Source organism: Emydura macquarii, unplaced genomic scaffold (genome assembly GCF_026122565.2).
Source record: "Emydura macquarii macquarii isolate MOO-44397 ecotype Brisbane River unplaced genomic scaffold, CSIRO-AGI_Emac_v2 contig_1230, whole genome shotgun sequence".
Classification (NCBI taxonomy): Eukaryota; Metazoa; Chordata; order Testudines; family Chelidae; genus Emydura; species Emydura macquarii.
The window spans coordinates 21,712,676-21,783,702 of NW_027131367.1; the positions used below are offsets into that span (position 1 = coordinate 21,712,676).

Consider the following 71,027-nt stretch of genomic DNA (forward strand, 5'->3'; position numbering starts at 1 on the left):
TTGAGGACTGCTCCAGAACTTGATGTGGTAGATCCAGCATACAAAAAAAGTACTAATTTTCTTATTTCATTTTATTCATTTACTCAACATTATTGAATTCTGAATTTGATTGTGATGTTTATTCTATCATAACTTCCTGTCTTATGCACCACAATTGCTGCTCTGGTGTCATCCTCACACACTGAAAGAGCAAATGCTATTTAAAAACCTTGGCAAAAATTATCCAGTTTGCTGTGATGAGGTGCACATCACAACTCTGAGAGGAGATGAAGATATCATACACTTCAAGGACTTAGATCTCACTCTGAACCGTTCATCAGCAATTTCATCAGCCGCCATAAGTTTACTGCAAGGCAAGATCCAAAATTCAAGGATGCTCTGAAAGCCATTCTGAAAAACGCAAAATACACATCTGCTGAAATTCAGAATGAAATCATTGACATTATGAAGATGGTTTTGAAAAATGTTGTTGAAGAGACTCAGAAAAGTGGTGATGTAATGTCAAGTTCTTCTGCCTCAAATGTGTCAAGGGATGTGGGTGTGAGAAGAACTCAGCAGTGGCAGATAGGTTCTCAAGTTGTAAGTCTACACACATTTTTTCACAGGCAAAAAGTTAGTGTGTTGTACAAAGGCTGGCACATGCAAAGACTCAGGATGATTTCCAAGATTTTCAAGTGGCTAGTCAAACTTGTTTCTGTCATTTGGAAGAGATTCAGTCAGATACTGTGTGTCCGGATATGGCGACGTGTCCATTGAAGCAAGAGGACTGCTGGAAGTTACAGAATCATCCAAATGCTTGGTCTTTGAAAGATTTTGCTCCAGTGAACATTTACCTTCAAAAAAACCTAAAGCACCTGCTAAAGGAGTGAATTGGTTTCTGTTGCCTGTGAAGAACTTCAGCAAAAGAAAGAGACATTTGAAGACTCTTTTTTCCTCAGAGATTTCATCCAAGCACCCAGTTCTGAAAACTGCACATGATGAAGCATCAGCATTAAGCTATGCCACCAAAGGAACCAAGGTATTTCCCCCAAAATGTGAAGGTTCCATAGTCACTGAACACTTACAAGGATTCCAAAGTGTAAATGAGCATCCGTGGTCCCAGATTGATCATGAATTGCTTGATGAGGCCAGTGATGAATTGCAAAGGAGATTTTCTGGGAAGAGCTCCATGATACAAAAGCTTGTCACCTATACCACCAGCTCTCCAGACTTCTTGACATTGGAACCACTATGTGCTTTGATTAGCTATTGAGGAGATGCAAATTCAAATGCCTGTATTTAAACTATTGACAGATAAGAGAAATTGCAAAGAATGTGAAGACGGTCTAGGTGCTTCTAAGCAATTAAAGGGGCTTTCCCACGTTTTTTGAAATAGCTATAGTGCTCTTCTTGTTTGGAGCATTAGCTGCAGCTTGTGGAAATTCCTTTTCTTGTTTGAAAAGAATGTCATCACACCAAAGGATGAGCGTGACCCATGGAAGAAAGAGAAACATGATTCTCCTGTCATATGAAAATGATTTGACTCCAAAACTGAACCTGGTTGTCCTTGTGGAGGAATTCAGATGCCATTATCCAAGAGGACTTTAATTTTATGTTACACAGCACTTTCATGTTCATGTTATACTTTTATATTCCTGAATCTTGGAATTTTTTGAATGCTTGAAAATTTGTTATACTGAGTGACCACATAAATATTTTTTCTTATTTCATGTTAAAAAAAGGCATCTGACTGAGACTGCATTTGTCACTAAGTACATGAATTTCTGAAAGCGAGCTCAACTGCCGCTCTTGTCATGCACTCTGCTCTTCCCCCCCACCCATGTCAGTATCCTAGCTACCGGGCTGGACACACAAACCCCCATAGAGTTTTGGGAAAAAATCCAGAATTAATCATGAAAATTTACAAAAAAAGGAAAGATAAAAAAAAGGCGGCAGCAGTTTAAATATCACTGGAGAGCTAAAGTGTGTGTGTGCGTGTATCGCTTTGTGTGCGTGTCTCTGGGTGCATGACTGTGTGTGTGATTCGCTCTGGTGAATCGTTCACGCATCCGTTAAGGCTGATGATTTTTACAGCTGCGATGTTAGGACACCAATATGGATCCCAAAGCTGAGGCTGTGCGGTGTGAATCCTGACTGCTCCCGCCAGCCCTCTGTGATGAGCCGCCCCCTACCTCCTGTTTTCCTTCTGTTTATTTTCCTGTTGGTGAAATTACGAGAATCCTTGGAAATGAACATCATGATTCTGGGCCCAAAATGCACAAACACCCAGCTGCGTCCCAGACAGGCTTGGCGTTGGGTACGGCCTGAGATATCTCGCCGCTAGGTGGCAGCAGGAGCCAGGAGAGGAAGATGAGGGGGTGCGGCTGCAGGGAGCTCTCCCTGGCCATTCTCAGCCCAGCCACAAACAGCTGGCTCTGACCGGGCCCTGCCAGAGGCTGGTGCAAAGAGCTCAGGCCGGGCCATCCAGGCTGTGTGAGCCCAGGGAGGTGCTGGAGGAACCAGCAGCTCCTTGGGGGGTGTCGCTGCTCCCCACTGTAAGGCCTGTATACGTATCAAATAACCAACCAAGACGGCGTGGAGCCAGTCCCCTGGGCTAGCTACAGCAGCCTTGTCTGCAGTGGGGGAGAACGGGCACCCGGGCTGAGCTGAATGCACCGCCACTGGAGCCGGCACCGCTCGGGCAATGCCCAGGCTGCTCCTCGCCACAGAAACGTCCATTCGCAATTTTACCCTGAGCATTACGAAGAAGCAAACAGCAACCGGGGGACTGGAGACTCGGAGTCTGAGCTGTTAAGCCCAGCGGCGACCTTTTGTCACCCCGAGATCCCTGAATGCAGCCCAGCCCGCGTGTCTTTCAGAGATGCCCAGTGTCGGAGAGTCCAGCCGGCCTAGGGGACGAGGCCAGGATCCCCTCTCAAGCCGACCGGTCTCTCCTGGAGGGGTGGAGTTAACGTGACCTTCGGGAGAAGGGAATCAGGGCCCGTGTTCGTGGAGTCGATGCCTGGATCTGAGCAAGGCAGGGCCCTTCTCCCTGCCTTAGCCAGGGGCAACTGAGCAGGGAGCTGCCCCATTTCTCAGCACTAGGAGAAGCAGCTCAGAAGGGCTTTGTGTGGCTGGGGCAGAGCGGGGCAGGCCTGGGGGCCTCGGGAGAGCACAGCCAAGCTGGGCACACAATGATGCTGGGACGGGGTCCGACAGGAACGGACGGGGCTCTGGAACCACTCGGGGTGAAGCCAGACAAGACGCTAGTGGACAGGGTCTCCCCTCAGGGCTCCCCCGCCTCACACCCATGCAGCCGCCTCCTGAATCTGGCCTCAGAGCGTTCAGCCCCCCTGCTCCTCGCAATGAGTCCCCCTGGAAGGGACGCCTGGGGAGCCCGACACACCTCCAAAGGGGCTGTGCACCCAGCCTGCAGTCAGAAGGGTTTATTTGTTCTCAGGATCACAGTGCAGAACAAACTTTATTAGATGAATCAGAAAGTTACAGCCACAACCATCTGGGGAAGTCCCGGAGCCCCATTTTTGGGCTGTGCTCCCGAGGACCCGTCACCGGGGACTAGCCCTGCCTGCCGGCAGCCTCAGACACACACCCCTTGCCCCTCCACAGGCTTTTGTCTCTTTCCTAGGCAAGGTGGTCACCTCACCTTGTTTCTGCCTGCTGCAATCTGTCGCAGCCGGTTGGCCTAAGGGAAGAAGGGTCCTGGCCATTGTCTGTGTACATGTAGCTAGAAGAAGGTCCACCTGCCCTCTAGTGGCCTCTGCAATGATCACACACCCGGGTCCCACTACCGAAATACGTGAGTGACACATAGGGGAAACTGAGGCACACGGCCAGTATGCCGAGAAAACATTAAGAATATCCCCACTGCATCACAGACGCCCTCTGGGGAGCAAAGCAACCTGCTACTGTGGGGAAAGCCCAAGAGGCATCCCAGGAAGAGCAGCACGAAGGGCAGCTCCGGCATGCGGCTAGCTCAGCGCTGTGGGGGTAGCATTGCCTGGTGGGGAGCGAGGTAACACTTTGCCCCTGGGCGGGGGATTGAACCTGTGATCTCTGCACCTACACACGACCCTCTGCTGCCTGAGCTGGAAGGCCCAGCTCTGTCAGACTCGTTTGCGTCTCCGGTGGCCACAGCCCCCCTGTGGGGACAGAGTGCGACCCGGCGCCAGGCGGGTTACGCTGATAACCACAGTCGCCCCCTCCACTGTCCAGCACTGACGACCTCTGCCCGGCGTCACCGGTTACTCACCGAGCCAGTCAGGCCCTGAGCTGGAGCCAGGGCCCGGGGCAGGTCAGCAAACCTGGGCTGGGGTTCAGGAGCGTGATGAGCCCAGGCCAGGCTCAGGTTTGGTGGGGCCATCGTGACGCCCAGGTGCCAGAGAGGCTGGGAGAGCTCCAGGGTCATGTTCTGCGTTTGCTTGGTTCTAGCATCTGCTGAGCGACTCCCCATCGGAGCCCATGGAGACCCGCATGTCAGCCAGGCCCTAGGCAGTATTCTTCAGCCTGTGTTGCTTGTCAGCGGCTCACGGTGGTTATTGCTCCTCAGACTGGGAGCGCCTTGGGGCACGGACTGTCTCTAATTGGGGTATGTGCAGTGCCGGGCATGATGGGACCCTGAGCGTGGTCAGGGCCTTTGGACGCTACCATAACACTAGTGATCGTAAATCCTCTTCCTCAGAATGGAGCCGGTATTCACAGCTCCCAGCTGAACCTGTGTCACAAGGGCGGTTTCTGGTCCCTGACTGGATGGGAGTAACCCTAGGGGTCAGGTCTTTGTGTGAACAGCTGCCACAGTCACTAGAAATCCAGGGTGTCTGTGAGTGATCCTGAAGGAAACTGGTGCCAGGACCTTTGTGGAGAGCGGAAACCAGTGGGGCAGACAGCTGGGTTAAACACTGAGAGGCACGTTCCTTGGTGAAGATGAAATCCTGGCCCGCTTAATCCATGGGAGTTTGGTCATCACCATCAGTGAGGCCAGGATTCATCCTCCATGTGTACAGCCTGGGCCAACTCTGACCCATGAGATTTAGCCTCCCTTTAGCATAAGCACCCCACAGATCCACTCCTGGGAGATGGGCTGGGTAGTAATGGGGCCGTCTTTGATTATAGGTTACATAATGACACGGAACAGTCCATGAAAGGTGGCAAGTTCAGCACTGATCAAAGGAAATGCTTTCTTGCTCATTGTGTCATTAGGCGGTGGAACTCACTGCCACAGGATGTCACTGAGGCCAAGAATTTAGCAAGATTCAGTTAGCGATTGGACATTTAGCTGGATAAGCAGAATAGTCATATAGTGCTGGAAAGGAGACAAACCCTCTGCACACAGCATCTCGGTGCTGTGCTTTTCCTGGGCAGACATTGCTGACTGTGCCATCCGACAGCCATCCACTGAGGCCTGAGCTGGACAAGCAGAGCCAGGATTCAGGACCCAGAGGGTGGATTCTGATCACACTGACTAAAATGCGACTCTGGATTTAGCCCACTGAAATGAGTGAAGTCACTCTGGATTCACACTGGGATAACTGGTATCAGAATCTGGCCCTGGGTTCACAGAGGAGAAAGGCAGAATCTGAGCCACCCCTGCGGCAGTGCAGGAGTGCAGAACGAATTACTGATCATTCATATCTTGCTCATGCCTGCCGGTCACAGATCTCCAGTCCCCTTTCAGCTGTCAATTACAGCTCACTGTGCTGGTCGGGGTGGGGCAGGGCGGAGAGAACACTGTCCCCATTCTACAGCTGGGAAGCTGAGGCTCAGAAAGGTTTCAGTGACTTGCTGAAGGCCTCAGACACTAAATCAGCAGCTGAACCCAGGAGTTCTGCTGCCCTGTTCCCTTCTCTAGCCACTGACCACAGTTCCTCCCCTGCAGTACAGTAAAACTCACTGCCAGGGCTTCATTTGTGCCAGGGCTGAGTCGCAGCACCGCTGGGCCTGGCAGTTCGAAGCCCCGATACCCCTGGGCTGGGCAGTTCAGAGCCCCGAATACCCCTAGGCCTGGCAGTTCAGAGCCCCGAATACCCCTGGACTTGCTGCATCAGTTATGAAAGTAAAAAGTTGCTTGAGCACCAGCACCTCATTGTTTAAGCCCTGGCCCCTCTTTCATTACAAACTCACCCCTACTCACTGCTGAGGTTGGGGTTATATTAAACCATCAGAAGCCGCACTGGAGCCAGGCCCGTGCTCTCAAGGACTGGAGGCAGGGCACGAAGAGTTAAACCATTCACTGATAGCTGGTGAGCTCATCGGAGCTGGAGTATGCTCTGTTGTTTATTAGCCACTCAGACAATCTCAAGGGTGGGGGACGTTAGCTGGAGCTCGGCAGGAGGCTAATCGTGACACCCACTTACTGCAAATTCCATCCATGTGTGGAGCAGGGGAGCGCGCCTGACCTGCTAACCATGTAAGTAGGAATCTTTTACCACTGGGATTTAGGAGCACCAGGAATACGAGGCGTTGGGGGTTGGGATTGAGGGGCAGTGTGAATAAGAAAGGGTTGGGATTACCGTGCACAGGACAGGCGGGCTGAGCAGGTTCTTGTCTCCGGAGAGGGGGAACGTGTGTTTTGCAAAGTAAGCACCAAAAAGTGACGTTCAAATGGTCCCAAATCTGATGCTTAATGAGCACGTGATGCTGGGCGAGTTTAGGGTGACCAGATGGCAAGTGTGAAAAACTGGGACGGGATGGGGGGTAATAGCCGCCTATATAAGAAAAAGCCCCAAATATCAGGACTGTCCCTATAAAATCAGGACATCTGGTCATTCTAGGCAAGTTGCTGGGACCCTCTAAACTTTCTCTGACTGTACAGGAGGCTAAAAACCTGCTATCACAGGATCTAGTCCACAGGGCCAGACCCAGCTGTCAGTTACACCAGCAGAGTAATGCTGCATGGATCTAAACAGAGTGACTTGAATTTACATCAGTGTAATGCTGAGACCGGAATCTGGCCCCCCGTCTTCCATTGAACCTATAGTACAGCTCCCGGGGAGCTTAAAACCGTAGGTTTCATGCCATAAGTTTCCCCTATTTCTGCATCTGTAGCCAGTCTTGGAGTCTAAATAGCCTGTGTCTGGGGACATCTTCCCAAGCACACAGCAGCACACCAGAGACCTCATCATGCATGGGGAGCAGCAGCGGGGCTGAGTGGTTGGTTTAATGTGCTGAACGGCTTTTGAAAGGCTCCACCATGCATGCCTGGCACAGGCAAAGCTCTCCCCAAAATCAACCAGATCTTTGCCTGCAGCTGGACTCCGTGTGTGGTCACCTCATGGATGTATCTGCTGATGGGGAGGAATGAAGGTGGGACACCCAGCACCTTGTCTGTACATTTCATTTTGCCCGGCTCAGGATCATGTCACCACCGGCACAGAGAGAAGAGGAACTAGTTTCTGTGCCTTTCACTAGCGCTTAGGTTCCGTGGGGAGGAGGATATAGAAAACCCAAAGACAGATGGACAGAGTCACCATGAAAGGGGCTCTAAACTCCTAAAACGGGGGGAGGCATTAATTATGGTAAATTCCTTGACGTCGCCAACACCTCCAAGAAATTCATAGATTCCAAGGCCAGACGGGATCATTGTGATCATTTAATCTCACCTGCTGTGTAGCACAAGCCAGAGAACTTCCTCAAAAAAATTCCTAGAGCAGATCTTTTAGAAAAACACCCAGTCCTGACTTGATGGAGAGTCCACCGTGACCCTTGGTAAATTGTTCCGATGGTTAATTACTCTCACTGTTAAAAGTGTGCTCTTTATTTCCAGTCTGAATTTATCTAGCTTCAACTTCCAGCCATTGGATCATGTTAGACCTTTCTCCAGACGGAATAGCCCATTTCTAAATATTTGTAAATATTTGATCCCTTAATCTTCTCTTTGTTATGCTAAATAGATTGAGCTCCTCAAGTCTATCACTGTAAGGCAGATTTTCTAATCCTTTAATTATTCTCATGGCTCTTTTCTGAACCCTCTCCAATTTATCAACAATCTTCTTGAATTGCGGGCACCAGAACCAGACACAGGATTCCAGCAACATTCGCACCAGTGCCAAAAACAGAGGCAAAATGACCTCTCTGTTTATGCATCCCAGGATCTCATTAGCCATTTTGGCCACAGCATCACACGGGGATCTCATGTTCAACGGATTATCCACCATGACCCTGACATTTTTTTCAGAGTCACTGCTTCCCAGGATAGAGTCCCCCAGTCCGTAAGTATGGCCTTTCTTTGTTCCTCAATGGATACTTTTACATTTAGCTGTATTGAAATGCATACTGTCTGCTTGCACCCCGTCTACCAAGTGATCCAGATAGCTCTGCATCAGTGACCTGTTCCCTTCACTATTTAGCACTCACCCAATTTTTGTGTCACCTGCAAACTGTATCAGTGATGATTTTGTGTTTTCTTCCAGGTCACTGGTAAAAATGTTAAACAGCATAGGGCTAAAAACTGACCCCTGTGGGGCCCCACTGGAAACACACCCACTCAGTGAGGTTTGCCCCTTTACAGTTACATTTTGAGACCTATCAGTTAGCCATCTTTTAATCCATTTAATGTATACCATGGCAATGTCTACTAGTTTCTGGACCAAAATGTCATGCAGTGCCAAGTCTAACACCTCACAGAAGCCTATCACGTCAACACTATTATCTTTATCAACCAACTTTGTAATCGCATCAAAAATAGATAGCAAGTTAGTTTGACGGAATATATTTTTCATAAACCGACCTTGATTTGCATTAATTAACTTAACCTTCTTTAATTCTTTATTTATCAAGTCCCATATCAGCCTCTCTATTATCTTGCCCAGGGTCGACGTCAGGCTGAGAAGTCAATAATTACAGGGGTCACCCCGTTTACTCTTTTTAAATATTGACACATTCGATTTCTTCCAGTCTTCTGGAGTTTCCCCGTGGTTCCAAGATTTATTGAAAACTAACGTTAAGGAACAATAGGAATCATTTCCCAGATGCAATGAAGGGCATTTTTTGTTAACTGCCACCGTAACTTCTTAAAAACTTTTACACACATGAAAAGGCCAACGAATCCAGGGGACACAATGAGGTGTGTCTCCGTAGTTTGGAGAGCTGCCATTCCAAAGTAGTTTGAGATCCACGCAACTTCTCTTTATGATCACATGCATGTCCCCCGTGTAAATTCCTCCTTTCCAACCACTGCAAAGAAGTCTGTAAATCCAGATCGCACAGAGTTTTGTAGATTCACAGATTAGATCATCTAATCTGACCTCCCGCGTAACACAGACCATAGAATTTCATCTTGTTACTTCTGTACTGAGTTTAATAACTTGTGATCACTCTCATGTAGACTTGAAATTAAGACTGGAGTGAAATAGGTATTGTTGAAAAGGATATTCCCAGATCTCTGTTTGTTTACTGACTTAGTCAATTTCGGTTTTGTTTATTACTGAGAATCTCTAGATTTCCTGCCAGTCGGGAGCCAAAACTCATTTCAGTTTCTTAGCAATCAGTGGATGGGACAAAAAAAACCAAAACCTTATCTCAGGAAACTTAGAAAAACTCAGAAATGTTGGAAATTTCCTGCACAAAATAATCAACCTTGACAGAGCCCACTGCAGCGCAGCAGCGAGAGGAGAATGAAGCCCCGGGTATCTCTTGACAAACTGCTACAGGGTCATGCCAGGCACTTTGCTGGGTATTAGAAACCGGGATGCAGCATTTGTGACTCCTGGTTTCCTCACTGCTCATCCCTTCGGCTGGGAAGCGGCTTTAGGCGGGGGGAAGGACGGGAAGAAGCCCCATCACATGAGACCATTAGAGGGGGCAGTGGCGCTGGTGGGAATAATCTTGCTCCTGCTGGGGACCCACTGGTCTGTTCCAGTCTTGAGCTGCTTTTATGGCCCTTAAAAGGCAGAGAGGCCAGGCAACTGCCCCTGTGTCAGGCAGTGGGGATTGGACCTGAGCCCTCTAGATTTTAGGGCACAAGCCTCTGCTACCTGAGCTAAAAAGCTCAGCTCACTGGGGCAAGCTCCTCAACCCTGTGCATGGTGAGCGGGCCCAGGTGTCACCCTGTGGCACCAGGGGCTCGTTTGCAGAGCACTCAGGGACAGGGCAGGGGCCAGCCAGATGGGGAAAAAGCAGATCTCTCTGCACAGCGAGAAGCCATCCTGTCAGGAAATTGGGCCCTGCAGCGCCAAGATGGCAGGACGATGCAGCCCCCCACCGGTGCCAGGGGTGTGAGCCACGTACCCCAGTTGTGGGGCCTATGCTGTGCTCAGCGCAGCTTCCCCCAGCCCCCATGCAGCTTCCCCCAGAGCTCTCCACAGCTCCCGGCCTGCTTGACCAACTCAGCCCTACCCGGGGGCACAGCCCGGTTCTGGACGCACAATCTTGCCTCCCAGCCGCTGTGTGCTCAGCGAGGCAGTTCTCGCTCTGGGGACCCAGTCCCAGGCAGCCCCAGCGCTGGCTCCCAGCGTGGCGGGGGCCAGTCGCTCCCCCTCAACCATGGGATGGCTACACAGGAAGGAATGGGCCCCCCCTCAGCTCTTTTGAGGCTCCAGTATCTGGAGGGGACCCAGCCCCAGTGGCCCTGCCTGACTGCAGCAGGGAGCATGCCGAGAAGAAGAAGGGGGGCTGGATTTATACTCAGGAGCCATTTGGGGGGGCTGTTGCTAGGGCACAAGGCTGGGGGGCTGGGAGACACCGGCGTGCAAAGGGAGCTGAACTAGTGTGACGCCCAGTGCAAACACATGTTCTAACCACGGGGCTATAAAACCAGTGTCTGCTTTGCCTGCCCCAGTGACTATTCAAATGCTAGGGACGCGATGGAACAACTTCACCAGCAGCGAGACTCTCACTAGACCAGCCCATCGGCCTGTGGCTTGGGCAGGAGCCCCAAAGTCAAATTCCCGTCCCACAGCAGGCAGTGGAGGGATTGAACCTCCACCTCCCCCATTGCAGGGGAGCAGCCTAATTACTGGGCTGAGAGTTCTACGGGTCAGAGGGAACCATGGTGATCATCTAGTCTGATCTCCTGCGTAACACAGGCCAGAGACCTTCCCACAATCATTCCTAGATCAGAGCTTCAAGGAAAACATTGAATCTTGATTTAAAAATGGTCAGTGATGGAGAATCCACCACAACCCTTGACAAACTGTTCCGGTGGCTAATTACCCTCACAGTTCAAAACACACGCCTTATTTCCAGTCTGAATTTGTCTAGCTTCAGCTTCCAGCTAGCGCTAGCCAACAGGACCGGGACCCCGCAGGACCCGGTGCCATAATAGCAGGAACGGGTAAAAGGTACTTTGTTGCGGGAGGGGTTGCGTGGGCCAAAAAAACCCAGCCAGCAGTAATTTGTGGGAAAACCCTACATCTCTTTTTTTTTTTTTAAATAAAGGTATTAATACTTAAATTTAAGTGAGGGATAGAAAGAGATTTGGTGTCTGTTCTAAGAGGAGTTAAAGTATTTTTCAGATGGCTTACCCAAGATTTGTTTTATTCTTTTAGTGGTAAAAATTGTGTCTGAATTCTGTTTATATATATAATATATTAACCAACCTTTCTGGGGGGTTAGTAGCATGGGAGAATCGGTCTGTCCTGCGGGATCTGCAGGATCTAAGGTTTCTGTGGCCAGGAGTGGGATAAAATGCAACAAACAATGCAGGATCGGGTGCGAGTGGGAATTGCAGGACAAGACAGGAGTAGGATTAAAAAAATAGTCCCGTGCAGGGCTTTACTTCCAGCCATTGGATCATGTTAGAACTTCCTCTGCTAGAGCGAGAGCCCATCATTAAATATTTGTTCCCCTTGCAGGTTCTCACAGACTGTGATCAAGTCACCCCTTAACCTTCTCTTTGTTAAGCTAAACAGACTCAGTTCCCTGAATCCATCACTATAAAACATGTTTTCTAATCCTGTAATCATCACCAGCTCCTCCTCCTCCGTTCTGTGAATCTAGCCCTTTATTTCCTTTGCTTTTACGTGGAAAAAAGTGCTCGGAAACTTAAACAAAACTCAATTTTTGTTGATTTTCGATTCACTGGAATTTTTTGGAATGTTTTATTTCAGGTTCGGTTGAACTAATTTTTTTTGTAACTGCCGGGACCAGTTATTCACCCAGCCCTAGCAGGGATGCAGTATTGAGGATGGGGAATTGTGAGAATCCAGGGACAGTCATTTATTTGCATCTGATCTGGGAGCCTCTCTCAGACTTCCAGAAGGAGATGTGCTGTGTTCCCTCATTCTTTCCCCTTTGCTCACTCTCTGGGTCTATTTTGTCCTCCTGTTAAATCCTGTTTAAATCCTGGGGGACTGTCTTTGTTATTTGTCTGTACAGCCCCTAGTTCAGTGGGGCCCTGATCCTTGATTGGGGATCCTACATATTGTTCCCGGCATTATTCTGTCACCTTCCCAAAGAGGTGCACTAGAAGGAAAGTGACCATGGCCAGAACGGGGAGGCCACTGTTCAAATAAACTGAAAACATGGGCAGGGGGAAATCTTAGGAACCAACAGAGTAAAGAACAATGAGCCAGATTCTTCTCTGACATCAGTCACTGGCTCTCCCATTTGGCCCATTGCAACGGAACACAGACAGGTTTTCTTAACAGCTGTGCCGGCTTCCTAACCTCGATCCTTGCACTCCATTTGCGTAACACAAGCTCCTTCATTGATTCCTAGCAACAGGAAATGCTCGGAGGTCTCTGGACCTGCTTCTGATCTCACTTAGAGCTGGCTGGAATGTCTCACAGGGCTCAGAACCTAGCCCTGGGCTGTCACTTAAGCACTAACAAGGATGCTTTCCACGGCCCCCTACCCAGCCACACGCAGGAGGCGCAACTTTATGCAGCTGCAAAAATGAAAAAAAAGATGCAAAGGAGGCTAATAATCCTGCTTATGTCAAATGAGGACTGAAGAGTTTTCAAAAGTGAATCGTTCCGGATCACAAATCCTGCCCAGGGCAAACAATGGCCAACAGTTGTATTGCAGAATACGGCCCCCAGCTCTGCAAAGCCTTATGACGGCACTTCACTTCGCACAAGTGACCGGCCCATTGACATGCAGAAAGCTAGCCACGGGCCTGAATATTCAGGATTGGGCCCAAGGCAGTTAAATACCATTTCTGCCTTCGGACGCCTGCCGAGCCCTGCGTGCAGGGCTCTGTGTTTGCTCCTTAAATAGATACCACCATGAGACCCCCAAAGCAGAGCATTTCCCTGCATGTGTTCTGTACTCTGGCTTCCCTCTGCTCTTGCAGGGGAATTACAAAGTGCTGAACCTCCGGTCTTAGCAGGGGAGAGATGGATAGGTGGCTGCCCACAGTCACACTCTTAGCCGTCGTCATGCCCCTGGGGCGATGACCGCGAGGCCTGCACTCCAGGGAAATAAGCCAAGCAGCCTGCTCCTGCGTTTCAGCTGGAACTATTCCACGTACGCTGATGAATGAAATCACCAGACTGGCATCTACTGCGCTCTGGACTGCAGGTCTGGCTTTGTCATGCGTCACGCTAGCAGGCTGAACTTCCAAAGGGGAGACCGAGATCGCTGACGGGTTAATCTGCTGCTTTCTGTGTTTCGACAACAGACAGCAGCCAAATGCAGTCCAGAGGAAGTAGCAGTTTCTAGAGTCCCCGCCACTTTCTCTATTCTCCTAATGGTTTCTCTGCATTACGCTGCTGGGCTTCCGAGAAAATGTATTTCCTCCTTGATTGGGTGAGAAAGTAACTGCAAGACCGAGGCCCATGACCCCAGCAATGCCAGAGAGAGTAACTCACCGGGCAGATTACTTGGAACCTGAGCCTTGCCACGTCCGTGAGCAGATCCTACAGCGAAAAGCACCGCGGGGAGTGCAATTTTGGGTTTGCAAACCATTCACCATCCCAGAAGCGCCTCTCACTCTGAGCGGCAAATAAAATGCTGCGTATTAAAATAACAACGATAACGCCCAGCCCTGAGCTAGCACTTTTCTTCAAAGGAGTGCAAAGCCTTTTGCAAACAGGTCAGTACCATTAACCCCATTGTACAGAAGGGGAAACTGAGGCACAGAGAAGGGATGCAACTTGCCCAAGGTCAAGGTCAGCAAGCCTAGAACTCAAGTATCCTAAGTGCCAGCCTAGCGCGCTGTCTGCTGGGCCACACTGCCTCCCTAAACGACCGTTACATGTGGCAGTGACAAGTCCCACGTTCTGGGCCTGAGTGCGCCCAGCTGCTGCTCGTGCCCAGCTGCTGCCTGGATGCACAAGCAGGGGGAGGCACGAAGCCCCGAGTAGCCCCAGCCCTGCCAACTGCTCTGTTTGGCCTTGAGTCTATCCCCCCGCAGCTGGCCTCGTCTAATCCAGGGCGGTTACCCCAGGAAGGCGCAGTTGCTGGGAGATCTGTGGGTCCCTGCAACAAACCAGGGTGGACTGGTGGTGCTGGCTGGGGAAAGCCTGGCACTAGGCACCAGTGCATTCTGGGTTAGAAGGCCTCTGGGAATAAGCGTGTCTGTGTAAGCCATGGCAGTTAGGACCAGAACCCCACACCAAGCTCTCGAGGGGGCAGCATGGCCCTCTGGACGAGGCGCTGGACTGGGGGGCATGGCATGGCATGGGCACTGCATTCCCAGCTTCCTCTCTGAGCTGGGGTGTGACCTTGGCAAGCCATTGCCCTGCTCTGTGCCTCAGTTTCCCCATTAGTTACATGGGGACCGTGACTCTTTCCCTGTTGAAGCGCTTTGGGGTCCCTGTGTCTTCTCTCATTCTGGTGTAAGTAGGGGGCCATGCGTGGAGACGTGGGGTGTGAGAAAGGAGACACATCCCACTGGGCATCCACAGCTATGCTCCTCCCAGCCCTGTGCTGCCTACACACTGGCCCCAGTCGCAGGTCAGCTCTGCTGGCTGCTCTAGGGCAGGGCAGGGCAGGGCGGGGGCTGCTGGCTAGTGCTTTTAGGCCAGTGCAAAAAGGCCAGATTTTCCGAAGTGCTCAGTGCCCAGCAGCTCCCGGAGAGAGCACGGGGAGCTGAGCATCTTTGGGGAACTGGCCATTTCGCTCAGATGCCCCAATGGGAGCTGGGCTCTTGCGAGCCGGGGAGCATAGACTGTGCTTCTTCATGCACAGACTGGGGGGCTCCTGCAGGCCTGCTCCATGCTGGGCACAATCAGGCCATGAGCTTCTCTCTGCTCCGACTGATTGGTCCCAACTAATTAGTGGTCCTTCCGAACAACATGACCCTGCGAGTGAATTTCAGCCCCCACAGCGCTAACCCCCTCTGCTTTCCTCTTCTGTTCTTCTCAGGCATTAACCCCCAGGTCTGGCAGAGCCCCGCACCATGGAGACCCACCCCAAGAGCCTGGACGGAAATGAAAAGTCTCCTGAATCCAAGGATCTGCTCACTAGCCACACTGCCAGCACCTTGTGCATCAGCTCCCGGAGTGAGTCCGTCTGGACCAGCGCGCCCAGGAACAAGTGGGAAATCTACCACAAGCCCATCGTGGTGGTGTCTGTCGGAGGTGCCATCTTCCTCTTCGGGGTGGTGGTCACCAGCCTGTCCTTCATCATTGAGACGAATAAGGATGTTTACAAAATGTGCGGCCCGGCTTTCCTGTCCCTGGGGATGATGCTCCTGGTTTGTGGCTTAGTCTGGATCCCCATCATCCGGAAGAAGCAGAGGCAGAGACAGAAGTCGCGCTTCTTTCAAAGCATCAAGTCGTTCTTCTTTAACCGCTGAGGGCCGCTCAGGCTCGGCATTCGCAAGGAGAAGCGGGTGGCCAGCGATGCCTCTTTCAGCCTGGCTGGATTTGACAGGAGAATAAATTAGGGCCCGATCCTGCTCTCAGACATGCCTAGTGGATCCCCAACTCTGAGGTTCTCCTCTCCCTATCGGTGAAATTCACCCCTTTGCTGCTCTTCTGTGTGCAAGTGAATTTCATGCTATGTGTAGGACCCTCCCCGCTCGGAGAGCAGAATACTAGGGGTGAGAGAAGCCGATTGGGACCAAGCCCTAGATTTTGCTCTTCGCTGGAAGCGAGCAAACCCGCAAACATTGACCTTGTCTTATAAAGCAGTGTTTCTCAACGACCAGTCCACGGACAGCACCGGTCCCCGAGAGCTCCCTGACAGAGGATAGGAAACCAGTCCCTGGTATCAAAATGGTTGAGAAACGCTGTTATAAAGAATGAAGTTCTGAACCGTATTCCATCAACACCAACAGCTGTGCTGCTGAACGCCTGTCCAGGACGGTCTAGGTACACTTGGGGGCTGGAGTTGATGACCTCTCCAGGTCCCTTCCAGCCTGACATTTCTATGATTCTATGAACGGGATTTCACTGGCACGTGTAAACCTTTACTCAGGTGGGTGACTCTTACTCACAGGAGCAGTCCCATGGATTTGAGTGCCCCTACTCGTGTGAGTAAGAGTCACAGGACGGGGTGGATTTCAGCTGTTCAGGATGTGCTGTGTTCACAGAAGAAAGATGGCAATGTTAGGAGGGAACGGTATTGTTTTCTCTAGCCACATGGCTACAACCCTGCGTCTTGCTAGACTGACCGAGCGCAACACTTCAGATCGAGAAGATTGGTTGTGCTAGGATATGGCAGTGGAATCTGGAGGAAACAGTGTGTTCAGAAGGCATCAAGAGGACAACCAGAACGTCTTTCTAGCCAACGGGACATTGGACCCAGAGGATACATCCCGAATGATAAACACGCATCATCCAAAGCTGAGAATGAAAGGACTTCGATGGGGCTGGGCCTGAAGTTTCTCTCTTAACTGACGCTATGAAATGAGTCTGAGATGCTGCTCCAAAGGGCACTTCAATATGTTGCTTACTCACAACTTTTTGATGATGTGTGGGAGTGATTTTTATTTCTATCTAAACAGCCAAGCTGAAGGCAGCTGAGCAGCAGCAGTAGTATTTTGCCGTTAAATTTTAGACTGTCTTTAAGAAATTCCATTCCTCGAGGCCCCAAGATGCGAGGCCAGATTGCACCGCCTGCACATCTCTCTCGGTGTGGCGTGATTGTCTCTGTCCGCATAGACTCCAGCACAGCAGACACCTCAAACATTCCACATGGGCAGAACAAGAGCAAGTGTAAATGACATGCCTTGTTTAACTCAAGTCCCTTGCACTCCCATTGGTAATAATTACCTACCCTGAGGACATTTACCAACAAACACGGGAATCATTCCCAAACATTTCTGTTTAATATCGTAGATGCCTTTTTTCAGTGGGGCCCATCGAAACACAGCATCCCAACTGCAAATCAAACTGTGCCATTGGTTTGGATACTGAGGACTTTACACTCTTGTTTCAAACGTCGGTAGTCTGATCATTTCCCTTTCACCTCTCCCGGTGACCAGCGTAATACCTGCTGACCTTAACATCTCGGGGCAGAGCCTCCCTTGCTGCATGTTGTCATAATGCCATTGAGGGCCCAGTGGCTAGGGCGCTAGCCTAGGGCTTCGGAGACTGGGATCCAATTCTCTTCTGTGCTACGAACTTTCTTGTGCTATCCTGGGCAAAATACTCAGCCTCTCTGTGCCTCGGTTCCCCTCCGGCCTATCTCACAGGGGAGTTGGGACAATAAATACAGTGAAGATTGTGACACGCTTTTGAGCTCTGCTGGTGTAAAGTGCAATGTAAGAGTCAGCCAGGTGTTATTACATCATCTGAATTTACATCTCTTCCTGGGGACAGCCTGTTTCCCTGGCCCAGCCACCGAGCACCACTGCTGCTTGAGAAGCTCACGCGCCTGTTCCCTGCTGTGGAAATGAAGGGAACTGAAGCTGGAGAAGAGACTGGAGGGCCAATTGGAAGATCACATTGGGTTCAGTGCAGACTTGTCACAATGCCTGTCACTCTGGGCTCACAGAGACAGCTTTCCATTGAGTCAGATGGCAGGGGGTGAGATCAGACCGGGCTGGGGGTTTCTTGCACTAACCGCATTTGTATCTCTGCTTTCTTTCCTGGTAATGACAGTTTTCTAATCACTCTGGGGGGAAATACAAGGCCATCAGGCTTATTATTAAACTGAGTTGCAAGGAGTCTCTTTCCAAGGCTTTTAGCGCTCCCTACCTTCACAATGCTGCTAGATCTACGCACACCAGGTCTGCTTCCAAAGCCATTCAACCCAAAAAATAAATCCAGCTGCCACAACACAGATGTTCCTTCCATCGACACCAGCACCTGGTGCACGGGTCTAGCCCTTAGATTGCAAAGGGAGGGAACCAGGCTTATTAACTGAAGTTCAGTTCAAGTCTGCACGGAAGTTCGTCCCCTTGCAGCAATTGCTGTACTGAGCCCAGGCAGGGATTCTGAGACCTTGGGGTTAATGGACCAGGGGAATGGAGAGTGCAGCTCTGGTCTGAGTCCCAGGGTTTCATGTTAATAGGGAACACGGGTGTCAGGTGTGGTCAGGGGGCCCAACATTCAGGATATGAAAGGGCAACAAAAATGATGAGGGGGCTGGAGCACAAGACTTATGAGGAGAGGCTGAGGGAATTAGGCTTGTTTAGTCTGCAGAAGAGAAGAATGAGGGGGATTTGATAGCGGCCTTTAATTAGCTGAAAGGAGGTTCCAAGGAGGATGGAGCTAGGCTGTTCTCAGTGGTGGCAGATGACAGAACAAGGAGCAACGGTCTCAAGTTGCAGTGGGGGAGGTCTACGTGGGATATTAGGAAAAAGTTTTTCACTAGGAGGGTGGTGAAGCAGTGGAATGGGTTACCTAGGGAGGTGGTGGAATCTCCATCTTTAGAGGTTTTTAAGCTGCGGCTTGACAAAACTCTCACTGGGATGATTTAGCTGAGGTTAGTCCTGCTTTCAGCAGGGGGTTGGACTAGATACCTCCTGAGGTCCCTTCCAACTCTATGATTCTATGATTCTATACCGCATAGGCTCTGGGGAGCAGCCCTGATGAATTGGTTCGATATTCCCTGAGCAGATCCTGAAGGAGTCCGAGCCATTTCCTGGCTGGGGTGGAAACGTTTCACTGTCCACTGCCCACCCACGCAGGCAGGGATCCTTGTACCAGCCCCTCCCCCCTTAAATTTCAGCTCTATGCCAAACAAGAGCCTCTGGCAGGTTAATATCCCTTATACTCCAAGGAGCCTCAGACTCCCAGGCCAGCTGCTTCGTGCTACTCTCCAGAGTCTCAGAGCCAAATCCTCAACTCAGGCTCGTAGGTGCAGCTGCACTGAGTTGGGTGGAATTGTGCCCCTTTACACCAGGTGAGGATCCGGCCCATGGACTCCGGCTCTGTCAGGGAGTCTCCTGGAGGATAGTTTTGCCTGAAACAAAGGCAGCGCATCCTGCAGCCCTGGAAGGTTCAGAGGCGGTGAGGTACACATGAGCGGTTGAGATGCTCACCAGGCTCTGAACGCTACCTGCGAAAGGTCTGTCGTGCCATGTGCGCCAGGCACCCAACCCCACCCTTACTGCGGGAGGAGGCTCCGGGGAGGAGGCTGATTTTCTGGCATGGGATGTGTATTATGGAGTGATTGGATTGTCCACTGAGAAGTCCCCACCCTTCCCCCCGGATGTGACAAGCTGAAGGTGGCTTCACCTTAAATCTACCCCATTCCCTGATTTTACTCCTGTGCCTGCTATTGCCTTGTCAGGAGGCTGTACGTGGCTCTGGCCCGCCGGTGCCTGATTTCTGAATGCAATGAATAAATGGCAGGATCTAACGACCCTCACTGCTTCTGGGTAAATGGGCTGATGGAAAGACGCCCAGGGCCTGCTGCTCCCAGCCCAGTCTGAGGAGAGGGCATTTGAGCCCATGCTGCTTCAGTCCCTGCTTCAAAAATCCAAAACGGACTGCCCACATGAGAAAGGGCTACTCCTGTGAGTAAGAACTACTCCCTGGGACCCTCAGGGCTGCTGTGAAACGGGTCATGTGCTGACACTCTCCCCAGGGGTGAATTTTCCATATGCATCATTGATTTATATAAAGGCGTTATCATATTCTCTGCATTATCCCCTCCCATTCCCTATGAAGTCTAACATAGTTTGTTTGTTTTTACTGCAACTTCACAGTGAGCAGGTGTCTTAATTGATTAATCTACAAAGGGCATATACAGTTTAATATGCTCAATGTGCAGCTATGGTCAAAAAGCAAAGGAGAGCTTAGGATGCACAGGGAATAGATGGAGAGTAACACAGAGAACAGAGCAATGCCTTTATATAAATCAGTGTTGCCACCTTATCTGCGTACTGTGTGCAGCTCTGGACACCCCATCTCAAAAAGGATATTGCAGAACTGGAGGGTGATCAGAGAGGAGTATTGAGAATTATCAAGAGCCCATAAACTCTCCTGTGAAGACTGGATTGTTAGCTAAAGAGGAGACAGGTAAAGAGGGAATATGATACACGTATATAAAATAATCAGAGGTCTAGAGAAGGTGGCTTAGGAAGGTCTCTTCTCCCTATCATAACACAAGAACAAGGGGAGATTCAATTCAGTTAAAAGGTGGTGAATCTGAAAGCGATAAAAGGAAACACTTTCACAAACATGTCATTAGACTGTGGAACTCACTGTCACAGCAAGTTGTAGAGGTGAAGAATTTAGCAAGACCAAAAAAGAGATTCAAGAAGAACAGATCCAGAGGGGTAGCCGTGTTAGTCTGTATACAGCAAACACAACAAGAGTTCTGTGGCACTTTAAAGACTAACAAATGTAATGAATATCAGAACTAATGACAACAAAAATCCTGGAAGGGATATTACACCTCGTGTTTCAGGGCGCAAGCCAATTTCTAACCATCAGAGAGAGGATGACCCCGGGCAGATAACCTCTCATCTGCTACTGCTGGGGTTCTTACACCTTCCTCTGAAGTATCCTTTTGGACACTGAGCTAGATGGACCTTGGGTCTGAGGCTGTTTGGCAATTTCTATGATCCTATGGACCCCATGCACCTGCATTCCCAAGCCCCTATTCTTACGATAATTATGGTCTTAATGCTGTACATCAGACTCCAGAATAAAGGTATGTGAGACCTTTCCAGAATGCTTTGGATGGAGCATAAGAGCTTCTTTAAGAAGGTATCAGGTTCCATGCCAAATCTGATTATCTCCAACTCTTGCTAAAACAAGGTTAGATGCTATTTGCCTCCCTCCCTTGTGCTGTGGAAAGAGAAGGAAATTCATTACAAAACTCATTGCTGCTGCACATCAGCAGTTCAAAGAGGAGATGTTTCTTCTGCACATGAAAGGCCATGGCCCAGCCAGACTTGCCGAGTAGGACTCAGCCCATTTACACCTTAGTCTGTCTTAATCTTCTGGGGGAGATCCAGTTCTCTTTTTTAACATAAGTAGAAAAGTCGGAGCGCAGCCAGGCAGCCTTTATGCATGTGGGTTAGGATCTCAGGGTTAAGCCTATTGCCATAAGAACGGCCATACTGGGTCAGACCAATGGTCCATCTAGCCCAGTAGCCTGTCTTCCAACAGTGGCCAATACCAGGTGCTTCAGAGGGAATGAACAGAACAGGTGATCCTCAAGTGATCCATCCCCAGCCAGCATCTGCAGAGGCAAGTCCAAAAGCAAGTGCCAGTGTCCATCCATGTTTGTGTGTCCTCTCTTACTATGAATTGTGTTTCATTTCACTATATGGGGGGCCAAAGTCATCCCTAGCGTAACTTCACTGACTTTGATACCCTGGCTGTCCACTTCTACAGGGATGCCTGTGAACATATATCAACTGCATCCCCTGGGAACGCTGGAGCATGCAAGCACAATGATTGTGCAGCAGACAAAGGGGGAAGAGAGGAAGGAACAAGTGTGATCACTGAGCCGGAGATGCCCCTGTCTTCACAGGGAATTCATCAGTGGCACATGCCCATCTCAGTCTAACAGGCAATCTCTGCTCAGGGGCCCAGAGTGGGAGAAGGCAGCCCTATAGTGCCAGCCATGGAGGGATGTTCCTCTCTGAGCCTGGAGCCAAAGATCAGTTTCTCATTGCGCGTGTGAGCTGGGATCACTAATCTAGTGCCTAATCCCACGTTTACACCAAGGGCTGCTGGAATCCAAGTAACTTCCCATTATTTTTCATAGATTCCGAGGTTAGAAAGGAGCACTGCGATCACCTAGGCTGACTTGCTGTATAACACCGGCCACAGAACTCCTCAGGAATAATCCCTAGAGCAGATCTTTTAGAAGAACATCCAACCTTGACTTAAAAATTGCTCGTGATGGAGAATCCTCCACAACTCTTAGTAAATTGCTCCAATGGTTAATTACTCTCACTGTTAAAAATAAATATGCCTTTCCTTCACCCCCAGAATAGAAATGGCAAACGCTGATCACTTACTCACAAAAATCAGAAGCCCTTCCATGTATTTCACCTGCGTCCCAGCAGCTCTCAGGGCTTATCTACACTTAAAACGCTGCCGCAGTGCTGCTGTAGTGCTTCAGTGAAGATGCTACCTACGCCAACAGACGACTTCTCCAAACTGCGTAACTAACCCACCTCCCTGAGATAAAGTAGCTAGGTCAATGGGAAACTTCTCCTGTCAGCCCAGCGCTGTCCACACCAGAGGCTAGGTCAGTATAATTGAGTCTCTCAGGAGCGTGGATTTTTCAGATCCCAGAACGACAGTTATTTCCTAGTGGAGACCAGGACGCACGTATTTCCCGGTCTCTGTTTGCTGCAGAGTCCATTTAACCACCTCTGGGAAAGCTGGCTCCTCACGTTTGCATGCTACTTATTAAGGACATAGCAGCTGCCAGACCGGCGCACAGCAGCGAACTATCTAGCCCTTTACTCCATCTCCGACAATGCCAGCACGAAGATGGTATAAGATGTAGAACCATCTGTCCCTGCAGTAGGTCACACCCTGGGCTCTGAAGCACGAGATTTAATGTCCCTTCCAAAATGTGCATGGGCAACAATCACGGTAACTCGGGATAAACTTGATATCCTTATCAAGAGCTAGTCTCCACTGCAATCTTCGGCTATGCTTACGCTACAGACCTGTGCCAGCAGGATTATGAAGAGGAATGATCCCTGACAGGCACAGCCATGCCAGCAAAGCACCTAGTCTAGACACAGCCCCACTAGCAAGGCTGTGCTTTTACTGCTATTGCTTGGTTCACTCGTGGGGGGCAGTTTTAATACAATAGCAAACGCTCAGCTTTGCTGGTATAGCTGCATCCGCACTAGGTGTGCTTTGCTAGTGCAGTACACTGGTATTCCTACACCCGGGAAGCACTTCTAGTGCAGACATGGCCCCAACGTTATTAGCAACAGGCTTCGCAGCCCAAGTACCTACAGAGCAGAAAATGACACTACTGTGAGAGCAGCAAGAAGAGGTGAGATGCCAGTGGCACTCCGGCAGTCACGGTGGTGTCTGGTGCTCTCTCTCATGAGTGGCAGGCCCTAGCACGCACTGGGAAATTCCCCTCTATAAGAAACCAGGTATTGCAGCAATGCAGGTACTCTTGATTTTCCTGATGGATCTCACAAACTCTGTGGGAATATCATGTTTCAGCACAAGCCAGCACAGAAGGGGAAATTGTTTACTTAAAACCACCCTGGCTAAGGACATTTAAAGCACTGCTATGGATATGATCTTCTGTAAACTATATGTAGCAGAAGAATAATCTAGGATGGAAGCAATCTGGTACCCTGGGCGAACTTTGCTTGCAGGGTGAACTGCCAAAGGTTCAGAGGTTCAGCATGCCCTAAAAGCTAAAAGTTCAGATGCTTCTCCGATGCTTATCTGTTTTCAAACTTCTTTTGTCTGGAGGCTGGGCAGGCAGATAATGTCACAAGAACAGGCTCTCTCCTGAGATTTCCAGTGTAACCTGGTTTTAGTCTGGTCTGAAATACCAGCTCTTTGCATCCTGAATGAAACTAGGAAGAGCACAATAAAAATCCCAGCCCTTCTCAGCATGTAAATAGATAAGCTGCGTCTTTCAAGGTGCACTGTCTAGTCAGTTTCCAAAAGTGAGTCTGACCTCGTTCCAGTTGTTGGCTCTGCCCCGAGCCCCCTGCCACTGGCTATGGTTTCTACAGATACATTTTTTGTACTTATAAAGAAAATGTTCTGTCCTGTTACTGAGTGAAAGAACCACACACAGAGAGGAAACCAGGACCCCTTGGGGGCAGGGACCGTCTTTTTGTTCTGTGTTTGTACAGCATCCAGCATAATGGGGTCCTGGGCTGTGATTTGGGCTCCAGGGTCTACTGCAATACCAATAAATAAATAAGGCCGAGATCCTGCCAATGCTTACACACGAGTGACTTTACTCACATTAGCCCCATTGTGCTCAACTGATTGTTCAGGAGAAACAGTGAAACTGAGCAGGCACAAAGTGCTGACAAATTCACAAAGTAAACACCTTGAAAACCAGAGACAAATACTTTTTTTCTCTAAGTTCTCAGTTCTAGTGATCAGTTTCTTTTCACAATAGCAGGTGAAATATTTTCAAAAGGATGGTGTCTGTCCCTTTAAGTTCAAAGAGACAAGATGGGTGAGCTAATGTCTTTATTGGACTAACTTCTGTCCGTGAGAGACAGAAGCTGTTCCAATAAAAGATATTGCCTCACTCACCTTGCCTCTCTAATATCCTAGGACCAACATGGCTACGACACCACAGTAAACCATCTTTCAGTTTAACACATTTTGGACCTCCCCTTCTGTGTACACTTTAGACAGCTGGCAGATTGGTAATTGCTTTTTAGATGCAGAGCACCCACAAATCCCACTGAAGTCGAAGGGAGCTGTGGGTACTCAGAAAGACCTTTGGAAAAGAAAAATAAGCCATGCTATTGACTTCAGAAAGGACTGGATCAAGGCTTAGCCTGGGTGAGAGATACCATCACTGGATAAGATTTGCAAATGGAATCTATGACAATGTAACTAATTAGTGATAACTGGGCAATTAACAATTACCCATGTTTGCATACAATGCAAGATAGAGACACCAAGTAAGTTATTTTCTTCAGAGCCCACAGTAAACCAGAATGCTCTATGCTGGAAAACCCATGAGCATATATGTTGTGTGTTTGCTTGGATTGTATCTTCCCCACAACCTTGGCGATTTACCGGTTAGACATAGCAGGAACCAGTAAAACAAGGTGGCCCTGATATTTAAAAAAAAAAATAAAACGGCTTGTGGATTTTTGTCAGCTTTGTAAATAAGTGCTGGAATATTCTGCAGGAATGCCTCAAAAGAGGACAGTTTACAGTGATGCAGTGTTGGGAAATGCTGCAGTGTTTTATAGAAGATGAATGTGACCAAACTGAGCTAAACAACTCCCATTGAAATCATTGCTTTTATCTGAGTCTTGTTCATCCAGTAGTGGCTGAACAGCTGGTATAAGCACCTTTAGGCAACAAAAAGTTTGTTTCCTTCCACTGAATAAATTAATTACTTTTTGAGTATGGCACCCAATGACTCTGAATATCAAATCCATGAGCCTCATCCCAAATCTCAGGACCTAGGTAGAGTCCCTAGTAATAGCTCATTGACTCCTGCTTCTTTCCCCCATTGCTGGCAGGCTGGAAAGCTGTGGGCTTGTCCACAATCTACTTTTCCCACTTTATCAACATGACATAAACCCCTAGGGTAGATTCACCATGTAAAAATTTACTGGCATGGATACAGCTCATCCTGATTGGACAATCTAAGGTTTTGTCTATGCATGGAGTTAACCAAGGGTTATCTAAACAGGAACAAGGTGCTTGTAGTCTAGAATAAGAGCATGCACACATGGAGCTCTTCAGGAATAGCTCTTCCTGAAGAACTATGAGCAGACAAGCCCAAGAAGAGTCTAAATTCTGCTGAGAGGTTACAACAGGGTTGAAGAGAAGGGTTGCAGACTAGTACTAGAACATGCAACTTGGTATCACTCCCCTGGAGTGACACATTCAAACTGAGATTGTGGCCCTTGAAATTAAATTGCTTTCTGCAATTTGTGTAGCAGTGCAGCTGTACTACTGTGGAGTGTAGGCTAGACACTTGGTACAGTAACACAAGGAGGTTTTACCCTCACTGCAGGGAATCCACCCCCTTGAGAAGCAGTAACCAGGTACAGGAAAGAATTCTTCCATACCAAGCAGTGTCTACACGGGGGATGAGGTCTGCTCAGCGCAGCAGGGGTATGAATGGCCCCCTAACTCTCAAAGCTATTTACAAAGGCAAAGTCTTATGATTTCATTTCACTGAGGCACAGCCCTGCTTAGCATGGGACAGAAGATGCTGTGGCAGCAGTCAGGGTTATTCCGAGGAAGAACACAAGGGAGGCAAATCCTCTCCACGGAGTCTTCCATTCAGCTCTCCAGCTATGCAGTTACTAGCCCTAGTCAGCCTCACGCCTGGCCTGCTCGCTCCCTTTCTAACGCCATGGTAGCCCTGCAAGGTTCCCACCCTGGCTGCACAACACAGTTTTAAGCCCGGGGGTCCCAATCTACACTGCGGGACAGAATAGGCCCCGATTACCCCTAGCAGGGCGCCTGCCCCGACTATCACCGGGACACCACCCACCCACCCATTTTATAGAGGGCTGGGCTCGGCTCGGTCCAACTATATAGACCACACGAGCGTGGGAGACGCGGGACGCCTGCCAAGTGGGCGTGGTTTCTGCTATATGTGGAGGAGGCGGGGCTCGCGGCAGCTCTAGTCTAGCCAGCCCGCGATCAAGTGCACGGCGCTGCACCTAAGATTGGCATGGAGCGGGGCTGCGGGTGCTGCGCGCTCTGCCTGCTCGGGGCGCTGGCTCTGGACGCGGCCGGGCTGGCGCTGACGCTGGTGGGGGCGCTGGTGCAGCCGGCCCGCGCCGGGCGGCCCTACGGGGACTGCCTGGTGCTGTCCGGGGCGCTGCTGCTCTTCGTCTCGCTGCTCTGCTGGTCGCTGTGGTACGCGGGGAACCTGCGCGGGGTGCCGGCCTCCGAGCTGCCCCTGGGCGCCCGCAGCCCCCTGCCCGGCCCGCGCTCCAGCCTGCTCCGCCTCGCCAGCAAGCTCTCGGAGCGCCTGTCCCAGCGCCGCCCGCCGCTGCCCGGCCCGGCCCCGCCGGTACCGGCCCCCGCCTGCGCCCGCCCCGGCTCCCTGGAGCTGCGTCGCCTGTGCGCTGCGGAGAGCCCGGCGGCGCCCGGGGAGCGGCTGGTGTGAGACTCCGCCCGCAGAGGCAGGTAACCGCCCGTGCCCGCCGCTTGCCGCGCCCGGGGCTGGGTCCCGGTGGTCCCGGCCGGGGCGCAGGGCTGGTGGCCGGCTCAGGAGCCCTGGGGCGCTGTGGGGGGATGCGCGGGGGTGGCTGCCTGGCACGAGCTGCAGTGGGGGCCTGGAGGGACCTGGCTGTCCTCCCTGTCCCCCTGCTCAGCCCGCTAGACCCTGCTGCCTCTGGGTGTGAGACTGGGAGCAGGGTGCAGTAAAAGAGGAGCCCATGGCCCTGTCTCTTTAACCCGTTGGTGAGCAGAGATCTCTGCACCTCACCCCACTCCCAGTCCCATGGCCTGGGAAAAGCTACTCTGCTGAGGGTACCAATTCCTGGGCTGACTTGAACCAAACCCAGGGCTCCCCTCCCCTGTGCGGCACGGCCTGTAGCTGTCTGACCCGGGCATGTCTCGCATAGGCGCCTTGCTACTTTCTTCGGTGTCAGATGAATAGATGGCCCCCAGGTGACCAAATCTAATTGTGGCCCACTGTAAACGGATATTGTTCTAATAGTGCAGTAGGGGAATGGAGGCTTTAAGTGGCATTAGAGAGCATTTCCTGAAGAGAGACAAATGCATCTGTAATTAAGGCCTGGTATTAATGCTCATTTATCTCCAGTGCTTTCTAGCCGCTGGTGTCAATCCCAGTGCACATTATGGTTTACAGTGGTGCCGTGGGCTTGGCACCAGCAAAGCTGGTCCTGGTGTGAAACTAGCCTTGAGGAAGCAGTAACAAGCTGGAGCGACTAACATAGTCTCTTATGCCTGTGATAAGACAGTCAGCTAGATAGAGAGCTCCTGCATTCAGACATAACTTGCCCTGGACTGCGCCTTGAGGGAAAGCCCAGGGTTGTAACCAATCAGCTCTGTTACTCCAGGAGGAAGGGTCAGTCACCATTTTCCAGATGAATCTGTCTTTAATGGATTTCTTAGAGTGTGGCTAAATGTAGAGTTCTTCAGAAATTGCTATTCTGCTTTAAATTCACACCCTACCTTATTCCAGGATAACGTCTGTGTGTAGCCAAGCCCAGAATATTTTTCAAATCTCCTGGGATTTCTGCCTAGTGAGGAAGGTGTATGCTTCAAACCAATTTGTAAAATCCTTGACAGCCTGTGGTGTAATGGGGACTTGTCTCACCTGGTTTCCAGCTGCTTGTTAATGGCTTCGGCTGGCATACGAATGGTGCTGATTTCACATGCAGCTTTGGGAGATGTCACTGTGCTGCTGGACTTCCCCTCCTACACCCCTGAGGATTGTTGAAGCAGCAGGGTGCAGTGAAACCAAGTGCTTCATATGAAAGAGAAATTGGAGCTTTATACAGTATTCCTTTACAAATTGGTGTCATCCTAAATAGAATAGGTCACAGATTGGGAGGTTCCTACCTCCTCATCTACATAGGTATGTGGAGCAGCTGTCATGTTAACGAACTCCAGTTCTTTAAGGAACCTTTTCCTAGTTCCACTTCCCTGATACACAATTGGAAAATGTGCTGAGTCAAAGACAAACATTGAGCTTTAAAGCTATTTCTAAGCCCTTTTCCAATTTCAGTGTCTTTGGATGTAGATCTCGTGTGCAGGCTATTCGATTAGTTTTTCACTAGCATGTTGGATAGTGTTGCCTGCAAAGGGACAATGATAAGCACTAATATAGCACCAACATCTCTTCCCTACTTGTTTATCACCTTTAGAAATATTAGGAACATCCCTTCTGGTCTAAGCTGTCCTTTTCCTGAAGGACCTACAAGGATTGGTGCCTGTGCTTGCGAGCACTCAACTCAACAATAGGTATAGGGACACTGGATTTAACAGATGGTTTGTTAGTCATTGGAGTAAATCACATTTACACACGTTCTAAAACGTCTGTCCCCTTGATGGTCGTGCTAATGATTCTAGTGATGTCATAATCTCACTAATTCTCCAGTCGCTGGAGTCTTCCAGAGCAAACCAGACTGGAATGCATAGGGTTTTGAAAGCAGTTGTACAGGTGTGTTATGGTGGAATAACCATCTCCCTCGAAGGGCTGCTCTACCTGGGGGATTTACATTGGCACAGCTACACCTCTTGGGTGTGAAAAATCCACACCCCTAAGAGATGTAGCTATGCCCACTCACCCCTGGTGTAGATGGTCTGCTAGGTGCCAGAAGAATTCTTCTGTCAACGTAGGCCTGGTCAACACTAGAAAATTAGGTCGGTTTAATTATGTGAGCCGGGGTGTGAAAAATCCAGTGTAGTTAAGCCAGCCTAAATCCCCATGTAGACAGCGCGAGGCTGAGAGAAGAATTCTTCTGGTGACCTAGCACCTACCTCCTCAGAGATGTGGCTCACCTATGGCGATGGGAGAATCCTTTCCGTTGGTATAAGTAGCGTCCACGCTGCAGTGCGACAGCGGCGCAGCTGACGTGGTTCAAGTGCAGACATAGCCTAACTCTGATAGGCATTCTTGCAATGAAACCCTCTGCGCAGCCAGAATCCACGGTGGAGCTGACCATTCGGATGTACGTCTCACAGCTTTAAACTGGCTTTTGAGAGCACATGCTCACCAAAGCTAGAACACCCTGCAGCACTAGCGATTGGCCTCGGCTCATCCTGCACGATAGCACATTCCTGGCATTCTGGCTGGATGATGTTGGACGTGGAGAGCAGGAGTAAACTGCTTCAGGCACACACAGCTTCTCCTTGCCCCCAAGTGCAAACCCTTCTGGCCAGCAGACTCTAGTCTAGACAGTCTAAACATTGCTAAAATAACAATTCTGAGTGGGTAAGTCTGTGGAGATGCTGTTTCTGGTAATGATTGCTTCTTCCATCTGCCCTGATGCCTTCCAACACTGAACTAGGTAGTGCTTCAGTAGCGGCCTTTGAGTCACTAATGTGTAACTTTGGGGATATATGAGTGGAAACCAATAAAGTTGTATCTTTTCTTTCTAGAATACCTGGAAATACTGTCCTCACACATACTCACCACTGGTGCTGAATCTTCTTCAGCTGGAAGAATCCTGGTTGGGATCTTCAAGCTGCGTCCAATGGAGGACGCTCATTTTGCAAAAGACTGTTCTGCTGAAGTGTTATACTTTGCTGCCTTTTAAAACTGAAATCTGCACCCATGTGCTCACTGACCTAGGACATGCCCTCATACAATAGGGATCTTTGTCTCTCGAGACTGTTCAATGACTTCAGTATTGCATCTTCATTAAGAATTTTCACAAGCTGAGCCTTAAGTAAATTTTATTTATTTTGTATGCCATTATTTTTATATTCCCCAGTAGGTATGGCATCCTCTGTGTAAAACGTTTACCTTTTGTATGTGATGTCTTAGTCCCAGATTGAGACTTGTTCATTTTAAGTAATATTCAGTGATTCTTTTTATGTGGTTTCCTAATGTTTACAGGCATTGCAGTTTAATTTTCATCTGTAGTTTACATAAGAGGATTGGGAACTTGAGTTTTTTAAATGTATTAAAAGTATATTTATCAAGAAAACATTGGATAATTTGATACGTTACTCACAGCTCTGTGTGAACTAGTCATGCAAAATGGTTATTCCTAGAACTTATGGAAGGGAATGAGATGTATGAGTCTTACGGGAAACCTTGTATGTGGTAATGAAACTAGACTGTCATAATATATTAGCAGAAGGCTGAATTAACCTACATTCAGATAGTTTCTCTCCACACACTGTTAACTTTTGAGTGCTTGACTCTGCCACCTTAACTCTCCCTTACTGGGGAAGCTTTTAAATGTAGTTTTAAAACCGATTTTTCTAAGGCTGAGAATTGTCAAAGGAGGGTAGATTTTTTTTGCAGGATTAGCCAAGTTTTAAATCCTTGCTCCAAATCAAGGGGTGCTTTTGCTTCTCAACAAAACTGCTCTAAGAATCTTTGACGGAAGTAAAACCATGTATTTTTTCCCTCTGGCCTTGTTCTTGGAAATGGCTGAACTGATGCTAAAATATCAAAAGAAAAAGAGCCTGTGGTAAAGCGCTTCTGTGGAGAACTTCTGGCTGAATAGCTGGAGTTTGGCCAAGTTATTAGCAGTCAAATAAGATCTTACAATGGGAAGAACTAGGTAATCTTATCTAGGGGTAAGGCTGCCTGCTCATCTGCTAAGGAACGGTACCCTGGTGAGACTGGGGTGCATGTACTGACCTCTCCAAACCTTCACTTCTTGCCTCACTTCGCTCCTAACACTGCAGAGTAGGTTAGTAAAGACACAGTAAGTGAAATAACAGAAAAGCAAGAAGTGCTGCTATTTTTTAACTCTAGCTGGGGAGGAAGAGAGGCAGGAAAGGAGACAGCAGCATAGATTCTAGGGCCAGAAGGGACCATTTTGATCATCTAGTCTGACCTCCTGCATAACACAGGCCAGAGAATGTCTCCCAAATAATTCCTAGAGCAGATCCTTTAGGAAAACCTCTTATTTTGATTTAAAAATTCAGTGATGGAGAATCCACCATGACCCTTGGTAAATTGTTCCAGTGGTTAATTATTCACTGTTTTTAAAAAAAGTGTTCATTTCCAATCCAAATTTGTCCAGCTTCAGTTTCCAGCCGTTGGATGGTGGAAGACCTTTCTCTGCCAGATTGAAGAGCCTGTTACTAAATCTTTGTTCCCCTGTGGGTACTACAGACTAATCAAGGGTTCTTCCCCACTGCCCATCCACACCAAAAGAGTAAACAGGCCTTGCCAGTGCACCAGGCTCCTCAGCGGCTGCCTCTGCTGTTCTGAGTCTGACCCAAGCTCTTGAGATGCAGTTGCAAAGCCCAGTTGCCTGTGTGAATCCTCTCTTGCTCTGCCCCTGAGGAGGGCATCTGCTGCCAGAGCGCAGATTACCCCCTAGAACAGCTGGGCTGGGTGGAGGTTTCCTTGGTGGGAAATCACTTCCACCTTAGATTCAGCTGCTGACCCTTGCATGCAGCAGGCATATGGCAGGGCATGTCATACCGTAGAAGTGGGGGCTTCCAGTTAGAGCTGTCACCTGAGATGAGGGAGACCTGCATTCAATTCCTGCTGGGGGGCCTTGGACAGGGCTTTTAGGCCTAGATTTTTAACTGATTTAGGAGCCAGCAGATGCCAGGGTGATTTTTCAGGAAATGTCTAAGCACCTTTAATAAACACATCTGCAGTCTTTGCTTCCCTTTGAGTAAGAGGCAAGAGCCCCTCCTGCACCCCTCCCAGGGGCTTTGGAGAAGCCTGCTATCTACAGCTTTAGGCACCTAAATGCCTTTAAAAATCTGCCTCTGAGTCTCTTTGGCTCTGTTCCCAATGTGTAGAAGTGGGGGGGGGGATGGACTGTCAGGATAAAAGCGTGTGGCAATCAGCAATGGCCCTCATGGGGCCCTGCAAGTTCCTGGATCAATCTATTCATATAAGCAACGAGAGTCTGACCAAGTGGGTTTCTGCCTATGAAAGCTTATGCCCAAATAAATGTGTTAGTCATTAAGGTGCCACAGAACTCTTATTGTTTTGTTGAAAACAGACTAACACGGCTACCCCTCTGGATCTCTTCATAGAGGCGTTCCTGCAGAAATAGGCAGGACCTTGGCTCCATCTGGGTTCTGAGCGTGAGGCTGTGCAGGAGGTGAGCTCGGTGAACTGTTTCCCCTATGTAGGGAGGAGTGTCTGGCTAGCAGGCTCCTGGGAGCGAATGCAGCAAAGGATGATGGTGAGGAGGGGTGCATGGGAGGATGAAAGAGCAGGAGAGATTAATATTGTGTCATAGTGTTGCTCCTCTTAAACAAAAAAAACTGTAAATGAGTATAGTGTCCAGACTGGGCAAGAAGCAAAAGCAGGGAATATGGGGGAGGAGGGAGATGCTCCACATGGATCAGAGGCTCTGGCTCAGGCTGAGAGAGCCTGATAAAGGATGTACTGAAAACTCATCAGTCAGACAGTATCCTGGGTCACCTTCGATTTAAATATTTCCCATTCACATTTTAAATGTAAATAATACCAATAACCAAATCAAATTTGTTCGCTTTGGACTTTGGGTGCAGCTACAGATAATTTAGGTTAGTGAAGAACTGAGAGAGACACACTGTGTGATGGAATCAAAAACGTTACTTCAACTAGAATAGTTGGTTAAAGCAAACAGGAATTACAATACAACCCCACACTGCTATTCTACTCACATTCCAGGATGAAATAGTTTATCCAGGGGTGATTAGTTTTTGGATAAAAAGAATGGGTACGTAACCCTTGGTAATCCTTTCTCTGGTGGCAAGGTGAGGGTGGAGGCATGCACTAATCTAAAATGAGCATGCTACTCTTACTAGAATCACTAACAATAACGCCCTTTAATGAGTTAGCATTAAACCTGTCTTTTACCAGATCTGTATTTCTGCTACCCTAATTAAAATACCTCTATTCTCTCACTGGCTGTTTAATATTCAACATCTTAATTAATAAATGCCATTCCAGTAACTATCAATATGGATAGATTTCTCCCACAACCATCCCATTTCAGCTAAAACTCTTCTTAAAACCAGTTAGAACACCATGACTTGGATTCATGTCCTGACTTAATTCTAAGCTGTCTCACTTAACTTCACCCACAATTTACCAGGCCTCACTATTATCAAGCCTGAATTTAGGCTCCAACACCTGGTTTCTACTTACTTTTCAGCACGTTTCTTTTTAACATAGACAAACATCACATTCTTGGCTACCTCTGCTGTGCAGTGAAACATGGTGTATGGAGAAGGCTTTCGAAATCCTCACCATGTGTCTTGATTGTGGGACGGTGCCGCTGTTGGCTTGATACAGAAGGACTCCAACACGTGCACCAACCTGCATTTTGGTTTTTATTTTATTCTGTTCTCACGCCAGCCCTAAAGAGGGAACTTCTCGGCCAACATCCACAAAAGCTCTGAGCCTGGGATTGCAGGGAGAGACGGAGAAATGCCGTTAGCTAGGTCCCTGCTTTAGGTGTGACCAGCCCTTCATAAGTCTATCTGTTCTGTTGCTGTCCCACTGATGCTGATGGATAAGGTGATACTATCAGGACTGTCCCAATAATAGGGGCTTTATCTTACATAGGCGACTATACCCCCCTCCAAAAAAAAAAAGTGTCCTGATTTTTCTCACTTGCTATCTGGTCCCCTTACTGCTGAAGGAAGAGATGGACCCCAATGAAGGTCTTGCTAATAACACTTGCCCTCCAGAATTGATTTTAGTGCTAAACTTTTCACAGCATGAACCGTCTCTCTAGTCAGCCTAGGCACCTGGGCGTCCCGTCTTGTGCTGCGTGTGTGGTAGACATCTGAAGGAACGAACAGCCTCAAACTGGCTTGGCAGCCTCTTACCCCGCTAGGCTAGAATCCGCTGAAACTTTGTTTCCTGAGCAGGAAGAGGATGAGGCTGGTTGGGTGCTGAGCACAAAGCAGCACTATCACTTCCATTTCCTGCTGTGAGCTCTGAAAGCCAGAATGCACCCTAGAAGGAATAATGCATGAGCACTGCGTAATCTAAAATCTCATCAGTTACACTTGAAAGCAGCTCTTCCCTCTCTGATGGGAAAATCAGTGTTTACGGCTGCCATTAGAACATCCGAGGCAATGCAGCTTGCCTCAATTAATAATTGTTAAGGCAATATCATTCCATATGCCAAGAAATCATTTGTTCAACAATTCCAGACAGCAGCAGTGACTCAAAGAAACCCTGGTGCCTTTAGATCTTTTAGCTACTGTAAGTTAGTGGCAAAAGACAGTGGGAGGGGAGGGATGCATGCAGTGTTTTTCTGTGTGTGATGGGTGTAAGAGATTGTCTCTCAAGACTTAAAGCTAGGCAGATAAGGGAAACTAATAAAAATTTGAAAATATTTAACATGTTTGTGTTCTCGGCAGTGCAGGTGGCGACTCCTATAGTTAAGCTACCTGGCACTTTCCATCCTAAGATCCTGTTTTCAGTTGATTTCAACCCAAACAGTTTAAGTTTGGCAACGATATAATTTCCCAGGCTGGAATGAGTTTAACACCCCTAATGAAAATTCCCTGAAATGTGCTGTGCACGCCTATGGGGAAGAAAGGGGCAGGAGCTGGGGGCATTAGGAGCAGAACAGGAGTGGGCAGAAGAGTCTGTAACACTAGATCAGCATTCCTTGGCTATCTAGAAAACAGCTATGAAACATACTGGCAAAGTATGTGTCCCCGGAGCCCTCTAGTGACAGGTCCACATAGATGGTAACAACCTTCTACTGCTACAAGTTACTCCTTAGCTCAAGTGGCAGAGGACTGTGGATATTAAGATCCCAACTCAGGTTGGACTCAACATGGTTTTACAGGATGGAATTTGGGGGGAGGGGTGTTCAATTTTTAAGATAAAAATTAAGACGTTAAATAAACAAAATTACAAGAACATTAAGGTTGAAAAGTCAAACCCTCAGAAGTTAGGAAAAGCCAGAGTTAAGGTTGCCCATGTAACCTTAATTCACCCTGCTGCATATAGATTATGTAGCTGGAGGATGCGCAAAAGAGGTGGGCCTTCTTATAGCAACAGCCAGCTCCATGCTCCCATCTCTTCAGCTGCCTCTATGATAATGTCATGTCATCAAGCTTACCACAAAGCTGCTGATCTATAGAGCCAGGCTTATACCAGCTCCATTGTACAGCAGTGAGACGTAGGCTGAGGAAGGCTGAAGCGCTGCAGATTGATGTTTTCGATTCTCGTCATCTTCATCAGCTGCTCTGTATTTAGTGATAGGACGAGCAGCTATGAGGATTTTTGTCGCTGAACCCTGCAACTGCCCCCATCAGCACTGGCTCGGTTTCAGCGGCTTTCCTGGTATGAACATTTAATTAGGCTGGAAGACCAATGAATTACACAGCACGTTTACCAAGAAATGCCACCACACGGCCAGCGACCACGTGGTCCCCTGGGCTACGGTGGTGCCATAAGGTCACCAATGATTCCCAAGACTGAACATCCAGCCAGACCATCTGTAGGACCTGGCTAGCTAGAGCTCAGTCGAGGTGACACTTGAGCTTCAAGGAAGCTACGGGGTTTGCTTTGATGATGATGATGGTGATGATGGTATAGTTTTGAATTACGTGATCACATGCTATTTTTCCCCACAGGACCCTGCCTCATTCAGTGCACAGAGGGGACAGTGCTCATTGACTGAGCAGCTATTCAATATTTTATATTCATTCAGTGCATGGCCCCATGTGTCATTCACTGCACCCCATCCCAACCCTGCTCTGAACACAGAACTAGACATTTCCTCCTGGGCATTTCTCTGGCCCTAATCACTGTAGGACCTGAGTGCTTCAAAACATTGATGAATCTATCGCCACCACCCCCTGTAAGAGGAGTGGGTGCTACATCCCCATTTTACAGACACAGAACTGAGGCACAGGGAGATTAATGTAGAAAATATACACTAATTTGGGGGGCCCGATCTGAGGTGCCTAGGACCTGGATTTTCAGAGGACTTAGCTTTTTATAGCACTTTATGTGTTCCCAGCACTGCTCCCCACTAACTGCAGCTGCAGCCCCAGTGCTGCGCACGTCTGCAAATCAGAGCCCGCATGTCTCAGCTTGGGCACCCAGAAAATGAGGCTTGACCACCTGTGAAAAATTTGGTTTAAGTGACTCCTCCAGCGTAACAGAGGAACTGTGTGGCAGAGGCAGGAGTAAAATCCGGTTCCCCAAGGCAAGGTTCAACTGCCTTACCATGAGACCATCCTTTTCTTCCTGCACTCCCCTGCCTCATTCACTGCACACCTTCCAACTTCTGCAACAAATGCGGCAGTGGGCCTACGGACAACAGCCTCCTTCACTGCATAGCCCTGATTCATCCCCAGAGCACCACCCGTCCTGGAAAAATAGCATGTGACCGTGTAATTCAAGACTGTATCCTAATGAAACCTACAGGGGGGGGGGGGGCTACGTTTGCCTGGGCAACCTGATTTCTGGCATTTCCTAACCATTGAGTGCTTGACTTTGCAACTGAAATAACATTCCTTTACATCCAAAACAACTCGACGTGTATCATGAGCCTTGCCAGTCTCCGTGTAGCTTGATGCCAAGGAAAGCATGTATACTTGCCTTGCCCAATTACCAAAGCAAGAAGCGTTCGACGTGGCTGAATACATTGCACGCAGCAGGAGAGCTGGCTGGCCAGCTGTGCAGGCTGCTCCCACTGTTGTGACTTATGATCCCCGCCTTTAACTGCCATTCGAGTGGATCAAAGTGGTAGCCACTTGGCACGTGTATTGCAATTTGGTTTTATAAGATGCATCATAACATTCCTTCGCCCGTCCGTGTGCAGATCCCACCACGTCTCCTAGCTCCGCTCCTGTCCTGGTTACTACAGCCCATGGCCATTGGTTCCAGAAACACAGCTTTCCAATTGCTGATCTCAGAGAGACACTTCTCTGGCTGCTGGTCGTCGTGAAACTCATCTATTCCGGCCATCTGCCTCTGTCCCAAACAGCTGAGCACTTAAGTGTGGCTTACCTGTTGCAGTTACACTCCAGCCAGCACATTGTGGTTTTAGCGTGTGCTGAGCTGGGGCAATTGCAATCTGTGGGACGTGGAGACCCCTGAGAGTTTCCTTAAGGAGATGAGGGAGAGTCCTACACTTCCCTTCATTAGGTCACACTTTCAGACTCTCCCTGTCACTGTCGTGCTCTGCACAGACCCAGTGCAGAAGAGACACCATCCCCCCTGCTCAACGGTAGTCAGCCGCCGGTAAGCACAGAAGACCAGCATCTGTTGCATGTTTCTTTTCCCCATGCCTCTCCCTAGGGGGGAATCGTGGAGGGTATTTGTAAAATGCTAGGAGCTTTTATTAGCTGGGGCAGTTTGAAGAAGAGCACTTTGCACTGGGAGCAGAACAGAGTGAGATAGTTCTTAGCCCTTGCAGCAGTGAGTCCCACAGGTTGGGCCCAACCTCTGAGAATACTTCATCCCCTGCACAAAGCTGCTGCCCCTTCGAGGTGGGCAGTTCCTTGTGCCGAAGGAGTGCCGATGACAGCTGCAGTCCTGAACCCTGTTTACAGGGCAATCTGTTAGATACCCTGGGCCCAGCTTGTTAGGAGCCGTGAAGATATGCACCAAGCCCTTGGAGCTGACCCCAGTATTTTATGGGAAGTCAGTTTAGTGAGCGGAGGACATGTACAGCGTTGATGGCACAGAGCTGGCTGTTCCAGCAGCACGGTGGCCAGCCATGGCAGAGGTGACCACGGTATGAATGGATAAATAGCTAGGGCAGCACGGAGGGAAATGCAGACGACTAAAGGGCTGGATTCCACTGCTTCCTTTGAGTCCGACAGCAGCGATTACAAAGAGGAGAAGCATTGCTCACCCGTATGGTTCCCAGGATTCCCCTGTCCTCTGTGTCACATCTCTAAGAGTGGAGCCACAATGGTTGGACCCTCTCACCCCTCGTCTCGAGGGCATGTTAACGTGGGGGGGCAGTTAAATGCCCCATTTTCCATTTCAAGTGGGATTTTCAAAGGAGCCTTTGGGAAATAAGGCACCTAAATCCCATTGAATTAGGATTCGGGGAGCCTCCCTCCCGCAGTCTTCTTTAAAAATCCAAGTGTTCATTGCTGATAGATGCACTGGCGCCACCCACCTACGCAGAGCGAGTGGCTGCTTTTGAACTAGAGATACACGAGTAATAACAACACTTGGCTTTTACATATAGCACTTTATAAAGGAGGGCTGTATTATTATTCCCATTTTGCAGATGGGGAAATTGAGGCATGGGGTAGCGCCATGACTGCACAAGGTCACCCAGCAGGCTAAGCCAGGAACAGAGCCTAGTTCTCCTGCACCCCAGTCCAATGCACGCTCCACTAGGTCACATCACCTCTAGCAAATACTAATGCTAGCAAGTTCTCCTCTGCCTCCCTCCTTGAACTGTGATATAACATTCTTCCTTCCTGAGGACCAGAGAGGGTGACTGATTTTTTTTTTTCAGACTAAACTCTGTGTTTCAAACAATCACTCTGAATTCTCGCTCCATCCTGTGCTCTCTGCAGAGACAGAGGCAAGAAAACCACCAAGTTTTTCTTAACTACACGAAAGACTGCAGTTAAATAAATATTTACGGGCCAATAACCAAAGGTATTGCCCTGTAGCTTTCATTTGCCTGTTCACATTCTTGCTCTGCCAGACTAATATGTAACCCAAGGAAGGACCATTCCCTGTTTCCTTTGAAAAACTGGTTCCCTCTTGCCACATTTTTCTGCAAACCTGTTCTGGGCCAGTTCAGAGAGATAGTGTTTTCCACTGCCATCTCCTTTCCAGGAGCGTCAGAGACAGAAAGAGATGCAGGCAGATTTCTTGCCTTTATTTATTCTATTTATTTATTTTTTTTAAAATATCCTTGTTTTGTTCCATAGCAAAGTGCAGCTGGTTGCACAATTTCCGTCCTTAAGTGGCATTGAGTGAAGATCTGGAACTCTCAGGATCCTTTTCTAAGCACGTAAGCAATTTTATTCAGACCTTAGTATTTCTTTTATTGCTGCCGCTGTCAAAACATTGCGCCCATTTTCCTTGCATGGAATAGCTCAGTGTTTCTGAAATGCTCCTGAATGAAAGGTCTTCCTCCCATGAAGCCTCCTCCATGAATTATTGTATGCTGTATTCCCGAAATCCAACCCCACAGTTGCATCATTGAAACACTCGGTTCACTAAAAGCAGCTGATGGAACATTCTGCTTCTGATGCAACTGGGCAACACTCAGGCCTCTATCGTTTCTGTTGGCTCTTGAAGCTGTGTCTGTGGCAGTGATTATGATACAAAGGATCCCTCTGCTAATCCTCTGGGCACAAAGTTCTTGCTCGTTTCACACCCACCCACTGCCACAATTATCTGTTCTGACCCCTTAGCTCTGGGTCCATCTAAGCAGCCGCAACTTGGTCAGCCATGGAGTTTACACCATCTGCTGTGCAATGCACAGTGAGTCATATCCAGAAAGGGACAGATCGGGTGAGATTTTGAAAAGACAGGAAGGGTTTCCAGAGTCAAAGGGCCTGATTCTGATCTCACACACACTGGGTTTACGCCTGTCTAGCCGCACTGGCTGGCCGTGTGGACAGGTTCTGAGATGCTTTGTGGGAAGCCATGCTGAGATCCAAAAGCCATTTGTCCTGCGTTGTTTACCTCCAGGAACTGGCAGAACCTGTCCCCTGCCTGGCTAGCATTATACTGAGGAGGATGCTACTTGGGGGGTGTTTGATTTAGAAAGGAAAAGAGGACGGATAGTCAAGTCCTGATGCCTTCCTTCTCTGGGCTCATGAACCAGCCCCCCCCCAAGAAGATGAGTCATCTCTGCTTCCTTGTCGGTGGCCGTTGGGATCAAAGGAGGCCGTGGCTCGTGAGAACACTGAGCTCCTTTGACTGATTTTGAGACGAGAAAGACTTCTGACCCATTTGGCTCTGCTGTGGCCTTGTCTTCGAGCCCCCCAGGAAGCACGTTCCCAGTGGTCTTGATCAAGGCCAGGAGCAGCTTAGCCTGGGCGTTGTCCTCTCACTGCCTTTGTGGAGCGACACTGAAGGTGATGGATGGTGCTGGGGTGTCAATGGTGACAAGGCACGAGCCTGCCACAACAGACGTCTCCATGGATCCCTTTCTAGGGCCCAACAAAAACTGTCTGACTTGGGCTGGGCATTCTCGACCATTGGCCCATGCCACCACCGCCCTCAGGAAGGCAGGAGCGTCTGCCACCCTTCGTATAGCTAATGCCTCAGCGTTCTTAAAAAAGCTTCAGCTGAGCAGTCTGTACCACCCTGTGGGACAAAGTCTCCCTCCAAGGGGATAACTGGCTCTTTTGCCAAAGAAGCCTCCCCATTCGGGAGCTGATCCAGGAATCCCCTCTACAAACAGAGCTGGGTGTCCTGGCTTCCTGCTGTTGGCTAGGTCCTCTCATTGTGCACCAATTGCTTTGCAGAGGCACAGCGCCTTGTTTCCCCCTCTGAAGGGAAGCACCTTCCCAAGTATCCCAGATACATCCTCAAATTCAGGGACGTTCTGCTCTGGATCTAAGCTTTCTGGCTCCCGCCCATCTCTGTAACGGGCTGAAGCAAGACCAAGGGTCTGACCTCCTCCAGACTCTGAGACTTCTAAGATCTGGCCTAGATCGGAACTCCATGGTTCAGTCCCATCATTATTCCAGTCTTGTAGGTTTCTTTCACCCCCCAGCCAGCCTAGATCCTGTGTGCAGTGTCGGCCATTCTGGTATGGAAACCATGATTCATCTGAGCATGCGTGTATGGGAATAACTCATGGATTGAGGTTCCAGGCAATAAATGGTCACATGATGCTGATGTCCAATCAGAACTGAGACACTATAGTCCCGGGTAACGCTGGTGTGTGAAGAGGACAGACATGTACTTGCATTTTCTGCTTCTTGTTTGATCTGGACATTCAGGCTCCTGAGTTCAAGGCATCTTCAGCTTGTCTGTTGGATTAGGAAGAAGGCCCCCCTGAAAGTCAGTAAACAAGCTGAAAGCAGTTGCAATGGCCAGATGAAATAAGAACTGGAGACAAATGTGGAAGTGATGTGGGGCGCAAGAGAAAAATATGATCCTTCCTTCTATGTTAAAACGACAATCCAGATTCACTGGCAATTCGTGTTGGGAGCAGCTGACCCCCAACTATAAGTACATCATTTTAATGGGTTGTTCTGTAGCAAAATGTGACTGCTGGCACAACTGGAATTCCTGGACTAGTGGGTGAGAGTGAAGGTCTGGAAACCTCCGTTTTCCTTCTCCTTTCCAGTTGCTAAATCAATTAAAACCATTTAACGAATAAGAAGGTTAAATGTGTTTAGAACAAGACTCTTGAAGACACTGCTGCAGTCCTAAGTAGTTTGGGAATCCTCAGAAAAAAAAGTATAAATTGGCCATCGGAGTCGTTCACAGAAACCATCTTTAATAATTGCATTTATTTTAATATTATTTATTATTCTCTGAGGTCGACAGTGGGGGCCACGGCTGTCATATGGTGGTGTGGGCCTGACCTGGGCAACTCATGCACAAACAAGGTTATGCAGCTTAAAGGTACCGGAAGTCAGCTTCAACTGACCTGCCTGAACTTTGCCTTCTCCAAACGATAAACAGACTGAAAACGTTCAAGCAGGTCGCACCCTGGGCATCTTTAAACTGCCTGATTCCCCCCCACCCCGACAACATACAAACACAAATGGTCGAGAGTCTAAAGTTGGAAGGGTGCTGAGCACCCAGTTATGACTGGCGGGCTGCATGTGGTATGTTTTGCCGAGCGCTTGGGAGTGCAGATTGTGCTAAATAGGCTCTATGTGTCGTACATATCCACGAATTGGTCAAATGCCGAAAAGAGAATGTGTGGCTCATTCATTCCCTTCCACCCAGCTGCTTGCAAACCTTGCAGGAAGCGTTTTGTTGTGGGTGGGGAATGGCAGATCTTCCCTACTAGATGCCTTTCAGATCTGATCCCCAAGGAGGCACCTTGAACTCCATCATGGGGATCCCTCACTCTCCGAGAGAGCTGTGGGTCATCACAATGCTGCACAAACACCCCTGGAGGGGCAGACAATGCTTTCCTGCCCTGACAGCCTCTGCCTCTCTGGGGACTGCTCAGCTCCCCGGCGTAGGAGAAGGGTAAGTCTGGCAACCCAGCACACCCCCCGTACACTCTCCAGGCCTAGGGCTGGCTTTTGAAGGAAAGGAAAAGCAAGAAGTCGTCCCATCCGCCATGAATTTGGGCGGGAGGAAGCATCTGAGCATTCCCAAAATGGACAAGCAAGGCAATTACTGCAGAGTATTTCTCAGCCACTTCTTCCTGATTATTATTATGCTCTATTACTGTCGTGCTCAAAGGTCCTGATCAGGGTGCATTATGCTAGCCACTGTACACACACACACACACACACAAAGAGTTATTCCCTGACCAGAAGAGCCTATTTTTTCCATCAGTTATTAATGATGCAATGGAAACAGCACAACAAATTGCAAACAATAAGATACTCCGATTAAGCTGCACTGCCCATCCCCCAACCAGCCCTTACAGCATCTTACCGATTCTGGCCCCGATTCAGGAGGGGATTTAAGCATGTGCCTAACTTGAAGCCTATGAGTAATTGATTCACCTGCTTCAAGTTGGGCACTTGCTTAAGGACTTTCCTGAATCCGGGCCTCTCTGAAGCACCACTTTGGGTATTCAGAGTGGGGCTGGAGGGAGGGGCAATGAGTGGGAAGGGGGTGGATGTGATGGATGAAGAAGTAGCTGGGGGGGGGGTGATTGTAGGAATGGGTGGGGACAAAGTGTCTGTGAGCGGCTGGCTGGGTGGGGCTGGATATTCAGATGAGGGATGATAAAATGAGCAGGTGGTGGAGGACTGAGCCCAGTGCACAGGGCTGTACAGCCAGGGGTGACTTGTGCTAACTGTTCCTTTAAGGACCAGAACAGCCTGGGCTGGCAGAGTGCCATGGGCTTGTCAGTGGTTGGTAGCAGGGCTGGAGACGGAGGGAGAGCGAAGAGGCAGGTAAGTAAGGGCCATCTCACTGGGCCACCTCGATTCCTTGTGGTGTCACCTCATTTTCCTCGTTGGCGTTTGACAATGGCACAGAATCATGGAAAGAGCCACTGTCTTCTGACACTGGACAAGGAACTCTGGTAGCCCAAGGAAAACACCGTCATTCCTAGGCATGCTCTCTCTCTGCCTCCCAGTGCAACCCCTGCCTTCCCTGATCCCACTCCTGCTGAGCTTCCTGCTGCGGATTTAAAGAAGCAGAGCACATCTCATCCCTGCAGTCCTTCTTTATTTCAGCCATGCCAGGAGGGCGGTGGGGCGATTGTTCGGTTTTTTATTATTATTATTTTTGACATTTCAGGGGCAATTTTTTTCTGTGGCAAAAAAGTTGGAAAACGTTTCACAAAAAGCTGGCACCATTTTTTGAGTGGCTCTGCCGCTTCGCAGGCTGTCACCTGTGCTTCCAGGGACACGGGGCAGTACTTGCTATGGCCACAGAGAGAGGAATTAGCTAATGCAGCTGAGACCAGCTGATTTTTTCAGCAAGCCAAGCCGTTGGGGCTGGGTGGGCAACAGGATTCGGTGTTTTCCGAAAATAACATCCGTTGGTTTCAAAAGAGTCAGTTAGAAACTTTTGAAGAATTGTTAAACTTCTCCACACATGGGTTTTGCACCACCTTCACTGGATCATTTTGGAGCTGGGCTGGTTAACATGGTACAACACATTAGTGGTTGACAATCGTTGGGCTGCCGACCCCAGGGGATCCACAGATTATGTCTAAGATTCCCATAGGGATCCGCACCTCCATTCAAAATCTTTTAGGGGTCCGCAAGTTTAAAAAGGTTGAAAAGCACTGCCCTCGAGTGGCTGCAGTTATACTGGGATGTAGGCGCTTATCCTGGAAGAACATATTCCATACACTTAGGAGAATAAAGGCACCTTCATACCAGTACAACTGTGGCGGGGGGGTTGTACCGATTTAGCTATTTCGGTAAAAAAGTCACACTCCTAACAGAAATCGTTAAATCAGTACAAAACGGTGTGTAGACCAGGATTAAAATGGGAAGGTTACACATTTGTCCTCCTGAGAGACAGTGTCATCCAGTGGCTAAGGGACTAGCTGGGGGGCCAGGAGATCTGTCATCTGTACTTGGCTCTGCCACCGCCCTGCTGTGTGAGCTGGGGCAAGTTGCTCTCTCTCTGCCTCAGTTTCCCTCAGTTTGGCATGTCTATTTAGACTGGAAGCCACTTCAGGGCAGGGACTGGCTCTCACTGTGTATGTACAGCGCCCAGCATTATCTCGGCTGGGGGCTCTGGACTCTACAGGAATACAAACAATCTGAAATGATGGGACGTGAATGGTGTCTCTTCTTCAGATCCAGTAACAGGAAAAAGAGGGGGTTTTGATTAGTGCCTATCAGATATGTGTTTTAGGAGACAACAACTGATCGAGTGGGGAAGAAAACTGGAGGTTTTAGACAGAGAGTGTCTCTGGGATGAGAGATCAAACCCAGGTCTCCCCCACAGCAGCAGGACGGCCTGTTTTTCTCCTTCTGCGCTGGCAGTGCACAGGTCCTGCCGTGCGTGGGCAGACCAGACCCCTGCCCAGCTGGAATCTTAGCCAGCAGGTCAGACACTTCCCATCGCGTCCATCACCTGCCTCTTGCTACCCTCCGCCACACTCTGGTTAGTCGTCTCAGCGCGTCCCGTGATCAACACCCTTTGGTGACTCACGTCATGCAGGGCGTGGAGGAACAAGACTCTGCCGGGAGCAGTCACGGGGTATAAATGCCCCTAGGAGAGAAATAACATACACTCCGATTGTGTCACTCACTTCGAAAAGCCAGTTACCGGTGCTGTGCTGGAGCCTCTGGATAGCCGCATGCTAGATAATGCTACGAGCATGTAAGGAAGAATCCAGTGTGGCAGCGCTAATTGGCCACATGATGGAAGAGGTTAACGAGCTGCAGCCTGGCCGGGAGCAGTGCTGTGTAGCTAACCTCACAGAATGCCAGCACATGTTCTGAGGTAGGAAATCAACGAGAGAACAGGACATCTGTTTGCCACTGATTCCATCGCAAGCCAGTCTTCTGGAGCAGCCTGACTCCGGAGTGACGCAGTATTGCCTACCCCTTATCATTGTTATTCATTGTTTATATCACACTGAGCCCCAAACTCGATCAGCGCCCCAGTGTGCTGGGTGCTGCCCGGGCACTTAGGGGAAGTCTGCACCAGAACTGGCGGCATGCGTCCACCTCTGCGCCGGCTCTGATCAGCTAGCAGCTACAGGTAGCAGTGTGGTCACAGTGGGGCGAGCTGCCCCGTGGATGAACCCATTGAAACCCTCGGTGTTACTCGCTTAGCCCCGCCCACTGCTCCCGCCTCCCTGGCTACCTTCTATTTTTAGCAAGCCCTGGATAAGAGGTAGCATGGGCACTACCACCGAGCTGCAGATTACACCCCCTCCAGCTCCACTGCAGGCCACCCGCAGCGAGAGACCATCCCTGCCCCAGGCAGCCTCAACGTGGGCGTGGGAAACGGCCTGGGCTAAGGGCAACCAGCAACTCCTTGTTAGAGCTAGAACCAGAACCCAGCGTTCCTAGCTCCCAGTCTGGTGCCCTTCCCTCTAGCCATGCTGCCCTCCGGGAGGCTAGCCCACAGGTCTGGGTGCCAGGACTCCAAGACTCACGCCCTGTGAGCCTGGACATTTGAATGTTAATATGGGATGCCTCCTTTTTGGGTGCCCAGCTGGAGATACCTACAGCAGGGCCTGATTTTCAGAGGTGCCACCATGGAGACCCACGAATCAACACCCAATATGAGTGGTCAGTTTTGAACACATTGTCCTTAACCACCTTGTGCCTCAGTTTCCCTGTCTGTAAAAAGAAGCTAATGGTAATGCTTTCCCACCTCACAGGGGAGTCGAGGGAGCTGATGCTGTGACATACGTGGTGTGAATTGCATTGAGATCCTTAGATGGCAGGTGCTATATGTGTGCGAAACATTATTATTCTCTTTGCAGTTCAGCTTTACTGTCAGGATCCCTCCCTGACTCAGACAAAACTCCCCTGGAAATCAGTGGGAGTGAGGATTTCAGGACCAAACTCCCAGAGTCCACGTCCAGCCTGATTACAAGGTGCCCTGTCCGACGGCGTCCCAGCGGCACCATCCACGCTTCCCACCTGGAGCTCTGGCAGGTTAAAGGTGATGTCCGTGCCAGGTGTTTAGGGGTGGAGTAATTACAGAGCCATGACACGGCAAAAGCATTATCTCGCTCTGCCTCCCTATTGTTTTTAAAGGTGTGTTGTGACATTTGTACTTCCTTCTGGCAGAGAGCGAGTGGGCGAGGGAGAGACTACATGCCACAATGCTGCAGCCGAGCTGCTGTCCTTGCTGAAGGTCTCCCAGTGGAAGGATTTCACCATGGTCGCCTCCACACACATAGGCAGATGTGCTGGGATATTCATCCTTGCTTTTATATGTGATGTGGCCGGATTGATCATCCTCCTTTTGGGGATTTTTGCCCAGCTGGACTACTGGGACTTCTTTATTTACTCAGGAGCGCTGCTGCTGGCTTTCAGCCTGGTCTTCTGGATATTCTGGTACATGTTCAACATCGAGGTCCCCTTTAAGGAGCTTGGGCTGTAACTCCCCTACGAGGATGGGAAAGCACCGATTGTCTCTGCGGGTTGGAAAAGCAACATTTCAGCTGCTGGGAAAAATCTGAAAGCTTCACTCTACAGCAGAAAAGCTTTAAACTCCTCACAGTGAAGGGGCCCGTTATTTCCCATGCTATCATCCATCTGGCAAACCTTCCAGTGGAAAGGTACGTAGAACATGGTCATTCACGTGGCTATTTAACAGAAGGGTCCTCTGAGTCCAGCGTTAGTTCTTGCCGAAGCTGCTGGGCATTCCCGCAAACGATAGCACTTTGCATCTCTACAGCAGTTTTAATCTATGAAATGCTTTAGAATGAATTAACAGCGGGGAGAAAAACGTTTTCTGTCACGTCCGCAGGACTTTAGTGAGTCTGGGAAGCAGAAACTCCAAGACAGACAGACTGACAGACAAATCGACCACTTTTATGTTGTTTGTTCATCAAATGATATCGTAAATTGCAAATTCTGGAGCTGGATCCCTTCAAACAGCCTCGTTCCTAGACGGGGCATGTTGAATGAACAACAATCCAACAGCAGTTGCAACTTGTGCAAATAAGAAAAGCCAACAAGATTAAACCAGCTCCAGTGAATAGCCAAGCAACAGAAACTTCGAGGTTCCATGCAAAGGGCCTATTTAAACAAACATCAGGGGCGGGGTGAGGGCATTCACCTCTTTGATGCTAACAAGAGCCATATATGTGCAGTGACGGAGAACAGCCATAAAGAGATGATGGGGATAAACTCAGTGAACCAACAATCTGCAGTTTGCTCTTATACGCACACTCTATGTGGTTAACTGGTGTGGTCACACTTAGATGGCTTGTGCCAGTTTGAAAGCTTTTACCAGTTGGGAGAGATATTTCCAGTCCAGATAATGGGGAATAGTGGGAGAACCAGTAAAAGCTTCCAAGCTGGTAGAAAGTGTTTGTGACTTGGTTACAGTTTATAAGTACCTACAAGGGGAATAAATATTTATTAAAGGGCTCCTCAATCTAGCAAAGAAAAGCCAATGGCTGGAAACTGAAGCTACAGAAATTCAGATGCAGTAAGGCGGACATTTTTAACAGTGAGAGTGATTAACCATCGGAACAGGGTATGGTGGATTCTCCATCGCTGACCATTTTTAAATCAAGATGGGATGTTTTTCTAACAGATCTGCTCTAGGAATATTTGGGGGGATCTCTATGGGCAGTGTTATACAGGATCACAATGGCCCCTTCTGGCCTTGAAATCTATTAAACTGCTTGCTGCGCTGTATCCAAGCCCGTGACTTATGCTAAATATAAACAAAACAGGCATGGCTCTTACAGTTTAAACACACAACGATTTTGCTTTGAGTTTATCCGCTTTTAATTTTGAACTTTTCCAAACTGCTCCATGTTTATTTAGATGTCAGCCTGAAATAGCACAGTGGCTCAAGGTGTTTTTTTTAATTCCCACTTCACTTTTTATTAAATTATAAGAAAGAAAGAAAGAAAGAAAGAGAAAGGTTAGAGACTATAACCAAGTCACAAACACTTTCTACCAGCTTTCTCTGACGAAGTGGGTTGCAGGCCACGAAAGATTATACCTGCAGAAATGTATTAGTCTTTAAGGTGCTACAGGACTCTTGTTGTTTCTACCAGCCTGGAAGCTTTTACTGGTTCTACCACTATTTCCCATTAACTGGACTGGAAATATCCTACCAACTGGTAAAAGCTTTCAAACTGGTACAAACCATAACAAACTCCTCATATTATATTCATCATTTACAGCCTAACATAACTATACTTAGCACATTTGTGACTATAGCAATACGAATGATGAACATATAGATCAATGATTTATATTACACATTTTACAAACAAACAATCTCTGTTTATAAAAATCCAGCTAGCTTTCAATCTTACATTCTATCTTACCTCAATTTTAGGTACAGAGATATTGAAGGGGGAAAAAATCATATACTAGGAAAACACATTGGTCCAAGTTTGCAAAGGTATTTACACTTTGGACATGGCTAATTGAGGTGTGTGAATCTGCAAAGTGCACAAGCAAAAGAGGCTAAGAATTACATGAATTTGCTAAGAATTAAAAGAATTTGCTTTTAAAATCTTATTGGATACTCTATAATTGCTGTAGAGACACTGGAGCAAATTTAGCTCTGGTGTAAACAGGCATAAGACAGAAATTATATTATTTGTTTGTATTATTTGTTTGTAGCATCCTGGGGCCCTAGCAAGAACTGGGACTACATGGTGCTAGGCGCTGTACAGACACAGAACAAAGACAGTCCCTGCCCCAAAGAGCTGGGCAAATCTAAGTAACAGAATGACTTTGGCCCGTTGGGTAAAGGATCTTAAATCTGTTTATAGGTGATATTATAATACTGGTCAAAAGCTGAAGCTAAAGCAGAATAAAAATAATGGCTTGTAGAGTCTGTCTATGAGCAGTTTATACACTGCAAAGCCTCTTTTAACAACTTATGATAGACAGGGTCATTTCTATTCATTGTTAGTATTTTATTAATTTGTACCGTGGTCGTTCCAGGAGCCCCCGTCCTGGACTAGGACCCATTGTGCTATGCACTGTACAGACAAAGAAGAGAAAGATACATTATTACAGTGACATATAGAGACCCAGCGGAGAGCCCCATTGTACAGAAACTTGATGAGAGACAGTCTCTGTCCCAGAGAGCTCACAATCTATGCAGACAAGAGAGACAATGGGAAAGCAGAAGCACAGGCAGAGGAAATGATTTGCCCAAAGACACACAGGTGAGGGTCAGAGTTGCGAGAAAAGTCAGGTCCTCTGAGTCCTAGCCACTGGGCCACGCTGCCCCTCTGAAGTGTTTACAGATGTTCCCTGACTGAAAATCATCCCCTTCCCCCCGCGCGAGGTTTTCTGAATCAGACACTATTACGAAGAGGGCACAGACCACCACTTGCAGATGTTTTCACTTTGTTTTTTATTTATCCCTCTCATTTGTAGTGTTGTGGAAAGCAGCAGCGCTGTTCCCCACTCCTGTGCAACAAGGGCAGTTTGGAAGCTGCAATGTAAGTTACAACATTTTACAGCCATGAACTTGCTATGATGCTGTAACCAGTAGTTCAATGATTTACTCTGTGTCATCAAGTTTCAGGCGGTATTTTCACCTGTGTGCTTCCGGGATCGCTTGCGTTGAGAGTTTCCTTGATACAACCACAGATAAGGGCCCGTAATTAATTTTAGCTGGACGCTGTGGCTATTTACAAGGCAAGGGACCCCGCCTTGTCTTACTCTGGGAGCTTTACTCAGGCTGCGCACTCGTCCGCTCTGTTTCTTCCGTCAGGTGAAGCTTGGCTGAGCACTTTGTTAGTAAGAGCCACCACCCAAAGCTATTTACTGGGTGTAACTTGTTCTATGTGTGCATGAGCCGACCCCACCCCAGAGCCAGCCCCCTGGGAGCTAACTAGACCGCCCGGCGTGCTGAGCTGCAGGGACGCTCCGTGGAGGGACAGAAGCCCTTTCCAAACTGCAGGTAGAACAGCTGTTGCTGCCGTGTGTCTGTGTCTAACAACGGAGGGCACGCTGGCTGGCCCAGGGCAGTACCATGCTCCTGCAGCAATCTGGGACATGTCCTTGTTATGGGCGGCTGGGTGCAGGAGAACCCCCCAGTTGAACATTTACCTTTCCATCCCAGGTCCCTCAGAGGTCAGAAGGATGTGAGCACTTGGCAACCATGTGTGTAGCCATATGTGGCCTTCTTCTCCCTAGGGATGGAGTATGTGACCCCCCCCCCAGCTGCCATCTGTGCCAGCCATGCCCTGCAGAGAGTGGCCAGGGCGCAGTGCTCGGGAGAAAGGGCAAAGGGCCAAGCAGCCCGGAGTGCCACGGGTCTGTCAGCCAAGTGCAGATTGGCAGCTCACTGAGGCCAGGACGCGGTCCCCTTGGGCGAGTGAGAGGGGAGGACGATGAGACTGGCCCCCAGGTAACAGCTCTCCTGAGCCCGTTTGTTATAGGGCCCCACCCCAGAGCGAGCCCCACGTGCACAGAAGTGGCTCACCAGCCGGCATCCCCGTGGGGCTGCTGGGCCGTCCCTTGGTCACCGCCTCCTGCTGCTTGCCTCCATCTGGGTCTTCTGGTCCCACCAGGCCGCTTTGCAAGTTCAATCCCCTTCCCGGGCAGCCACAGCCAGCGCGGCTTCAAAGTCCCTTCAGCTGATACCCCCCAGCCTGGACTGGCAGCCAAGGCCTCCCAAACCCACCAGAACTGCATTCTTCTTCACCAGCGCGGCAGCCCCCAGGCTCCTCCCTGGCCTCCTCAGTAGAGCTCCCAAACTACTCTACGTTTACAGGCAACCAAAACATCTTTCGTCCCTCCTGGGCTTTTCTTCAGCTCCCTGTTCCCCTGGTGGAACACTGGCCCCAGGATGCTCCCCCAGCCCTGTGCTCTGGGTCCCCCCCAGGAGTGGCTCAGTGCACCAGCCCCAATCCAACTCAGCTGCTCTCCTCCACAGCCAGCCCTCCCTCGTTAAGCCCTACCCCAGCACAGGTGTGGTCGGGGCTAATTAACCAGGGCCTCCTGGCCCTCTTACACCAGGAGAGCTATCTTGGGGTGCAGCCTGGCTCTGACCTGGCCTTTACGGTCCCCCCAGGAACAAGAGCAAGAAAATGGGGACCTCAATTCCCCCCGAGTGGCCCTTGCATAAACATGCTGCATCTGTGATCGTTTGCAGCCCAGGAGCTCATTTGCTGGGAATAGTCACAGAAGCAGAACAGACACAGTCGGGGTGAATCTGTTCAGAACCGTCACAGAACGTGTCCTGCAGTCTCCAGCCGGGCCTAGCCAGCAAAGCGTCCAAACTAGAGCCCTGGGAACACCAGTGGTGTCATTTCAGTGTTCAAAGTCAGTTTGTTTCCGTCCTTTTCTGACTTCTTTCACCACAGAATTTGTCCACTCCCTTTCCCACAGTCCGCCACTGACAAAGGAGCTTTCGTTTCCACACGGGACTTTGGTGTAGTGCCTTCCCGCCAAAGCAACCCGCCTCGCTGCCCCTTGGTTCCAGGCACCTGTGTCAGAAGTCAGGCCACTGAGAGCCCCGTGCCGTGTGTACTCTGACTGCACCGACTGAATCCCGGGAGCCCGCCTGTATCCGAGGGCCCCTCCCCCAGCCTAAGGGGAGGAGCTACTGAACCCAGAGTTCAAATGAGATGGGGGGGGGCAACAAATGAAAAAAACAGGAAGGGGCGGGAGGGTCACATAAGTAGGGAACCAGAGGGGGACAGTGAGCAGAGAACCCCGGACAGCGCCCACTGCTCCTCGAAAGTGTCCGTTTGACGTTGTGAGTTGTGACATCAGCTGGCAAGCGGACGATACTCTCTGGGAGCAGTTTCATGGGATGATGCCAAGGGAGTTCCAGGATGTTTTATTTTGGTAACAGAATTGCCTCACAGTTGGCATTTGCACATAATCACCTGTCTGAAATCAGCCCATTTGGCACAATAGTCTCTGTGCAGGTAAAGGGACGTGTACAGGTATTGCACCAATGCATGTAAAGGTCACAACAATAATAATGCAATACCCAGCTGGGATCGTCTTTTTGTTCTGTGTTTGTACAGCACCTAGCACCATGGGGCCCTGCTCCATGACTAGGGCCTCTAACTGCTACTGCAGTACAAATGCATAATGAGAATAATGACAGGCTACGCTCAGAGGATGTCATCCCTGCAGACAACAGACTAATTGCCTGGTCTTTCGTTCTTCCCCAACCTGCTCCATGGTGGGGCACTCATGATCCCATGTGCTTCCTGACGCAGGCTGCAGCAGGGCCACAGTCCACAGGGTGCCCTCTTTATAAAGCTCTGTCTGATTTATGGCTGGGGACAGGGAAATTGCAAGGGGATGGAGTAGAAGTACCTGCCTCCAACTCAGCCAAGCTGCAAGGGGGCGGTATATATGGATTCCCTAGCAAAGAAAAGATGTTCTAATCATTGGGGGGAGGGGTTGTCTTGTTTCAGTGATTCCACTCCCGGTATCCTGCACTCCTGGTTCCCCCTTCAACCCACCTACCACTTCCTGCACCCCCAGCAAACTCCTGCACCCCCTGGTACTCTCTGAACCCCATGGTACTTCCCCAACTCCAGTACCTCCTGCACCGCCCCCTGGCACCTCCTGCCCCCCCAGTACCAACTCTTGCAACCTTGGCACCTCCTGCACCCCCCGGTATCCCAGCACCCCTAAGAACCCAGCACAGCATGTGTCTCGAGAGTGGATTCTCCCTCTCATTTTCAGCAACACTGGGTCAGACTCTCAGCTCGGTTACACTGGTACCACCCCATGGACCAGTGGCTCAGGCACTGTGCCGGTGAGTGCACTGGGAATGGCTGAATAGGATGCTGCTGTGCTGGTGCAATGGAGAGCAGAATTTGTCCCAGGGAGTGTTTAAAGCATTGGGAATTCTGCTGGCCTCTCCCTTTAAGGCTCAGTCCTGCACAGGATGTGTGCTCAGGCCCTGATCCAGCAAGTTTGTAAACACACTCAGTTGAGTGGTCCCGTTAATGTTAATGGGACCACTTACCTGCTTCAAGGTAAGCATGTGCCGAAGTGCTGCACTGGACCAGGGCTGTGCACTCTGCACTTTGCAGCAGTGACCCCTTAGACTGCAGGTACCACTGCCACATAGCTCCACTGATGGAAAATCGCCATGCAGCACCATTGCCTTTGCACATACCGGGTGACAGCTGCTGGGATCTGTTCTCTCTCTCATGCGTGGAGAGCCACGATAGGGACGTAATCACTAGGACTGGATGAAATTTTCCAACCAAGCTGCTTTTGATGGAAAATTGGGATTTTGAATAATTAAATTCTTCACAAAAAGTGTCTGTTTTCTCCCCCAAAAATTGCTTTTTTCATTGAAAAACTGACCCACCCCAAAACAAAATATTTTGATTCTGAAATGCCACCGCAGCGCCTGTTGGGAATTGTAGTTTGAGTGCTTCATGCTCCCATTCTCCTCTATGGACCAGGCTCCCCTGCTGGACTTCATCTCCCTGGATCCACTGCCTCCCTTCACCAAGACAGGAGACCATGGTGTCTTATGGGAAATGTCAATATTTAGGATTTTGATTTTTTACCTGCAACACAAAATTTCCATCGACAAATTCCCATTTTCTGACCAGCTTTAGTAAGCACTAATAACACAAATGGCGACACACACACACACAGAAATGAACCTGGCTGTCCCACGTGGCAGCCCGGCCCAGCTTACCCACACTCCAGGAACTGCACTGATGGGCACTTAGGAAGTATATTCACAATCACAGAAAGAACTTGAGACTGGCATTTCTGTATCTAACTGTAAAGCCTCTTCTTTCATAGGGTACATCCGTCATGCCTTGAGTCCATTCCTTCGACTTGAATCCTGTGTTGCTCTTAAATCTCAGAACTACCCATGATTCCAGCAGGATTTGGCGAGGTTATCAGGGCCTCCGTTCCTATGGTTGTTTTTCAGAAGAGGCCCAATGATCATAAATCTAGGTGAGCAAGAGACTGAAGAAGGAGATAAGTAAGGCACATGTACTCATCTGCACTTCAACTGGGCATTAGTCCGAAAATGAATCCCCAAAAATGCAACAGAGTCACGTGAATCCGTGCTGTGCACTTCACAACCACTCTGAACCTGAGCATTCAAGGAATCCCTCCGACGTCAGCTGGGGCCAGTGTGGTAGACCTCAGTGTGAAGACTTTGAGTTCAGAAGACCATTAGTGGTTGAAGATGTTGTCTACGGTCTGGCCAGATATCCAGCTAATTCTCTTACAGCGTGAACTCATGTATATCAAAAACGGAATGGAAAGGGCTATCCAATTAACTAGGCCACTGAAATCTGCACTCCATCGGACGCAATGTGTTTAGCACGGCTGATTTCCTAATGGAAGCCTGTAGCTGATGGGACCAACAGGCTGACACCAATGAGTAGAGACCTAAAGAAGACAGAGCGTGGCCTATACATGTCAGTTCTTTGTTTGCTTGGCTCAGGAGCCAGTGATGTTAGCAAGGCAATGCAAACTCAGGCTGACTTGCCACACCCAGGTGACGACCTCGTGTCGGAAGAAAGCCTGCTTCTCCCGTTTCACCCCACACGCCACCTGCCTCCCCGACCTCAGGAAGAAATGAAGAAAAACAGAGTCTTTTGCATTTCATAGACTTGTAATACATGGCGTGAAACCGACCCTGCAGCATTCCCTGCGGCGGAGTTCTGCCCGTTGACAGAATGCAGCGCCCAGAAAGGGTCATTGTTCACGTGCCAAGTTGGTGACGAAACAAAACAAAAAGCTTCCCATCTGATTACAACTGAACACACTGTTGTAGGTGCAGTGAGAGGAGGTGATGGCGTCTGGAAAGCTCAGGTGACTTCAGTTTCCTGAGCCGTGGATGTAGCACTCAGCCCTAACAACTTTTTACGTTCCACGCGCTGCAGGTCATGACGTCAATTGTTCAGATCGTCCACCAACCCTTTCCTTTTTAAACCCCGCTGACTGCTGCTATAACGTTGCCCACGTTTAACTGTTTGAGCTGACAGTTTTCCATGCTGGGTGGCTGCCTCAGGCTGGTTTTGGAAAGTTTCAGCTAAAATGGTTCAGCCACTTCTGAGAGCAAGGTTAGGGGAAAGGCATTGTTTTGCCCCTATTAAAAAAAATCCTGACACCCATTTGGTTGGGGAGCTCTGGTGCCCCAGCCGCCTGGGGCAGGGACTTGACATTTGGCAGGGGGGGTGGCCTTAGTCTCAGGGATGTGTTTTTTGGGGGCCCTGTGAAAATTCATCCAAATGTGGCCAAGCTGGGAGCTTCTAGCATGTGATCATGTAATTAGAGACTGTGCCGCACGGGCAACTTTACATCTGGCATTTCCACCCTGTTCAGTGCATGACCTGGCAACCGAACATGCTTTGAACAGAGTTTGGGGTTTTCAGATGTAATATAGATATAAAGGAGGGGAGAGTTGTGCCCCACATACCACAAAACTGCCCAGGCACAACCAGGGGGTGGCAATTAACTGTGAGCAAATCACCCAGCTAGAGAAGGAAACTGAGCTGGGAAAAACAACTATTGCCTGATAGACAGAGAGAGACCCAGGCTCTCTCACGCAGCCCAGGCTCCTGTCACCTCCAAGGAGGCCGGAACACTGCGAAAGGAGCACCTGGCCACCCCTTTCCAGCGGCCGAGGCAGGACAGCCTTGATCGGGGAACCCCTTCCTTCCCTCCTCATCCAAGGAAAGTCTCCATGACACAGGGCCTTGAGAAAGGGGTCTATAATGGGGGGGAGAGCTGGGGCTGGGGAGCCCTGTATGAGGCTGGGGGGATGGATGCGCCATCACTGGGTTTGACGTTATAAAGCAATAAGGGAGATGAGGGTATTTCAAGGTAATGCTTTCCCGGGCAGGTCTCAGGGAAGAGCCTTTGCATGCGAGTCTATTGCACACACGCCCGACCTGCTCAAACAAACTCCCCTGTTTGTCTCTGCTATGCAAAACACACAGCCTGGCCCAGGCCTGGCACTCACTTGTGTGCTTCGGAGGGAAAGGAGGTATCTGGAGGGGCACCAGCAACAGAGGGCAAGCAACGGGTCCCATTTCGCAGCTGAGTTTAATTGATGCAAGCCTCATCTTGCAGTGTCCCCTGCTTCCCCTTCCTGCAAAAAATCCCATTGCCTGCCAGGGGGTGTTGCCCGCACAGGGACTGCAGGTCTGGGCACGGTGTTGTGGACTGCATTGCTATGAAAACAACAAGGGGGTAACCCTTTCTGTACCTGCCCCCGCCCAAATGCCCTGGAACTCCAGCCAGACATTTAATACTCAGCTGGACAAGGCCAGTAGGAAAGAAGTCCTGTCCTGGGTCCAGGGGATGGTCCAGATGGCATCTCTAGTGCCTGTGATGCCATGGCACTGTTGCCAGAGACCCCAGGAGGGCTGGCAGGGATCTCAGAAGTGTCTCCCACAGTGTCCCCTGTAGCCACATCATTGTCCGGGAAGCGTTTCCATGTTTGTTCTCTCTCTCCGGACATCCTCAGCTCCCACCACGGGCACAGCTGGCCCTTTCACCTTACAGCTTCCGGCAGCGAGCATTTCAGTCCCAGTGATGCTCTTGGCCTGATCTTACAGCCAGGAGCTGGTAACCACAGCCCTGAGCGCCCTTTCATCGTGTGCATGGGAGCATCCACCAGACAAAATCCTGGAGCCTGAAAGGAACCAGCAATCAGGGAGTCATCGCCTTAAAGCGCTGCTCTATGTATGTGTGTGTGTGTGCGTCTGTGTGCGCGCGTGTGTTTAACAAAGCCACTGTTGCTGTACCTTCTTTGGAAGGCATTTCGGTGCCATCCCACTGGATTTATTTATTAAACGTTCTGACCAGTCATTTCAAACCCTGGTGTCTTTGTCACAGAAGACCCGAGCTTGTGCCATCAGCTGGCACTGGTGGCTCTGCCGGCTCTGCAGGCCAGTCAGAGGGTAATAAAGAAAGCAGAGGTGGCAGCTTGTGTGTGACAGGGCAAATAACAGGCTGCCCCCACCGCTGCAACCCAGGCCCCAGCACTGAGGGACAGAAGAAGAGGGCTGAGGGTGGGTGAGAGGCGAGAAGAGGGATGGGAGAGGAGAACCGGGTAAGTCAGAGCGATGGGGGGGAGGGCTGGGAGGAGGAGAAGGGGAGCTCTTTGTATGAGTTTTTCTCCAGAATGAGTTTCCCCAGAAAACACAAAGTGAAGGACAGATGGGTTCTGAGGGGACCTAGCCATGCATCTGTCCCTTGTCCACTTAGCCCCTGTCCATCTCTCCATTATCTGCTAAGGTTCCTTTCTTTCAACTGGATCCCCTAGGCAGCCCCCTGTGCCCTCGTGGAGCTCCCCTGGGACTTGGCCGTAGGAAAGGCGCCTGTAGCATGTGCCTGGCTCACAGCTGTAGAGTGGCCCTGGGATCTGAGCACAGGGGCTGCACTAATGGATCTGACAGGAGGATCCAGGCCACTGACTGTAAATGCACCTCTCTTGACACGGACTGTCCAGCACCTAGCACGCTGCTGAGGCTGTGCCAGTAATAAGCAGTGTCTGCATGGACTGACATGGCAGACTCTCAGGAGAGGACCTCAATCGCTACCTCCCAGGGCTGCTTGTCCTTCTCTCGGAGATCGCTCCAGGGAGCAGCAGCTCTCGCCGTGGCCCTGAGTGGCTCAGTCCCAGGCTGCGTGTGGGGCGTGGGGGCGAAGAAACGTGTCCCTGGGTCAGTTCTTGCTCGGTATCTGACCCAGCCATGGTTCTGGGCTCAGCTGGAGCTCCACCCAGTGCTGCCTACGTCCAACCGCCCTGCAAACCCTGAGCTAGACTCAGCCCTGTGGCTGTTGGCGGTCGCCAGGGCAGGGCAACGCTAACACTGCGAGTCTGGATTTAACCCCTGCTGGCCATGAACTCTGCCGTCGCTGCTGCACTCGCGCATCCAGAACCCATTTCATTAGCCCCGCTAGAAAGGAATCCTGCAGACTTCACTGTGCTTGGGCTCAGCCTCGAGAGGCCCAGATGCCAGGGGATGGGACAGGCTTGTTGTCACTTTAGCCACACCGAGATGCAGTTGGCCGAAAAGGGCTTTCTCCACCTCCAGTCCTTGTCACACTAGGCACCAGCTGGGCGGTCCTAGGCCTGTTTTCCACAAAGCCCCCCCTGCCCTGTTTGGGGTTGGTTGGGGTTAGTGTCGATCATGCTCAGTGCCCGTGGCAAATACAAACACAAACTAGCTCCCAGGCTCAGCCCCGTGCTTGCCCCATGGCATCAGAAGATGATGGGTGTACAGACATCGCACCATGAGGACAAGTAGATCCCCCCCCTCCACCAAACAGTCATGGGAGCCGGCCCCCTCCGGGGGAGGTAAATCCTCCTACAGGCCAAATCCGAGCAATGCAAAGGAGTCCAGAGAATCTAGCTCTGGGTTTTGCACTTTCCCGAAGCTACTTTTCCTAGCGACCACCACACTCACATCCGGGCAGACCCGTTCTACCAGTACCACAAAAGGGACAGGTGAATGGCAGGCTGTGGGGAGACGATCTGCTTTTCAATGAATTGTGGCTGTTTCCGTGTGCAACAAACAAGTAGGAGCCTCCCACCTTCCTCCAGAGACCGGTGTGAAGAGACCTTTGCCTGTCTGGCTGTAAGCTGGCTTGATGCAGGGAAAAGAGGCTGCGTTTGGGTGGAATGACGTTCTCTTGCGTACACCTTCACCCATGCTTTTTCCATGCTATGCAAATCGGGATGACAGAATCCTCTGGGTGGGTGGGCGAGGCCGGACATTTCTGGGGCGAGAGATTGCGGCACTGCCAGGAACTAGCCCCCTGCTGCAGCAGTAATACGCAAAGCTGAAAACGAGGAACATGCAGACCCATTCGGGAGCAACACAGCCTATGTAGCACTTATACAGCTGCTGTCACTTTCACAGCCACTTTAATCATACCCCCATTTTACAGCTGGGAAACTGACACAAACAGAGGTGAAGCACCTTGGGCAAGGACACACAGCAGGGCAGTAGCAGAGTTGGGTACTGTCCCCTGACTCTCACGCCAGTGCCCGACCCACTGACTCCGTCCCCTGACACAACTCTGTATTTCAGTGCTTACACAAGTAACATTGCCTAGGACAACAGCCAGTTCAGGAAAAGAGACATGGTTATGTTCTACCTCACGGCGTTACAGAGTGAAGAGACTTCATTGTTGATGGCTAAGAAAGGGAACAGGAGTAGGGGAGGGATTCAAAAGAGTAAAAAAAAAAAAACAAACAGAAAAACCAAGGTTGTGGTTTGCACGTTTCAGCAAAGATTCGTGTAAATTGTCTTAGGAGGTGACGTTCCATGGGTTTCCTCTCAGACAGCTCCCCTTCGCAGCTCATTGCCAGTCACCAATGGACTCAGGCATCAAATTTTCATCACACTCCTCCAAATGTTCAAATTCTGAACTTCAGTTTGCCTGGATGATGGTACGTTTTCATAGCCAAGCAGGTGAAAATGCAGCTTGTTCCTTGTTTGGATGCAAGACCAGCCATTCCACCAACATGTATTCATTCATTATTATATCTGTAGCGCAGCAGTGCATACGAGCAGGACCCGATTGTGCTAGGTGCTGTACAAACACAGAGCCCTGCTCCAAACAGCTCACACTTACCCAAAAGCAAAACTTCTGCACCTGGCAAAGTAATGTCCAGGGAGTGGGAAAGCGCATTCTGCACCAGCAGATGGTCAAGAGCAGCCCATCGGCACAGTCCCAGGGGGAGCATGCTGCAGTGCCCCGGTTTAGAAGTGACAAGGGCTTGGATAACTGGAGTGAGGCCTTTTCCTAAAGGACAGATCAGAGCAGGTGTAAACACACCCCCTGGGCTCCTGCTGCTACTAGATAACTGGAGCAGTCACAAACACAAGCTGCCCTTGTGCAGTAGGTGTAAGCAGAGTATGCACTTAACCTAGTCCAATGGCTCCTGATGGGTAAACAGGAGTTGGCCCCGGACGAGGCCAAGCCATCCCCAGGCTGTATCCCAGGAAGGCTTTGCCATAAAAAGCTCTAAATTGCCCCTGGAGCCCTGCCAATATCACACAAGCTGCACTTTGCGCCAGCTACGCTCCAGGGGGCAGGGGCCGAGAGCTAACAAAGCCAGCGACCTGCCAGGTGATGGCCAAAGGAGAAAAGGGAATCAGGCGGCACCAGGCGGCACGGCAGCAGAACCAGCCGAGGCAGTCGGTGCCGGCAGCCATTGCGAGTCTCAGTGGAGGAGTGGTTTATTCCCGGGTTTACTTTCAACCCCAGCGCGGAGCACTTAGCTCAGGAAATTAGATTTGTCCGATGTTTCCCAGGAGCTGGACCTTGACGTGGACTCTGAGGATCATCTGACTGGGACACTCGCTGGGGGCCGCCCAGGCCCCGCAGACTGGGAATCCTAACCAAGCCCCAGGCATGCCCTGCATGCTGGCTGCTCCCCCAGTGGGATTCCAAGCACGCCTGCTCAGTTTCAGGTTGTGAGGGACCGGATGTTTGGGCCTCCATCCTGCCCATTGTGTCTTGATGGCATGTTAACCCGCGGGATCTCTGTAAGGTCGCTCGCACCCACGTATTCTGGGGGGAGCTCACTCCCTTCATTCAGCCCCCAGGCAAGTCAGCGCGGCTTCCTCCCCGCTCCAGCAGTCAGAGCAGGAGTTCCCGCTAGAAGGAGTGAGAGGGACCCCGGACCAGAGTAGCTGGTCAGTGGCACAGGGAGGCGGCAGCTGCTCGGCAAAGAGGGTGAAGTAAACCCTGGGGAATGGAAGAGGCAGGGGAGGGAGGCGCAGGTCCCTCGCGGCTCTGCTCCCACGCTGGCAGAGCTATGCACCGCCCCTTTCTTGGCCGAGTGGCGTGTAAAAATCTAACCCCTAGAGCCAAACGGAGCCTGACTGAAGCAGAAAGAGGACGTGTGTGTACAGAGCCAGGGGTCGCCTCTAGCTGACAAGGACCAGGCTGGCTTTGCAGCCGGCCCAGTGCCAGCCCTTGCCGGTGGCTGCATGCGGCGCCCTGTGCCTCACACAACGCAGCGACCCAGACACGGACAGCCTAGCGCCATGGCCATGTCTCACTCCGGGGGCCACTTGCCACAGTCAGAGGCCAAAGCCCCGGTTTCAGCTCCCAGCTCTGTTCCATATTCCCGGCAGCGCCAGCCAGCTTTTTCTCTGGCTTCCCAGATGCATTTGGGGTGGCATTTTCAAAGGTGCCCAGGTGACTTAGGAGCACAACCCTATTGAACGTCCCTGGGACTCATGCTCCTAAGGAGATGTCCATAAATTATATAACACATTTTTCAAGCCCCCCAGTGACACACTGTAACAGTGAAACAAACACTCAGCATTTAAGGAGCCACCCACTCCCTAATGCACTATGTAATTTATGGGCAGCTCCTAAGTCCCTTTGGTGCTTTGTGCTCCATCCCCCCCTTTTGTCTCTCCTCCAAACAAGCAGAGTCCATGTCACAGATCCTGCTGGTGCACGCACTCCTAGGCCCAGCTGCGTTCAGCTGAGGCTGTGCGTTGCAGGGAGCGGTTTGGAACATACACAGGGCGAGCGCTAAGACATGCATTGCTTGGGGTGGAAAAAAGGTTACAGAACAACAGGGTGTGTACAGCTGCTAAACAAACAGGCAGGTATTGGTGTGCGCTGACGTTCTCACTGCTAAACACCCAGGTCCGGTTCACCCACGCCCAGCTGGCCACAGGCAGCCCATTCTCCAGGAAACAAGGATGCAAACGCGTGGCAGATGCAAGCTCCTCCCCAGCCACAGGCGCATTTCACAGTTTTCTTCCAAGCTTGTGGTGCCCCCTGCTCGTGCTACCTGCTCTCGAACATACGAGCAGCCACACTGGGTCAGACCAATGGCCCATCTAGCCCAGGATCCTGTCTTCCCACAGTGGCCATGGTGCCGCAGAGGGAACGAACAGAACGGGGGCAATTATCGAGTGATCCATCCCCTGTCGTCCAGTTCCAGCTTCTGGTTCTGATTCTCCCATTGTCTCCTTCCCCGCTACAAGCAGCTCTGAACCTTTTCTAGCACAGACCTCAAATGGAAAAGCAATAAGAAGCTAGAATTTTCCTAAACCCTGCCTTCTACCCAAGTCCCACCCAGAACCCAAGCTCCACCCACTCAGGACACCAGAGGAGGAAACCAATCACAGCGCATTATAGAAATCTTCCTGATAAGCCCCTCCCCTCCTTTAAAGTGGGTGTGTGACTTGGCAGTGAAATAGTTAACAGGGCTGATGTTTTCATTGTCACTATTAGGCTTCAGAGTTAACATCTGGCATGGGCTAACATAACAGCATGGGCCGTTTGCACCTTGGGGCTGTCACAGCTTGCTCTGTCAGGCAGCATGGCTTTCGCTTACGTTTGGAAGTTATCATCTCACCCACAAGGGCTGGGCAGTTCATATTTCAGGCTGCCCGCTTGGATTCCATAGCACAGCCCGGCAGCTCGTGAGGAAGGACACCAGTTCATCAAGCTGTCACCAGCCAGCCCCACACCACCCTCAAACTGCTCCCTGTGCCTGGGCATCCTCCCCTCTTATCATCTTAGGTGCTCATCTGGCCCCCCTCACCATAATATCTGAACACTCACCATCTTGAATGTATTTATCCCACACCATCCCGTGAGGCAGGGCAGTGCTGTTATGCCCCTTGTACAGACGGGAAACTGAGACACAGAGAGACAGAATCACCCAGGAAGCCTGTGACAGAGCAGGGAATTGAACCCCATCCTCCCAAGTCCCACGTGAGGGCCCTAACCAGCAGATCACCCTTCTTCCCTGCCACCTTCCCCCTCGCCTTCAAAGCTCTCCCCACACCTCACACTTGCAGTTAGCCTTTCACCGTTACCCTCTGCCTGGCCTGCACTCAGGACACCTGGACCAGCTCTGCTCTCAGGGTGGTCTCTGTTTTCCAGACCCCAGGAGCAAAACATGAACTTAGGGTCCCAAATGACTTCAGTGTCTGACCCCAGCTCCTAAAAACAGCAGTGAAGTCCCTCCGAGAGAGAAGGCAGGGCGGGCATCTCCTCTGCAATGGGCTGCAGCCACCCAGCCCAGAGAACAAATCAGCAGCAGAGGAGAGCGCTTCGAATTGTAAAACCACAGCACCCAGAAAGCGAAGGCTGAGCCCACAGTCACAGGCACCTACACCACCGCAAACCCAGAGTAACACTAACGACCTCCAGATTTACACCAGTGGGACTGGGATCAGGATCTGGCCCTAAGCCCCCACATCTGAATTTAAGAAAACATTAAAAAGAACAAACAAAGCTAACACGACATGTCACAGTAAGATTAGCTCATTCCCGGCACGCTGGCTCGTTGCCTTCCCTGTTGTGTAACATCTAATGATTAGTATTCGTTACTATTTGTACTGCCGCAGCGCTTAGCAGTCCAAGTCACGGACCAGGGCCCCATTGTGCTGGGTCTTGCAGACACAGAACAAAAAGATCTCTGCTGCCCCACGGGTTGTTGCTTTGTAGTTGTCCGCACAGCACCTGAACACACCCAGCACTGGACAGACAGCAAGACTTCATTTTTAACTGGTAATATTGGGACGATGAGTCTGTTTATTGGGTAAAGTCTGATACGCCTGATTTTTGAAGCTCCTGTCCCCACTAAGTCCCAGAGCAGGCCCTGCAAATATTTTCAGATTTCCAGGTTTCCATGGTGTGGGGTGCAGGTGTATTTTTGACTGAATTTTCCTTAATGGATTGTTACATACAGAAACCTGATGGATGAAGCCCTGCCAGGAAATAAAAGAATCTATGCTAGAGACTTGAGATATTGAAAACTGTTAAAATACTGTGTGACCCTTCCGTGCCTAGGGCAGCCACCTGAAAATGCCAAGGGCAGGGCAGGCTGTAAAAGGAGAGCAGATTCTCCCAGCACTGGTGGGTGACGCTGAAGTCAGACTTCCCAACCAGCCACAAACTGTGCTTCTAATTCCCCACACTGGTTATCAAGAAGCCAGTACACAGATACACACAGCCCCCTTTACTTCATTCCAGTCTCTGGCTCCCAATCAGCCACCAGGTCCAGTAAAGAGACCAGTTATTTAAACTCTATGCTCTTTATTAAAAAGGTTCCCTCTGACCCAAAGGGTCAGCCACAGAACCAGACCAATATAAGTTTGGATCCTACCCAAAATACCACGCTGCCAGCCAGTCCTTTAGTAACTAAACTAAAGGTTTATTATAAAAGGAAGAAACAAACCATAAGAGGATTAAAGCAATCAGATACATACAAATGATTTGAAAGTCCATATACATCAGGTTTCTAGCAGAACTGTGGAGTTGCAGGCTTGTATAGTCCCTCTGGTGCACATCCAGTACCTGGATGGGTCTCAGTCCTTTGTTTCACAGCTTCAGTTGCAGATGACTTGACCCAGAGGTAGATCGGTGGCTGAAAGCTGAACCCGACTAAAGACAAAATGGCTCCAGGGCTTTGGCCTTACATATCCTCTGGCCCTCGCCATGCTGCTTGTGGAATTTTACAAGAACCAAAATGGAGTCCAGAGTCACATGAGCAAGTCCAGGTGACTCATCAGGTATATCTCTGGCTTCTCCCCCTGGGACCCTTGCACCTGGGAATGTCTTAATGGGCCATTAAGCAGACTATAGTTCTGCAGCCGTCCTGTCTGAGGCGTTATCCAGACAGCACAATTTGAAATACAGATATATCAAACATATCCATAACTTCCATTACACATATAACACATGAACATAAACATCATCTTACTTCGCACATTATCGCCTTTCTAACAGTACCTGACATGGTATAGCTCACATAAATTATGATGATTTTGACATACTGCTGTCAAACAATATAATAAATGCCACCCCCAATCCAGCCAGCGTGACATACTGAACTATCACTTTAATTTCTCAGGAGCTGTCCTGGTCCTGCCTGCAGGCTAAGGGGTTCTGCAGGGAACCATGTAATCAGAGTCAGTCTAGAAAGAGCCAGCGTAGAACGAGGTAGGTGAATTGTGCCTCTCTGCAGCCTGCTTTGTCTCTCTCTGGTTTTGGGTACTTGTGTGTTATTGTTCTGAATTCTAAGAAATAAAGTCGTGCTACATTGCAACCTTCCAAGAAGAATATTTATGGTTTTTATTGAACTTCTCTGTGTGTATGCCACGAACACATCAATTCTCTTGTGAGCAAAGCGCACTGTTCTCAGCATTGAAACCTGTCTCCAGGTTGGCTGAATAGGGATTGTGGGCGTGTGGGAAGAGAAGACACCGGGAGCCAAGAGGCCAGCTTTGCCACTGACTTGCTGTGCGTGATATTGGGCAATTCACGTCATGTCTCTGTGCCTCAGTTTCCCATCTGCAATTTAGGGATAGCAGTCACTGGAGCCTGTTGTAACTAGAGTCCCTCCAGTACCACCATGTTGCTCTGGGTATCTGCTGAGTAGTCAGTGACGAGGGTGACAATGATACGTATGAGTCCATCAAGTCACAGCACACCCTCGTCATCACAGAACCGCTACCTGCCAAAACCCAGGGGAAGAAATTGAGGCCTGATTATACCCAGATGCCTGAATGAATTTCCTTTGGCTCCCAGATCTCTAACTGCAACGTTTCCTGGCTTGTGTGGCTTGGACCTGTGAAATTACCAACCCTGGCGCAATGGCAGTGTCAGAATATGGATGGCCCTCGGGCTTCTTACTGGGACTTCCTTTCCTCACCGATTTGGATCCCTCCCAACTCCTCCTCCCTGTCTGTGCTTCCTGGCATGGCCAAGCAGCTGAGAGTGTCTCCCTGGGGAACATGCTGCAGCCTCTGTGCTTCAGGAATGCAGCGGGAGATCAGAGCCAGTGCAGTGCTCTCTTCATTAGATACAGAGCATGGTGGCTCCTGCAGACCGAGCAAGCAGACCCTGCCTCATGGGAAGCCTTCTGGTGATTAAGCATGTCTAATTTTAAAGAGACGGTACCACACTATATTACACTCCCTTCCTGCAACGTACTCCACTTCTCTGCTCTCCTCGAACCCTTCACTCCCATCACATCCATTGCCCAACACCTCACCCCTTTATCTCCTCTTACCTCCCGGCCCCCTCTAAATCTGGAACCCCTTCCCCCATGCTTCAGACTTCTCCTCCTTCCTGAGCCTAAACGGGCTGCATTCGTCTCTGTTCTTCTCACAGGACTGTCCAGCCCCACAGGGGTGGGATGCTCAGCCAGGTGTTCTTGATCCTGCCTCCACCCAGGAGGGGGAGACTAGATGGCCTCTTGAGGTCCCTTCTCACCTTACATGTCTATGATAGCAGGGTGATGGAGGCCCTAGGTAGAAATATGCACAGAGCTCAAGGGGTGGGATCTGGGCCCAAGCATAAGTTTTTCAGGCCCAATACAAACTTGTAACACGGGCCCCCTCCCACACACATACCACAACCCCTCATCTCAGACAGACAATCTCATTTTTTTCCTCATGGTAATGGGGGTTGCAGCCTGGGCCGGGCCACCCATGGCCTCCAGCCCCTGGTAAAGTGTACCCTGCCCCTCCCCCCCCCATGTGGGGGCCCTGGGTGGGATCCTGCCCCATAGACCCTCAATGGGGCTAGATCTGGGCTTGCATCTCCCAGTGGAGAATTGTCAGTCGTTTCCAAGCAGTCAGCCTAGTCCTGAGGCTGCCGGGACACACACTGCTGCAAACCAGGAGTGACGGCACTGGAGAGGCACTGGGGCAAACAGCTGTCAGTGGGAGTGGAAGCCGGCCTGCTGATCTAATCTGAGCCCTGTGGGTGGGACAGCTCCAGCGCTGGAGGCACCACATGCATGGATGCTCCCTCCCAGAGAGACAGCCTAGCTAGCTAGGGCTATTCTGCCAGGAACTCACAGCACTTCTCAGCCACACGCACAGTCCCATTCACAGACCCCGAGAGCTGGTGAAGCGATGCCAGTGTCATGGGTGTGTCAAGTCGAATCTCCTTGCTGTCAGTATCTGATCACAGCGAAGGCACTCACCAGCTGAACAGAGCCCAAAGATGTTCTCAGCCTACATTAATGAACACAAGCCTCTCTCAGCCCTGGCTGGGATCCAAATGGACCTGCCCAGCCGCGCTAGCCAGAAGCTAATTGCTGCCCATTGAAAAGTAAATGCAAAGCTTGTGGTCATTAGATGAGGGGTGAAGGGAAGTACATGTGTGACAACTGCCAGCTGGCAGGGATTGAACCAGGAAGCTTCGGAGCTAAGAGCATCGAAAACTTGAGCTAAAAGGCAAACCCTTGCCGCTGAGCTGCGTGTTGGACTCAGGGCCTCGCTGACTCAGGCCTGGAGCGGGTGCTTAGTACACACTCAGTTATACGTGCAGAGCCTTTGGCACGGACGCAGCCTCCGAACCCGGCACCTTACCTGCTGACTCATTCTTGTGCTGGAGGCTGGGATGTTGGCAAGCTCGAAAATGAAGCTGATATTGATCTCAGGGTTATGCTCATTGCCAGTGCTTCGTGCTACATGCTTGAGCCGCTCCCTATTCCAGCAGTGGCTCACGGCCAACATTTTCCAAGAACGGTCCCAGATTTGGGGTGCCCGTACAGAGAGATGTTGCGACTGAAGCTCAGAGGTGCAGAGCAGCTAGGACCCCCGCCGAAGCCGGTGCTGGGTACTCAGCACTGCCGATAATCTGGTGCCTCAGGCTACAGCGCTCGGGAAGTGCTTGCTAAAGACCCACCTCCGAGGCTGTGTAGATGCCTGAGCTGCAGGAACCAGCTCAGTTCTGCACCTCTTTCCAAGGCAGGGACAGCACATGGCCAGCAAAGCGCTTCACTCCTCATTAGAATAACAAGAGCCGCAGGAGAACTAAGCTTGAGTCCTCGCAAACTCACCATGGAAACAGAGGACTTCTGAGGAGAGGCTGTATGAAGTAGGTTTGTTTAGTCTGCAGAAGAGAAGAATGAGGGGGGATTTGATAGCAGCCTTCAACTACCTGAAAGGGGGTTCCAGGGAGGATGGGGCTAGGCTTTTCTCAGTGGTGGCAGATGACAGAACAAGGAGCAACAGTCTCAAGTTGCCATGGGGAAGGTCTAGGTTGGACATTAGGGAAACGTTTTTCCCTAGGAGGGTGGTGAAGCACTGGAATGGGTTACCTAGAGAGGTGGGGGAATCTCCATCCTTAGAGGTTTTTCAGCTGCGCGTGACAAAGCCCTGGCTGGGATGATTTAGCTGAGGTAGTCCTGCTTTGAGCAGGGGTTGGACTAGATACCTCCTGGGGTCCCGTCCAACTCTACGATCCTGTGGTTCTGTGACTGGAAAGAAAAGGTGCTCCTCACAGACAGCTGCTAGGCTGGTGCTGGCATACGTTACCGCGTCCTCCTCATCTGACACCACTGCAAGCAGCTAAGCCTGGCCTAAGGAGAAGCTCAGCAGGCCAGTATCGGGAACCCTGACCTGTCGTGGGTTCCTTCATCTCCGGGGTTTACAGTTTGGATCAATGGCTCTCAGCACCCCCACTGTGAAACCAGTTCCAGCGTCCCTGCATTTGTCTCCCCCAGATCCTTACTGATATTTGCCAGCTGGGAATCAGAGCCCAGCCATTAGCTCCTGCTGCTTACCTGGATCAGCCAGTTCCCAACACCTGTCTGCTGGGCCACGACTTGCTGGGTCCACCCTGCTACACTGCCCTTGGCAGAACGGTGCTCCAGCCCTCTCATCTATGGGTCATTCGTGCTTAAAGTCCCTGGGCTGGATCTTCCTAATACTTGCAACCAGGCATGGAGCTGTATTGGGACGACTCATGGCAGTAAGCACAGGCCCCAGTAGAGTATGTCAATGCGCTGCCGGTACAATGGGGCCCCTGCCCTGTCCCAGCTGGAGTCCTTGAGTCCTACCACAATTAAATAATAATAAGCAAACAATAGTGATACTTCTGATTTACACCAATGCACAGGACCGCAGGATCAGCCACAGGGTATGATAATCTAGTACCAGAGAAGAGTGTGGTAGGGATGGGCATCTGGCCTGTTCTCCTCTCACTCACGCCAGTGTAAATAAGTAACTCCACTGAAGCCAATGGAATGCCAGGGGTGTGAAATGGGTGTGAGAGGAGAATCAGAGCCCAAGAATACACTCAGCCACTAGTAGCTGTGCACATTGAAGGACCCCCCCGGCTCCCAGAAGTTTGAAACGCCCGAGGGCGCTCGTGGTCACCAACCAATCGTGATTAAACTGGGTCGAAATTTTCCCAACAAAAAGCTTTTTTCATTGAAAAATGGGAGTTTGTCCAACACAAAATGTTTTCATAACTTTCTTTGTTTGGAGTGAAATTATGAGGGGTTTTTTTTTATTATTTTTTTTTGTCAGCAAATGAAAATATGTCGGTGGCTGAAAACCAAAGTAATTCCAATTTTGTTATGAAAACCCCAAATCTCCACTCTTTTATTTATTTATTTGTTTGTTTTTTACACTAATGAAAAATACAGATTGTTTTCATCAGAAAAATTTTGCAGGAAAAAGGAAATTTCCCACCCAGCTGCTGTGGGCATTCCCAAGAGGGAGGGATCCCTGACTCCTTCACTGGACTGTCCGTAACACACAGGTAGCAAGGGCTACGTTGTGCTCACAGCAAGACAGGGGGTTGAACTATGCAATTCCAGTCAAGTCATTCTCTGTATGTCTTCAATGCAGAGTTAACACGGGCTCTACCCCGGTGTTGTCCCAATGCAACTCCTGTCCACACACAAAACCCGCTCACCTGAGGGCAGTGGTGCTTTCAGTCCAGTTAGCGGGTCTGTTTTGAGGCAGTAAGCTAAAACCCATGGGAAGCTACTAACCCACCCATGTCACACTGAACATGGAGGTTAAATCACTTGAGTTTGGATAGTCCTCCAATGCCTTCCTACCATTCCCCCCGAGCGTCCAGGAGGACAGGACAAGCCCTCCCACGGTTCACTGGAAAGTCATCACAGAGTGGCTCAGCTCACTGCCACCCGGGTGCTCAGACCCAGGTGCTGATCGTTCTGGCTGACTCTGCAGTAAAGACAGACGTAACGGCGAGCTCTGCCCCCACTGCCATCAATGGAAAAGTGCCCGAGGATGTCAGTGAGTGCTGGATCAGAGCAGGATCTGGCCCTGAAGCACAACTCGTTTGGGGCAGCACTTCCATAATCACCACGAGACCACTTCCCGTGGCTTCAAGGGCCTCCTGACCCCTCCCAGTTTCACCCCTGCTCCATCCGCTCCCTGGGAAATGTTTCATTAAGCAAACAATGAATTATTCACATTAGCTACAGAGCAGCGCTGCTGCTGGGCCCGGCAGGGGAGGAGGAGAGTGCCGGGAGGGGGG

The 71,027-nt window shown here is 50.0% G+C and overlaps 2 protein-coding genes across 4 annotated transcripts; both read left to right on the forward strand.

The window, feature by feature from the left end:
• Window positions 1-6,310: 6,310 nt before the first annotated feature.
• PIRT (phosphoinositide interacting regulator of transient receptor potential channels) lies at window positions 6,311-17,607 on the forward strand. 2 transcript variants are annotated; one of them, XM_067547869.1, is made up of 2 exons: window positions 6,311-6,403; window positions 15,244-17,607. In XM_067547869.1, exon 2 carries the CDS (start codon window positions 15,278-15,280, stop codon window positions 15,674-15,676), a length of 399 nt encoding a protein of 132 aa, XP_067403970.1. In that variant the 5' UTR covers window positions 6,311-6,403; window positions 15,244-15,277; the 3' UTR covers window positions 15,677-17,607. The 2 variants fall into 2 exon arrangements, with proteins under 2 accessions (XP_067403970.1, XP_067403971.1); XM_067547870.1 differs by lacking the exon at window positions 6,311-6,403 and adding an exon at window positions 8,133-8,204.
• An 8,963-nt stretch (window positions 17,608-26,570) lies between these two features.
• On the forward strand, window positions 26,571-30,697 carry LOC137152921 (transmembrane protein 238-like). 2 transcript variants are annotated; one of them, XM_067547871.1, is made up of 2 exons: window positions 26,571-27,077; window positions 30,024-30,697. In XM_067547871.1, the coding sequence occupies exon 1, from the start codon at window positions 26,617-26,619 to the stop codon at window positions 27,055-27,057; it is 441 nt and encodes a 146-aa protein (XP_067403972.1). In that variant the 5' UTR covers window positions 26,571-26,616; the 3' UTR covers window positions 27,058-27,077; window positions 30,024-30,697. The 2 variants fall into 2 exon arrangements, with proteins under 2 accessions (XP_067403972.1, XP_067403973.1); XM_067547872.1 differs by having other exon boundaries at window positions 26,571-27,073.
• Window positions 30,698-71,027: the final 40,330 nt, after the last annotated feature.

Bases quoted from the DNA above. Each gene is read 5' to 3' on its own strand.
- LOC137152921 (XM_067547871.1), top strand. From the start codon at position 26,617: ATGGAGCGGGGCTGCGGGTGCTGCGCGCTCTGCCTGCTCGGGGCGCTG.
- PIRT (XM_067547869.1), top strand. From the start codon at position 15,278: ATGGAGACCCACCCCAAGAGCCTGGACGGAAATGAAAAGTCTCCTGAA.